The 72,089-nt window shown below is 39.3% G+C and overlaps 1 protein-coding gene across 1 annotated transcript; it reads right to left on the bottom strand.

Annotated features, from left to right (window-relative positions):
• Window positions 1-20,063: 20,063 nt before the first annotated feature.
• Window positions 20,064-63,477, bottom strand: NAF1 (nuclear assembly factor 1 ribonucleoprotein). Its single transcript, XM_043438577.1, has 8 exons — window positions 63,074-63,477; window positions 60,100-60,268; window positions 41,050-41,143; window positions 35,425-35,507; window positions 31,235-31,395; window positions 28,499-28,550; window positions 27,427-27,529; window positions 20,064-21,304 (listed from the first exon to the last, which is right to left on the bottom strand). Exons 1-8 carry the CDS (start codon window positions 63,331-63,333, stop codon window positions 20,838-20,840), a joined length of 1,389 nt encoding a protein of 462 aa, XP_043294512.1. The 5' UTR covers window positions 63,334-63,477; the 3' UTR covers window positions 20,064-20,837.
• Between the last annotated feature and the right edge of the window lie 8,612 nt (window positions 63,478-72,089).

Below are 72,089 nucleotides of genomic sequence, written 5' to 3'. Positions count from 1 at the left end.
TGCTTGGAGCAGAAACAAGATCTTCATTAAAATAGCTTCACCAGACAAGGTTTTGATACTTTTCTTCCAAATTCTTTTTGCCCAAGTAGAGACTTGACCTCGAAAGGGCTGAGAGAAGATGACTAGAGGCAATAGCTTCTTTCAAGTACGTGTTCAAGAGCATGTCATTCTTCTCTCTCCATGACCTCTTACCCTCATATACTCCACCCCAATATAAAAATCACAAGTATGCCAAAAATGAAGTGCTTAAAATAATTTCATACTTAAAAAGCTTATACAACCTGACTAGATTATCCTAAAATATTAGCCTACAATTGACACTTATTTATTTGGTGGAAGGAGGAAAAGAAGTTGGAAATATTCACTCTGAATTCATTAAAATTCTTTTATTTCTACTGTCTAAAGCATTTCTATTTGTCTAGGAAGAAAAAATCCTCACTGTGAGCCTAATATTTATTTAAAATATTTTCCTATCCTAATAAAGGAAATAACATTTATGGACTCAGAGAAAGAACACAGGTGTAGCTAAGAGAGCACAATGTCAGAATGACTGACCTCACTGAACCAAGAAAAACCTGCCACAATTTTTTTCTGTGGCAACAACGGGATCCAGTGTAGGAAGGAGAGAGCTGCTCCATGGGGAGTGGAAACCTAACATCAATTGACACAGAAAGGTGTCACTTGGGATCACGCACACTCAACATTTGTTTAAAGGTCCTGAGAGTCTCAGCCTCTGAGAGTGAGTGGGAGGCTTTTAACTTTAAAAGGAACTTGAAAGGTTTTTGACTCTTTTTTTCTGCTCTGGAAACTTAAAGCAAAAGTGGTGCATATTGTTTCAATGCATTTCTACAGATTTCAAGCTGAATTTTAGTTTTGCTTTTGCTTTTTTCCCTTCTTTTTAAACTTGTTTTATTGAAGTACAGTTATTTACAATAGTGTATTAATTTCTGTGGTATAGCAAAGTGACTCAGTTACACATTTATGTACATTTTTCTCCATATTCTTTTCCATGATGGTTTATCACAGGATACTATGGAATATAATTAGTTCCCTGTGCTATATGGTAGGACCTTGCTGTTTATCCATCTTACGTGTCATCGTTTACATCTGCTAAGCCCTAACTCCCATTCCTTCTCCCTCCTCCCCGCCCACCTTGGCAACCACAAATCTGTTCTCTGTGTCTGTGAGTCTGTTTCTGGTTTATAGATAGGCTCATTTCCAAACATTATCATACTCAGTGAAGTAATTAAAAAAGAGAGACAAATATCATATGATATGTGCACTTATATGTGCATTTTTCTCTTTTTGTTTCCATCAAGTTAAATTCTAGTGTAGATATTTTGAACCCACCAATGACGCGCTCTAACCAGTTTATAACAAGGTAATTATATCTATATTCCCAGGGATCATGCAGTCCCAGGGACTATTCGTATTTAGAAAATGGATTAAAGGCCACCTGAGTTTGTTTCTCCCTTTTTTTCAATAACTAGAATAACTAGTTAAGGCCAGGAATTACTCTTTAAAGGCTCTTCAGAAAACTCCTTATCTAAGTGGATTTTGCAAAAATCTCTCCTGTTGGGGTAGATTTCTGGATGAGACTGTATTGCACACTTATCCTTTATTTACTTTATTTTTCAATGACAGAGGTAGAAGATATTCTTCTATATATAAAGCAGAAAGATTGACTTGATGCTAAACAAATAGATGAATATCCTTATAAGCAGCTCTCTGCAAAAGCCCTTTTGTTTGTCACTAATGTTAAACCAGCAACCCCATGCTCTATTCATCTCTGGTCCAAGCACACCTTTCAGATCTTTGGAGCACACAATACCTTGCTTATCTTGTTGGTTCTTTCTGTAGATCAAAGAAGTAGAACTGAAGAATAAGTGTTTAACAGATGACCAAATCTCTTCTCCAGCTTCCCCTTCAGTAATCTTGGGGACAAACTGTGTGAACAAGATAGCATCTGAAGAAAGACAGCAAGGAGTTGATGAGCCTGCACACTGTGGGGGATGGTGATGACTCTGTTGTCCATCTCAAAGATTAGCTGAGATCAGTTGCCTGTTTCCTTTTATAAACCATCATGGCCAGGTGGAATCTTCAGAGATGATTATGGGGAACACCGAATCCAACATCTCCCCAGATGCCGGCATTCTGATTAAAAGCAACTTACTTTCTACCAACATTTCTCTCTCTCACTTGCTGCTTTCCAAGTGGCAGGCAGTCAGACCTGAGTTTGGTAACATCTTAGTCAAAGGAGGAAGGAAAGATTATCAGTAGAAAGGGGATGTAGAAGAGTTAATTACTTTGGTCTTGCCAAGCTGTCAACCCACTTGAAGTATTGAAACCCAGAGAATTTCTCCTAGAAAATTGGACAGTAGCTTACTTCTCTACCTTAACCATCATTCCCTCCCCATCTCTGAGCATAAAGTAAAACATGCAATCCGTATTGATTTTCTCTTTGTCTTGTTTTGAATCAGGTATCTGAGGCTTGAGTCACTGGAAGGATGGAGTTATCACCACTGAGAAAGCAGAGGCTTCTAGTGGAGCAAGTGAGAACAGAGAACTCAGTGGTGGTGCGTTAAGGACACTTTAAGGTGCTGAATAGTCATCCAAGTGGAAATGTCATGAATTCTGTGAAATTCCAACATGGAGGAGAGTCTGGGGTAGAGATGGGTATAACTGGAGAGTAGAAATGCCTCAAGCACAGAGCTCTGTCACTCTGCCCTATAAGACTCAGAGCAAAGAGCGAACGAGGGAAGGAGACGGACAGCTGAGCCCCTCCCGCACATTTCCAGGACACCGTGTGTTTTCACCCAGGTAAACTGTGGGATGGGAGCCCCATCTGAGAAAGCCAGTGGCCAGTGAGGTGGAGCAAACAAGAGAGCCTGACATCCTAGAGGCCGACTGGAATACATTTCAAAGAGCAGAAAATTACCAACCATGAAAAGAAGTATGAAGGCTGAGACCAGACCGTGGTAGCTGGCATTGTAGGAGGCATGGAATGACTTTAACAAGAGTTGGAGTATCAGTGGGAGCAAAATCCTGATTAGAATAAATTAAAGAGATGAGACAAGAATTGGGGACTGGGATTATAAATCATGTTTAAAGTCTTTTTTTTTTTTTTTAATTTACAAAAAAGAGCAGAGAAATAAGAGCAGTAACTGGTGAAGTGGGCCAAAAGAATGATTTTTTCTTAATTATAGGATGGGGCAAACAATAGCAATTTTTTTCAGTAAGAAAAGATTGATGATGTCAGAGGGGAGGGGAGAGAATTGGTGGAGTAATGTCTCTGAGTAAGCAACAGAGCACAAATGATGTGATTATTTTAAATAAGAGCTCTACTTAAAGAAGATAGTCATAGGACTTTGCAACAGAAGCAGCGCAGTAGATGGACATGGTGAAGGGAGTCTAGATGCTCTGTGTCACAGACAGTTCTCAGGAAGAAAATTAAGTTGGAGTTTGGAATGCTGAATATTTATGAGGGATCAACACCTATGGAGAGAAGAGGGAGGGAACAGGATTGGCTGGCAGGAAAATTCAAAGTACAGTGCATGCCTGGCAAAGCCTTATCAACTCCAAAGACAACTTTGGATTTGTCCCTTGGTGAAGGACTGATGTTGAAGGTGAAACTCCAATACTTTGGCCACCTGACGCAAAGAGCTGACTCATTGGTAAAGACCCTGATACTGGGAAAGATTGAAGGTGGGAGGAGAAGGGGACGACAGAGGATGAGATGGTTGGGTGGCATCACCGACTCAAAGGACATGAGTTTGACTAAACTCTGGGAGTTGGTTATGGACAGGGAGGCCTGGCATGCTGCAGTTCATGGGGTCACAGAGAGTCAGACAAGACTGAGTGACTGAACTGAACTGAGCTGTCTTTACATTGCTGCTACTCACGTCCCCCCAAATCTTTCTTTTCTTTCTTCCCTCCCTCCCTCCCTTTGCTGTGTTAGGTCTTAGTTGTGCCACGTGGGATCTTTGATCTTCATATGAGATCTTTAGTTGCAAACTCTTAGTTGCAGCACGCGGGATCTAGTTCCTTGCCCAGGTATCACAACTGGGGTTTCAATATTGGGAGTGTGGCATCTTAGTTGCTCGACCATTGGGGAAGTCTCAATGACTCTTCTTGAAGGGGTGATGTGGATAATACATGTGTATGTCCACCCAAAGAACTTTTTCCATTTTCTCAGTACAGAGGCAATTCAAAATCGGTATCCAGGACAGTGAAATATGGGGTGAGGGAAGTGGAGGGCTTGGAGATCGAGTGGTGTAAAATTGCCGCCTAGGTGGGACTGGTGAATGGTCTTGGGAAATATGGTGCATTTCCAGGCAGCTATAAGGGTGCATTTTAGGGGTAGTACTGAGGAATTTCAAGTGATACCAAACAGCATGATAGTTTGGTTTTCTCCAGTCACATTCATGTGCAGCTTCAGGAACAGAATGAGAAAAAAGGAAGAACTGAGAAATCAGTTAAGAGGAGGGCCAGATCATTAGGGACTTACAGGTCATTTAAGGACCTTGTCTTTTTTCTCTAAATGGGATATGAAACCATCCAGGGTTGTTTAACCCTTTTGACTTTGAAGAATAATACACACATCTGGAATTTCATAGAACATAAATGTACAGCCAAATAAATTATCACAGAGCAATCATCCACATAACTCTATCCGGAGGAATAAACAGGGCATAGCCAGCACCATAGAAGGGACTCCCCCCGCCCCCACCTTGCCCTTCCCCAACAGTTATTCCCTTCCTCACTGTAAATGACCTTTACTTTCCTAACATTCATAGTTAATTATTTTCCTGCTATTTTTTTTTTTCATTTTTAATAGCTATGCTATCAAAGCTTGTATCCCTAAAGTCTAAAGATTAGATTAGCTGGTTTTAACTTTGTCTTTTTCATCTTTTCTTAAGTGGAATCAATGTACTTTTACTCTTTTTGTATATAGCAGTTTTGCTTTACTGCTTTTCTTTTTCTTTTCTTTCTTTCTTTCTTTTTTTTCTTTTTGTTTTTCTTTTTAATTTTTTTGATGTGGGCCATTTTTTTCTAGTCTTTATTGAATTTGTTACAATACTGTTTCTGTTTTATGTTTTGGGTTTTTGGCCTCAAGGCATGCAGGATCTTAGCTTCTTGCTGCTGCTGCTAAGTTGCTTCAGTTGTGTCCAACTCTGCGACCCCATAGACGGCAGTCCACCAGGCTCCCCCGTCCCTGGGATTCTCCAGGCAAGAACAGTGGAGTGGGTTGCCATTTCCTTCTCCAATGCATGAAAGAGAAAAGTGAAAGTGAAGTCGCTCAGTCGTGTCCGACTCTTCACGACCCCATGGACCGTAGCCTACCAGGCTCCTCCATCCATGGGATTTTGCAGGCAAGAGTACTGGAGTGGGTTGCCATCGCCTTCTCCACTTAGCTCCTTGACCAAGAATCAAATCTGCATGCTCTGCATTAGAAGCAAAGTCTTAACCACTGGACCATCAGGAAAGTCCCTACAGCATGTTCCTGAGGTTCATTCACAGTGTTGTAGTTTTAAATTCAGGCAACCACAGGATCAGTCCTAGTTCTGGTTTTCAGAAATCCCAGCGCTGCAGTTATCAGGAGATAGCTTTGTGAAGGGAGTTGGCTTTGTCTTTGTTTACACCAGGAGAAGAACAATTTTCTTGGTCCTTACTCAGGTTGAAGGATTAGAATTTAAAGCCCTGAGTTCATCTCTTTTTTCCTCCAAATTCTCCAGTTAACTTACAATAATTGCCTAATGCAAAGTCCTTAATCTTTACTTCCATGGTAATGTTTCCTGCCAGCAGCTACTTGATCAATTATAACTTTGTCTTCTCTAGACACCAGCTGTTTAGTTACCACATGAACTATTGCTATGTTTTTCTTGTGCACAGGCATTTTTTTTTTTTTTTAATCTCTGTAGAATGTTCTTAGATTTTGCAAATACCTAAATACCACTCCTCATCACAGTATGCCCGGAAAGAGATTTATAAAATGGAGACTGATAATTAAATTTGTTAAGCTGTAGATGATTCTCCTTTCTTTTAGTGTAAGAATAACTTCCTGTTCAGTCTAAATTATAAATTCACCATTGGGCAGAGACATTGGGAAGACATTACCTAGATGTGTAAGACCAATAATTATTTCCTCTTCTCCTGGCTACAATTATTTGGAAGTTTTGCCTATAAAGCCATTTGAAATCCAACACTGTTGAGGCCAAAGTTTCTTTAATTTTAATGTATCCACAGATATAGTTTTGCAGATATAAAAATTCTATAGGAAATCAGAAGCATTTTTGTAGAAAGAGATTTTAGCTTCATAATTCAATGCCTCCCAGTGTAAACTGTGAGTATAGCTTTGGAAATTCATATATATATATATATATATTTTAAAGGAATTGTGAGCTATCAAATTTGAAAACCATTTGTTATATGTACTTGCTCTAAAAGGAGAAAAACTTGAGACTCTCTCCAGCCCCTTCTGTCTTTAAAAACAAAAGGAAAGAAGTGCCTGAACAGGCAAACCTACGGAGAAAGACTGGCCAAAGAGGCCTTCTGATCACCAGCTACAAGAGGCTCGAGAAAAGACTCTGATGGGGCCGCAGCTCCTGTGGCGGAGGCAGCCGTGTCCCTGCACACTCGGTGCCACCAGGCTCCCCACAAGCCAAGGAGCTGCCCCACATTCAGTCTCAGCCCTCACTGGGGCAGAGCTGGCCCAGGCAAAAAAGTCCTGGGTCGGTGCATGCTGGGTCACTTGGGTCATGTCCAACTTTTTGTGGCCCTGTAGACTGTGTCCTGCCAGGCTTCTCTGACAGTGGAGTCCTCCAGACAACCACACTGGAGCGTATTGGCCAATACTGGCTGCCATACCCTTCTAGAGACTATATTTCCTGCTGCCCTAACCACCAACTCACCTGAGTACCTGGTGCTGCCAGAACCCCTGTGACCCAAGCAGCTGCACCACCTCCACACCTGGCCCTCACAGGGGCAAACCCAATCCTCCAGGGCAGCCTCAGGAGCAAACCCCAGTGGATGACCCACAGGCAGAGGTGGAAATAAAACCACAAGTGAAACCCAGGGGCAGTGTGGCTAAGGGAGAAGGCTAAGAAAAACCTTCCCACCAGCTGTACAAGCTGCAGATTAAATCCACGTGGTCAACTAGGCAGACTCTGTGTCTATGGAATATATAAGAGGACATTGAGAGCTCCCACAAAAGAAAACGCACTAGTTCTGACAGCTTTGGGCATTGGAGCAAGAACACACGGGAGTAGGGCCAGATTAGAATCTGAGCTGCCCCCACAGCAGGTCCAGAGACCAGCATGGTGTTGGAGGGCATCCTAGGGAGTGAGGTGGACTGTGACTCCCAGCGAGGGAAAGGACTCTGACAGCAGAGACTCAAGAAAAACACTTATTATTCTTATGCTTTGACTTGTCCTATAGATTCTCGTGGATTGTTTTCTTTCCTTTACCCCCCTCTGTTTTGGTTGACGATTTTATTGGCACTACAAAATCTATTAAGCTTTTGAGCCTTTTTCTTTTTTTCTTAATCACATTTTTTATTATTGTTATAAACATCTGCCTCTATGTTGGGCTTTTACAGTTCTGTGGAGTTTTCCTTTTTTTTTTTTTTTCTCTTTTTAAAAGTTTTTAAACCTATTATTATTTTTTTCTACATTTATTACTTTGTTTGCTTTTCCAGCTGTTCTTTCCCCCTTGCAGTTAATCTTCAATGCATATAAATCTTCTTTATCTTCCTATATTTAAATTTGCATATTTTTCATTCTTTTCTTCCATTCCTTTCCTCTCAACATATTTGTTAGTTTTATTTTCATTGCTTTATTTCCCAATTGGCACCTTGCTTTAGTTTTGTTTTCCAGTTTGTGCTTTAGTTTTGTTCTTAACTGGTATGTATAATCTTTGGTTTCCTGTGTTTACAGAGTCAATCTATTGTACTTTATTTTTGTCGGAGTGTTTTGACTTTGCTAATGGGTGTATATGTATATTCCATTATTTTAATTATTCTTTGCCTGATTTTGTAACTGCCATTTGTCTGGGGCTCATCTTTGGTTTCTCATTTTTGGATATTTGTTTTAATCTCATCTAATGCCATAACAAACCACTTGTGGAATCTTCGTTCCTGATCAGAGATCAAGCCTCGAGCTTTTGGAGTGGGAGCACTGACTCTAAGACTCTAGACTACCAGAGAACTAACCCTATCAAATAGTGAGAACTCACACAAAGGAAACCTGGCAAAACCCAACCACCAGTAGCAGCCTGTGCAGGACTCCTCATCTAAACAACAAACAAAAAAAAAAAATGCAAACCCAATCATCAGCAGACAGGATTAGCACCTCACTCAGCCTGGTCCTTCAGAGGAAAAATGAGCAAACAAACAAAAAATTCAGCACAAATCTCATCCTATATAAAGCTTACACAAACCACTAGACCAACCTTCAGAGGGCAGAAACTAAAAGGAAGAAAGAATTCAACCTCGAAGCCTGGGAAAAGGTGACCTCAAACACAGTAAGTTAAAAAAAATAATAATAATAATGATGATGAAAAGGCAGAGAAATACTACACAAATGAAGGAACAAATTAGAAACACAGAAGTGGAAAAAAAAAAAAAAAATGAAGAGGATCTAGACAAACTACCTGAAAAAGAATTCAGAATAATGATAGTAAAGATGATCAAAAACCTTGAAAACAAAATGCAGAAAATGTAAGAATCAATTAACAAAGACCTAGAAGAATTAAAGAATAAACATAAAGAGACAACACAATTACTGAAATTAAAAAATACTCTGGAAGGAATCAATAGAATAGCTGAAGCAGAAGAATGGATCAGTGAGCTGGAAGATAAAGTGGTGGAAATAACTTCTGAAGAGCAGAATAAAGTAAAAAGAATGAAAAGAACTGAGGAGAGTCACAGAGACCTCTGGGACAATGTCAAACACACCAACATTTGAATTATAGGGGTTCCAGAAGAAGAGAAAAAGAAAGGTATGAGAAAATTTTTTGAAAAGATTATAGTTGTTGAAAATTTCCCCAACATGGAAAAGGAAATAGTCAATCAAGTCCAAGAAGTGCAGAGTCCCACACAAGATAAACCCAAGGAGAAACACACCAAGACACATACTAATCAAACTAACAAAGGCTAAACACAAAGAAAGAATATTAAAAGCAGCAAGAGAAAAACAACAAGTAACCTACAAGGGAAACCCCATACATTTAACAGCTGATCTTTCAGCAGAAACTCTGCAGGCCAGAAGGGAAGGGCAGGATATATTTAACGTACTGAAAGGGAAAAATCTAAAACCAAGATAATTGTACCCGGCAAGAATCTCATTCAAAATTGATAAAGAAATCAAAAGCTTTTCAGACAAGCAAAAGAGAACTCTGTACCACCAAACCAGCATTACAACAAATGTTACAGGGACTTACATTGTCAGATACAAGAGAAGAAAAAAGATCCACAAAATCAACCCATAATAATTAAGAAAATGGCAATAGGAACCTATATATCAATAATTTCTTTAAATGTAATTAGATTAAATTCTCCAACCAAAAGACACAGACTGGCTGAATGGATACAAAAGCAAGACCCATATATATGTTATCTACAAGAAACCAAATTCAGACCTAAAGACACATATAGGCTGAAGGTGAGAGGATGGAAAAATATATTCCATGCAAATGGGAAGCAAAAGAATGCTGGGAGTAGCAATTCTCATATCAGACAACATAGACCTTAAAATAAAGAATATTACAACAGATAAGGAAGGACACTACATAATGGTCAAGGGATAAATCCAAGAGGAAGACATAACAATTGTAAATATCTATGCACCCAACATAGGAGCACCTCAATACATAAGACAAATACGGCTGTTGCTGTTACTGCTGCTGCTGCTGCTGCTAAGTCACTTCAGTCATGTCTGACTCTGTGCGACCTCATAGATGGCAGCCCACCAGGCTCTGCCATCCCCGGGATTCAGGCAAGAACACTGGAATGGGTTGCCATTTCCTTCTCCAATGCATGAAAGTGAAAAGTGAAAGTGAAGATGCTCAGTCACGTCCCACTTTTAGCGACCCCATGGACTGCCGCCTACCAGGCTCCTCCGTCCATGCGATTTTCCAGGCGAGAGTACTGGAGTGGGTTGCCATTGCCTTCTCTGAAGACAAACACTAATAGACATAAAAGGAGAAATGGACAGTAGCACAATAATAGTAGGAGATTTTAACACCCCACTCACACCAATGGACATATCATCAAAACAGAAAATTAATAAGGAAACACAAGTCTTAAATGATACATTAGATGAGATGGATCTCATTGACATCTTTAGGCCATTCCATCCAAATGCAGAAGAACACACCTTCTTCTCAAGTGCACATGGAACTGCTCCAGGATAGACTACATCTTGTCACAAATCAAACTTCAGTAGATTTAAGAAAATTGAAATTGTATCAAGCATCTTCTCCAACCAAAACACTATGAGACTAGATAGCAATTACAAGAGAAAAAAAAAAAAACTGTAAGAAACATAAACACATGGAGATTAAACAATACATTTCTAAATAATCAACAGGTTACTGAAGAAATCAAAAGGGAAATTTAAAAATTTCTAGAAAAAAGTGACAATGAATACACAACAATTCTAAATCTATGGGATGCAGCAAAAACAGTTCTAAGAGGGAAGTTTATAGCAATACAATCCTACCTCAAGAAACAAGAAAAACATCGAACAGACAACCTAACTTCATATCTAAAACAACTGGAAAAAGAAGAAAAAAAACCCAAAGTTAGTAGACGGAAAGAAATCATAAAGATCCGAGCAGAAATAAATGAAAAAGAAATGAAAGAAACAATAGTAAAGATTAGTAAAACTAAAAACTGGTTCTTTGAGGAGATAAACAAAATTGACAAACCTTTAACCAGATTCATCAAGAAAAAAAGAGAGAGAAGAGTCAAATCAACAAAATTAAAAATGAAAAAGGAGATGTTACAACAGACAATGCAGAAGTACAAAGGATTGTAAGAGAATATTATGAACAACTACATGGCAATAAAATGGATATCCTGGAAGAAATGGACAGATTCTTAGAAAAGTCCAATCTTTCAACACTGAATCAGGAAGATATAGAAATTATGGACAACCCAATCATAAGCAGTGAACTTGAAGCTGTGATCAAAAATCTCCCCCAAAACAAAAGTCCAGGATCAGATGGCTTCACAGGAGAATTCTATCAAACATTTAGAGAAGAGCTAATGCCTATCTTTCTAAAACTCTTTCAAAAATTTGCAGAGGAAGGAACACTTCCAAACTCATTCTACGAGGCCACCAGTGCCCTGACAACCAAAACCAGACAAAGACAATACAAAAAATAAAACTACAGGCCAATATCACTGATGAACACAGATGGGAAAATCCTCAACAAAATTTTAGCTAACAGAATTCAGCAACACATCAAAAAGCTCAAACACCATGATCAAGTTGGATTTATTCCAGGGATGCAAGGATTCTTCAATATATGCAAATCAATCAATGTGATACACCTTATTAACAAACTGAAAGATAAAAACCATATGATAATCTCAATAAATGCAGAAAAGACATTCATAAAATTCAGCACCCGTTTATGATTAAAACATTTCAAAAAATGGGCATAGAAGGAACCTACCTCAACATAGTAAAGGCCATCTATAAGCCTATAGCAAATATTAGTCTCAATGGTGAAAAACTGAAAGCATTTCCCCTAAGATCAGAAACAAGACAAGGGTGTCCACTTTCACCACTATTATTCAACATAGTTCTGGAAGTCCTAGCTACAGCAATCAGAGAAGGAAAAGATATCAAAGGAATCCAGATTGGAAAAGAAGAAGTAAAGCTCTCACTGTTTGCAGATGACATGATACTGTACATAGAAAACCCTAATGATAGTATCAGAAAATTACTAGAGCTAATCAATGAACTTAACAAAGTCGCAGGATACAAAATCAATACACAGAAATCACTTGCATTTGTATATACTAGCAATGAAAAATCAGAAAGAGAAATTAAGGAATAAATTCCATTCACCATTGCAACAAAAAGAACAAAATATCTAGGAATAAACTTACCTAAGGAGACAGAAGACATATATACAGAAAATTATAAGACACTGGTGAAAGAAATCAAAGACAACATAAACAGATGGAGAGATATTCCATGTTCCTGGGTAGGAAGAATCAATATTGTGAAAATGACTATACTACCAAATGCAATCTATAGATTCAATGTGATCCCTATCAAATTAGCAATGCCATTTTTCACAGAACTAGAACAAAAAATTCCACAATTCATATGGAAACACAAAAGATCCTGAATAGCCAAGCAGTCTTGAGAAAGTAGAATGGAGCTGGAGGAATCAACCTTCCTGACCTCAGATTATACTACAAAGATACAGTCATCAGGACAGTGTGGTACTGGCACAAAAATAGAAACATAGACCAATGGAACAATAAAGAAAGCCCAGAAATAAGCCCATGCACCTATGGGTGCCTTGTTTTTGACAAAGGAAGCAGAATATACAATGTGACAAAGACAGCGTCTTCAATAAATGGTGCTGGGAAAACTGGACAGCTCCATGTAAATGAATGAAATTAGAACACTTCCTAACACCAAACACAAAGATAAACTCAAAATGGATTAAAGACCTAAATGTAAGGCCAGAAACTATAAAACTCTTAGAGGAAAACATAGGCAGAACACTCGATGACATAAACCAAAGCAAGATCCTCTATGACCCACCTCCTAGAGTAACGGAAATAAAAACAAAAGTAAACAAGTGGGATCTGATTAAGCTTAAAAGCTTTTGCACAGCAAAGGAAACTATAGACAAGGTGAAAGGACAACCCTCAGAATGGGAGAAAATAATAGCAAATGAAACAACTGACAAAGGATTAATTTACAAAATATACAAGCAGCTCACATACCAGAAAAACAAACAACCCAATCAAAAAGTGGGGGGAAAGACTTAAACAGACATTTCTCCAAAGAAGACACACAGGTGGCTAACAAGCACATGAAAAGATGCTCAACATTCATCATTATTAAAGCAAAGCAAATCAAAAGTACAATGAGATATCACCTCACACAAGTCAGAATAGCCATCATCAAAAAGTCTACAAATGATAGATGCTGGAGAGGGTGTGGAGAAAAGAAAATGCTCTTGCACTGCTGGTGGGAGTATAAATTGATAAAGCTACTATGGAAGATGATATGGATAAAACTTAAAAAAACTAGGAATAAAAATACCACATGACCCAGCAATACCACTCTTAGGCATATACCCTGAGGCAACCAAAATTGAAAAAGACAAATGTATCCCATTGTTCATTACAGCACTATTTACAATCGCTAGAACATGGAAGCAACCTAGATGTCCATCAACAGATGAACGGATAAAGAATTTGTGGTACAAATACACAATGGAATAATACTCAACCGTAAGAAGGAACACCTTTGAGGCACTTCTAATGAGGTGGATGAATCTAGAACCTATTATACAGAGTGAAGTGAGTCAGAAAGAGAAAGATAAATACCATATTCTAACACATATATACGAAATCTAGAAAAATGGTATTGAAGAATTTATTTACAGGGCAGCAATAGAGAAACAGACATAGAGACTAGACTTATCGACATGGGGAGAGGGGAGGAGAGGGTGAGATGTGTGAAAAAAGCAACATGGAAACTTACACTACCATATGTAAAATAGAAAGCCAAATGGGAATTTGCTGTATGGCTCAGAAAACTCAAACAGGGGCTCTGTATCAATCCAGTGGGGTGGGCTGGGGAGGGAGGTGGCAGGGAGGTTCAAGAGGGAGGGGATATATATACCTATGACTGATGATGACATGTTGAGGTTTGACAGAAAACAACAAAACTCTGTAAAGCAATTATCCTTCAATAAAAAGATAAATTAATTTTTAAAAAAAGAGAGGAAGGCTTCTCTTCTAGAAAAATGTAAATGTCACAGGCTTCTAGTGGGTTCTAGTATTTTTCTGGGCTCCAAAATCACTGCAGATGGTGATTGTAGCAATGAAATTAAAAGACGCTTACTCCTTGGAAGGAAAGTTATAACCAACCTAGATAGCATATTAAAAAGCAGAGACATTACTTTGCCAACAAAGGTCCATCTAGTCAAGGCTATGGTTTTTCCAGTGGTCATGTATGGATGTGAGAGTTGGACTATAGAGAAAGTTGAGCACCGAAGAATTGATGCTTTTGAGCTGTGGTGTTGGAGAAAACTCTTGAGAGTCCTTTGGACTGCAAGGAGATCCAACCAGTCCATCCTAAAGGAGATCAGTCCTGGGTGTTCATTGGAAGGACTGATGCTGAAGCTGAAACTCCAATACTTTGGCCACCTGATGCAAAGAGCTGACTCATTTGAAAAGACCCTGATGCTGGGAGGGATTGAGGGCAGGAGGAGAAGGGGACGACAGAGGATGAGATGGTTGGATGGCATCATCAACTCGATGGACATGGGTTTGGGTAGACTCCAGGAGTTGGTGATGGACAGGGAGGCCTGGCATGCTGCGGTTCATGGGGTCGCAAAAGTCAGACACGACTGAGCGACTGAACTGAACTGAACTGAACTGAACTGAGTACACTGTGGGGACAGGGGGTGAGTACAGGTTAAGAACCAAAGAGTCCATATTAAATAGTGATTTCCTAGTCTAATACAAAGTATTTAACATTACTGCCAGACTGCAGGATCAGCTGTAATTCCAATAAACTGTCTTAGCAAGACCAGGTATATTTGAGAAATGTGCTCCACCACGAGCTTCCCCAGTGAACATCTGTGTTTCTAAAATGTGTCCTGTAGGATATGCGACAGGGAGATGCTCACTGGAGAAAAAAAAATGCGGGAAGTAACACATTCTGGAGTGCATATATTAGGTTGAACCAAATGAATTTTGTAGGCAATTTCATAGATTTCAAACAGTATCTGAACACATTAGTTAATGCCTACAGATTGTTTTCTTCTGCCTTGTATTTTAGCCCCCTAATTTTGCTGGACAGGATTTATTTTGAAATTATGATACTGGCAATAAATATATAGTACCAGGAATTATTAAAAAGCAGAGACATCACTTTGCTGACAAAGGTCTGTACAGTCAAAGCTATGGTTTTTGCAGTAGTCACGTATGGATGTGAGAGTCAAACCATAAAGACTGAAAACCAAAGAATTGTTGCTTTCAAACTGTGGTGCTGGAGAAGACCCTTGAGAGTTCCTTAGACAGGAAGGAGATCAAATCAGTCAATCATAAAGGAAATCAACCCTGAATACTCATTGGAAGGACTGATGCTCCATTGTGCTTGTCACCTGGTGCAAAGAGCCAATTCATTGGAAAAGACTCTGATGCTGTGAAAGACTGAGGGCAGAAGTGGTCAACAGAGGGTGGGATGGATGGTTAGACAGCACCACCAACTTAATGGACATGAGTTTGAGCAAATTTTGGGAGATAATGGACAGGGAAGCCTGGTGTGCTGCAGTCCATGGAGTTGCAGAGTTGGACACGACTTAGCGACTTAACAACCACCAGGAATTACAGTTGGTCAAAAACCAAACTGCTATTAAAGAAAATTAATCATTCACTTTGAATGAATCAGACACTAAGACAACTGGGACACCTGAGGATGACACCGCCACATCCTGACGCAAAGCACTGCATGATGCAAGGTCAAGCAGACGTTTGGAGAGCGGTGCGATGGGGAAGAGCATCCTTCCCGTGTGTCACAGAAGCACACCTGAAAGGTTTCAAGAGCTGCAGCAATGGTTCTGCCAGTGGCTATGGATGCTGAGAACATACTAGTTCATTTCTACCATCTAAATGTTACAGACCACCACCACCATATCATATTTTAATAGGGATACTCTGCTGAAAAATTTCATTCCTTTCTATCTGTCCCACTGTTTGGGTCATATTTTGTGTTAGAAACAACGTTTAGCCCCTCTATTTTCAATAAAAAGCTTTTACCGTATCACATCAGTTTGTTCTTTCTGGGTGATGTTATTATAGTGCAACTAACTCCAAAATAAGTCAATGTAACATTTATTCCCATTTCATCAATCTTATGAGTAGAAATAAAAGGTACTGAACTAAAATATGCATAATAATCAGGCTTTTGTACAAGCTTTCAAATATATATATTTGTAAGTGCACATATAAAATATAATTAAATATACTTCTTTATTGAATGTGCAGAAGAAACTTTTCATTGGTTGTTTTATTTTACCATTTGATACACAACTGTGTACCTCATTTCCAGAACACTAAGTAATTGTTACATGTCTAGAGTGCAGAGTCAAAGATGAGAGATAATTTTATCACTGATACACAACTGTGTACCTCATTTCCAGAACACTAAGTAATTGTACATGTCTAGAGTGCAGAGTCAAAGATGAGAGAGAATTTTATTGCTGCTAGTAGCTCAAAACAAGTACTTTGGCCTGATAGGTGGTATTAAGAAGGTATTTTTCAACTTTAATTTCAGAACAGTATAGTAACTGTTTCCATGGTTTTCTGGAACATAATCACTACATAAATTTAGGATCTGACTGGGTCAGATTGATGAGTAAGGCTTTTGTAATAAGGGCAATTTATCTGCAGAAAAGGACACAAATGTGTACTGCTGTTGCTTTTACCCTGAATGTATTGTCATAAATATAGTGTAGACTGTATTAAATCATAGAGTATCTGCCACATAACCAGACAATTTCTCACAATCATTTTTATTTTCCAGCTTGCATTCATTCTATTGTCTATTTTTTATTGACCTGAGAGTTTATTCATTGGAATTAAATAGGCAATGTCAGAAAGATTTTATGACACATATTTTAAGAACATACAAAGTGATTCTACAAAACATTCATCTAGTTTTTAATTCCTTTTTTAAAAAGACCTAGTGTTTAACAACATACTAGTTTTCCCTTCAGTTTCCCTGGTAGCACAGATGGAAAAAGAATCATATCTCAACAACGGGGTCATTAAACCAGTTAATCATATCATCTTAAAATGTTTAAATTCATGGTATTGAAAGCAAATGCCAATTATTGCTAAAATAGAATATACATAAATGATACATTATGTCCAATATTTTCTCCCTCCCCAAATCCTTAAGAAAACTTGTTCTTAGAAACACTAAGATTTTTAGCATATGGAGATTTTAAATACCATTTCTTTTTTTTAATCAAATAGTTTTAAATTATAGATTAGAACTCAAGATTCTACTCATTATTTACTGAAGTCTTCACTGAATTTGTTACAACATTGCTTCTGTGTTGTTCTTGGCTTTCTGGCTGTGGGGATGTGGGGTCTTGGCTCCCTGAACAGGGACTGAGCCCACACTCGCAGCACTGGGAGGCTAAGTCTGAAGAGGGACTGAGCCCACACCCCCAGCACTGGGAGGCTAAGTCTTAACGACTGCACCTCCAGGGAAGTCCCTCTACTCTTTTCCTATGTCTTGAAATTTTAATGTACTTGAGTTTCACCAACTCTAAGCAAGGAAGAAGTAGCAGGAGACGAGGCGGGGGTGGAGGGTGGGGAGTAACAAGTCAGAATGGGTGGGAAGAGGGGAAGGGGAGGGAAGAGCAAGCATCCTGCAGTCTTCAACGTCCGCAAAGCTGAGACCCCTGTACACAGGCTCCGCCAGGGCATCCAACTGGTATGACAACTAGGGCCTACTAATCACTCAGTTACACAGCAGGGATGGGGACATTTTAGAACTTAACTTTATGACTTGACCATAAGGCTTCTGAGAAATGTAGTTTGCAAAGTTCTGTACTGCACCTCCTATTCTAGGTCTACACTAGAGTCTCAACTCAGTTCTTTCAGTCTTTTTTTCTAACATGAGGACAAGTCATCCAATTACCAAGGACTTCACTATCTTTTCCATTAAAGAAAGGAAGAGGAGAGAGACAGTTACTCATCTAATAAAATAAACCTATCAGCTTAGGCTATAATTTTGATTTCACTTTATCATTTTTATGACTGTAGACATGCAAAAGGCTTCCCTGATGGCTCAGATGGTAAAGAAGCTGCCTGCAATGCAGGAGATCCGGGTTCAACCCCTGGGTCAGGAAAATCTCCTGGAGAAGGAAATGGCGACCCACTCCAGTATTCTTGTCTGGAAAATCCCATGGACAGAGGAGCCTGGTGAGCTACTGCCCACGTGTTGCAGAGTGAGACAAGGCTGAGCAACCAACACACACAGACATGCAAAAGCATTATCTGTGCAATCATGCGAATGGCAACCTACTTCATCGTAGAAAAAGGCCTATATAAAGAATAGCCTATTTCAGATGACAAATGGTGTGTGAATATTCTAAGTGTTTATATTGGCAAATAATTTAAGGATCTAGGACCATATGATTTTAAAAGCAGAACTCTAAGATTAAGATGATGAAAATTGTAGTATTTCTTTTTTCCAAACTTGGGTTCCTCCTATTAAACTCCAAACATGTGTACAGCTAAATATATATATATATAACTGATAACCAAGTGAGTGAGATGTCATGGAACAATTCAAGCAGCCAGTTTTATTTCTCTCTTCTTCCCTAACTCCCTCCACAGCCTCACTACCACCCTAAACAGAACTCACTTCAGTCCCAGAGGGAAGGGCCTAGAAGTTGCAATAGACATGTACCCTGAAATCCATGCAGACTAAGAATAAATCCTGAAATCCATCACCTGGGGTTAAAAGTGGTTTCCTAGATCTTATCTCAGACCTACTGAACTTGAATCTTGGGATAAAACCCAAGAACGTGCACTTTTAATAAGTCATTCAAAGCTTGGGTCATTTCTGAAGTTTCAAAGGCCTTGAAGTAAGTGCAGGGAGGAAGGCAAGCTGGACCTAAGTGCTAAAGGCAGCAGCTTAATTGAAAGCAGAGATCAAGTGGTATCACTCAGCTCTTAAGTTTCTTCAGCTATTAAATAGATACTGCCAATATCTACAGTCTACTTTTGAATATAGGTCTAAAGATTTTTTACATGCCTTGACGATTATAACAGCTCATTAACTTGTAACTGGATAGCAACATCTCACTCTTTCCATTTGGGGTTTCCTTAGTGCTTCTAGGTATAGCCTCACGTAACTCTTACAATATTTCATCAACCAAAAGAAGACTGGGTCAAAAAAAAAAAAGAAGACTGGGTCTTACTATGCTGTAAGACTGTGCCGTGATCTATGATGGCAACTCCTGAACAGAAACTGCAATAACATTTCAAAAAAAAAACATGAAATACAACACATGTTTAAGCCAGTGTTATTGCCAAAGCAAGAACCGCTCATCTCATGACCCAAGAACCCTGAAGAGTCTCCTCAGCCCTTGGGGGTGGTGGGGTAAGGGGAGGGAGGGGGTAGAAAATGGGGACCTGCAACTAGAATCCACACGCTTGTGATAAATTACCAGATTACCCCAACCAGCAAACAAGTATTATTTTCTAAGACTGCCAAGGAATGAAAGATTGGAAAACACCAATTTAATATAAAGTGCAGGTCTGAAGATCAGAATTCAGTTTATCTTCTTGCTGTCTCACTGGCAACCTTAGTGACTTCTTTGGAGTCCTTAGGCTACTCCAAGGTTATTAAATTAGGACTACTCTAGGCTACTTCTAGGAGAAGGCAAGGGCACCCCATTCCAGTACTCTTGCCTGGAAAATCCCATGGACAGAGGAGCCTGGTAGGCTGCGGTCCATTGGGTGGCTGAGTCAGACACGACTGAGTGACTTCACTTTCACTTTTCACTTTCACGTAATGGAGAAGGGAATGGCAACCCACTCCAGTGTTCTTGCCTGAAGAATCCCAGGGACGGGGGAGCCTGGTGGGCTGCCATCTATGGGGTCGCACAGAGTCGGAAACGACTGAAATGACTTAGCAGCAGCAGCAGTAGCAGGCTACTTCTAAAGCCCCTTCTATCTCTAAAATTCTAAGATTTCCATACACTTATGTTTCATGAGCACATAATCATGTAAAATACCATTCACTGGTTATTTAATTAAAAGTCTACATTCAGTCTGTCATTTAATAAATTTTTTTTTATTAAGCATTTAATCTGTGCGAGGCATCCAAGAATCTGGGAAATCGATATGGACACACAAGTCTGCTTGCTGTTGGTAAATGCACATTACTGTGAATATTGAATAATGCATTTTACTGTGAACACTCTGTGTCTCTTTAAGCAGTTAAACAGTAAAGTTTACTGGATCATGGCTGAATAATGGAAATCTACACAGATAATGGAAAGCCTGTCAATGCAAAATAAATAAATATTCATTTTAATTATATACATGACTTCTGCCAAGACATAACACTTTTCTTCTCTGTACCTTTCACTTGCTTTAAAAAAAAAAAAAAAGTACATTTTATTTGGTAAACTTCATTTACAACCAAAATCAATTTTTAAAATATATTTATAAAAATAGTTTATTTTAAAGGCTCTCAATAGGACTTAACATTTTATTTTCAGATATACCAAGAAGATAATCAGTATGGTCAATATATCTTAATCCATGATGAAAGGTGCCCCAGATTATTAGATTGAGGCATACTATTTAATTAGGCAAGGTTCAAAGCATTAATTAAATATTACATAATTGGATTCCCCTCCACAAGTTTAACATTAAATTTTCATAAAGGTTACAATATATATCAACCTAAAACTGAAGGAACTATTTTTTAATGTACTATGCTTTAAAAATCTAGCTCCATAATCTCTTTTTAAAAAATGCTTCCATATATATGCATGTGTGTATCTAAAAGTCCACATTTCTCAGGAATGCATACATCCACCTAATAGTAAGGTCCAAAATGAGCAGCAGAATTACCATCTCCAGAAGAGGAGGGCAGAGGCAGGGGTGGGGGGGGCGGAGGTGGGGCTAGGGAGTAGGGCAAGGGGATCAATGGGTGAGGGGCCACAGCAGGCGCGGCCCAGCCCATGTTTGTGGAGGCAGGCGGTGGGGGTGGCGGGGGTGGGGGTGGAGGGAGGGAGAAGTTATGCATGTCAAACCCTGGAGGAGGGAAGGGATACTGTGGCATCATGGGGCTATCTTGTCTCTGTGGCGCAAATCCTGAAGTGTCCTGAGGGACCATGTGTTCTGCATTATAAAACTGTGGAGGTGGGGGCCTGCCAGGGCAAGATCGAGGATATCTACCCTGGGAAAATCCTCTTGTGAATTCTCTGTTGTGATATCCTTTGGAATGCTCTGAAGCGGAGCTATGAACATTCCAATTGTGATGTACTTCTGCAAAATCTTCACCTTTGAAGGAAAGAGCATAAAGACAAAATCAAAATTAATTTTCATACATCAAAAAACAGTGTTTAAAATTTCAAGAATGCCTTATTTAACTTCCAGTATTTCTTACATAATTATAATTTTGTAAGGCTTAAAATGATCAACTTTAAATGAATCCTAAAGGTCAGAGGATCAGGAGAGGGGAAGTTTATCAAGACAAAACTTTGAGACAATAACCACTTGATTTCAGCCAAACACGACAAAGAAAACTGGACATCACATTCCACTCACACGCTCAAAGGTGGTCAAATAGGCTGAGCAGGGAGCCGGTCAGCATGTCCCCTCATTGCAATGCAGATCACATAGGGAACATAGACTTTTGTCTCCACTGGCAATAACCCCCTAAAAGCCTTCCTCCACTTCCTGCACTTGGGGTGGAGTCAGAGAAAACCGAGGAGAATCAGGACTTTCATCACTGCCCAGTATAACAAGACTAGCCCCAATAGTGTCAGGAGCAGTAATGAGGCACTCTTACATTCAGCAGACACAGGAGGCAGCCTGCCTGTGCCCGGCAGTAATTAGACACCCCCAAACTCAGATATCAACTGAAGCTAAAAAGAAAAACTTAACTCTTATCCTCAACTGGACGTAAACAGTAATAATGCAACTTTTTTCCTTTCCCCAAAAGAACAAAACAATGTATCAGGTTGGTGCAAAAGTGACTGTGGTTTTGCACTGTTGAACTTTTGCCATTTCACACTGGAATGTATTCTTAAATAAATGTGGTTATGTTATACTTCATTCTAATGCATATTTCTCACTTTATGTTTTTTTCCTAATGACTTATTATTTGCTGTTTATTTTATATTTATTTTAGACCGGAGAAATGATGTTAGACAAAAAGCAAATACGAGCAATTTTATTATTCGAGATCAAAATGGGTCATAAAGCAGTGGAGACAACTTGCAGCATCAGCAATGCATTTGGCCCAGCAACTGAGTTTTGCAAGGGGGCCTTGAAGATGAGGAGTGCAGTGACTGGCTATTGGAAGCTGACAATGATCGAGGATCATCAAAGCTGATCCTCTTAACAACTGTATAAGAAGTGGCCAAAGAACTCAATATCAACCATTCTGTGGTCATTTGCCATTTGAAGCAAATTGGAAAGATGAAAAAGCTCAGGAAGGCAGAAGACAACATAGAAATAAAAACTAGAAAGACTACAGAAAAGGGCAGATTTAAGCCCAAACATATCAATAATTACATTAAATATAAATGGTCTAAATATACCAATCAAAACAGTAGTCAGCAGAGTGGATTAAAAAACATAACTATAGTCTGTAAAAAGCTTATTTCAAATGATAGTCACGTTGAATTAAGAGAATGAAACAAGCTACAATATGCAACATAACTAATTAATTATATTATCAGATAAAATAGGCTTCAGAATAGGGACATTTTTGATAAAGGGGTCACCTACCAAGAAGATTTAGCCATCTTAAATGTGTATGCACCAACCACATGCTCTCTCTCAAAAACTGACAAGATAACTAGATGGAAAATCATTAAGGATAGAGAAAATACTAAATAGTACTCTTCTAAATAATCCATTGGTCAGAGACTGTGTCAAGAGGAATAAAAACAAAGAAATATTAAGCTAAATCACAATAAATAAAATATATGAGTATCTGTGGAACAGATTCTAGGAGTAAAGTCTTTAATAACATAAACTCCCACCTTAAGAACCTATAAAAACCAAAACAAAATAAACTCAAAGCAAGCAGTAGAAAGTTAATGACAGAGTTAAAAGAATGCAAATGCTAATAGAAAAATAATAAATAAAAATCAGTAACAAATAATTGGCTCTGTGAAAGATCAATATAATTTGCAATCTTCTAAGCAAAACTGAAAAAATACAAGACACAAATGATCAATATCAAAGACATCAAAATGAAGACAATCTTGCAAACTAACTCTATATACATAATTTGACAAATTAGATGAAATGGACCAACTCCTTGAAAAATACAAGCTACTATAACCTATCCAACATGAAAAAGTAAGTAAACTATTAAGTAAACTGAATTTGTAATTAAGTCTCCCCAAAAAACTATCTCCAGTCTGAACAGGTTCACTGGAAATCTTTTTACCAAATATAAAAAAATTAACAGCAAGTCTACATAATGTTTTCAAGTACACACACACAAAAAAATCTCAATTCATTTTTATGAAGCTACTCTGCTGACAATAAAACCAGTTAAAAATAGTCTGAAAGAAAACTAGACCAATACCTCTCATGAATATAAACATAAAAATCCTTATCAAAATATGAGCAAAATTCAGCAATATTTACAAAGAATTACACACCATGGCTAATTGGTTTATTCCAGTGATGCTCATTCAATATTCTAAAACCAATGTAATCTACTTTATTAACAAGTTAATGAAGGAGTCATGTGATATTATCAATCAGTGCAGAAAAACAACTGTCAAAATTATTATTCATGATTTTGAAAAGATGTTCAGGAAGACTAGACAGAAACTTCCTCAACTTGATGAAGAACACCTACGGTAACCCTGTACGTAATATTCTACTTCATGGTAAGATACTGAGTGCTTCCTTCTATGATCAGGAATGAAACATATTTACTGAATATAGTGCCAGACGTTACAGCCAGTGCAGATACGAAAGAGAGCTAAAAAAGCATACAGACTGGGAGGGAAAAGACAAACACTATTTCCATTTGCCACTGACATAGCTGTCTATATTGAAATCTCAGGAGAAGAACTCCTAGAACTAGTGAGTTCAGCAAAGTCATAAGACACAAGCTAAACATACAAACAATAATTATTTCTGTATTCTAGAAATGAACACATGAACACAAATTAAAAATGCAGTATCAGTTACAATGATTTCCCCCAAACTGAAATACTCAGGTGTGTATCTAACAAAAAGATGTACAGAACTTGCATTCTGAAAACTACATAATGCTGGTGAAAGAAACTTTTAAAAAATCTAAATTAATGGAGATATATACCACATTTGTGGAATGGAAGACTCAATCCAATTAAGATGTCAATTCTCTCCAAACCAATACACAGGTTCAATCCAATTTCTATCAAAATCCAAGCAAGACTTTCTGTCAATATAGGGAAGTTTATTTCAAAAGTCATATGGAGAGGCAAAGGAATTAAAATGGCTAAAAATAATTATGAAAACTTTTAGGAAATAAAAAAGAGAAAATCTTTGGAATCTAAGTCTAGGAAAGGAATTCTCAGGCTCCATCAAAGAAAAGCAGATAAATTGGGCTTCATCAAAACAAAAAATGTCATTCAGCAAAGCTCTTTTATAAGGATGAAATCTCAAGCTAAAGAAATACTAGCAATTAAATACAAACTCTCATAACTCAAGAGTAAAGCAGAAATACAATTAGAAAATGGGCACAGTATGAACAAAAAAGCATTGTAGGGATATAGATAGCAAATGAACACATGGAAAGATGGTCAATATCACTAGCCATTAGAAAAATGCAAGTTAAAATCAAAACTATGTATCACTACATACTTATTAGAATGGCTAAGATAAAAAATGATGACAATGACAAATGCTGGTGAGAATGCAGACAAACTGGGCCACTCATACACTAGTGACAAGAATGTAAAGTGGTAAAGCCACATGGCAAACAATATGACAGACTCTCAAGAAACTAAACATGTAACTACAGTGGGCCCCTAAATAACACAGGTTTGAACTACACAGGTCCACCTTTAAGCAGATTTTTCTCAATAAAAACATACTATACAATCCATGGTTGGCTGAATCCACGGATATATAGCCAGGGATACAGAGGGCCAACTGTAAGTCATACAGATTTTCAACTGCATGGAAGGGAGGGGGATGTCAGTGCCCCTAACCCCAAAGTTGTTCACTTGTCAACTGTATTATATAACCCAACTGTACTCTTGGACATTTATCCCAGAGAAATGTGAAAATTTGTGTTCACATAAAAATCTGTGCACAAATGTATAAAGCAGCTTTATTCATAATACCCCAAACTGTAAACAACACAAATGCCCTTAAATGGATGAATGGTTAAACCACCTGCAGTATATTCATGCCACAGACCACCACCCTGGAATGAAAACAAACAAACTTAATACATACAACAATCTAGATAATCTCCAGAAAAATATGCTCAGTAACAAAACCCAACTGATAATTTATATAAACCATTCTTGACAAGACAAAATGTATCACAGAAATGGCACACAGATGAGTGGCTGTCGGGAGCTGAAGAAGAGGAAGAAGGAAGGAAGTGGGTGTGGATATAAAAAGGCAACATGAGGACCTTCTTCTGTGACTGCACTGGTGTCAACAGCTAATAAAACACCTTGATTTTAGCTTAAGCACCATATCATTTAATTCTAAAAATGGAAGCAAACAGGTTTCTTGAAGAAAAAATAAAAAAGACTGATAAGCACAAATGATTCTTCTACCTTTTACCCCAAGGGGCCATTTTTACACCCACAAGCTTGAAAACCACTTGAGTGTCCCTTGTGCCTCTCCTAACCACACCCCAAGCTGTGTGATGCCTCCAATGCTGGCAGATGCCAGAAAGTACGAGAAAACCCCTAGATATTTCCCTCAGTTTTATTACTGAGGAATTTATATAGATGTAAATGAAGGTTAAAAACTACTATATACTATACTGAGGAGTGTCAAAGAATGCTCAAACTACCACAGAACTGCACTCATCTCACCCGCCAGCAAAGTAATGCTCAAAATTCTCCAAGCCAGGCTTCAACAGTATGTGAACCGTGAACTTCCAGATGTTCAAGCTGTATTTAGAAAAGGCAGAGGAAACAGAGTTCAAATTGCCAACATCAGTGGAACATGGAAAAAGCAAGAGTTACAGAAAAACATCTACTTCTGCTTTATTGACTATGCCAAAGCCTTTGACTGTGTGGATCACAACAAACTGTGGAATATTCTTAAAGAGATGGGAATACCAGACCACCTGACCTGTCAAGAAACAACAGTTGGAACTGGACATGGGACAACAGACTGATTCCAAATAGGAAAAGGAGTACGTCAACACTGTATACTGTCAGCATGCTTATTTAACTTATATGCAGAGTACATCATGAAAAATGCTGGACTGGATGAAGCACAAGCTGGAATCAAGACTGCTGGGAGAAATATCAATAACCTCAAATATGCAGATGACACTACCCTTATGGCAGAAAGAAAAGAACTAAAGAGCCTCTTGATGAAAGTGAAAGAGGAGAGTGAAAAAGTTGGCTTAAAGCTCAACATTCAGAAAACTAAGATCATGGCATCCGGTCCCATCACTTCACGGCAAATAGATGGGGAAACAGTGGAAACAGTGACACTTTATTTTTTTGGGCTCCAAAATCACTGCAGATGGTGACTGCAGCCATGAAATTAAAAGACACTTGCTCCTTAGAAGCTATGACCAACCTAGATAGCATATTAAAAAGCAGACATATTCCTTTGCCAACAAAGGTCCGTCTAGTCAAGGCTGTGGTTTTTCCAGTTGTTGTGTATGGATGTGAGAGTTGGACTATAAAGAAAGCTGAGCACCGAAGAATTGATGCTTTTGAGCTGTGGTGTTAGAGAAGACTCTTGAGAGTCCCTTGGACTGCAAGGAGATCCAACCAGTCCACCCTAAAGGAAATCAGTCCTGAATATTCATTGGAAGGACTGATGCTGAAGCTGAAACTCCAATACTTTTGCCACCTGATGTGAAAAACTAACTCTTCACCTGATGTGAAAAAAGACCCTGAGGCTGAGAAAGACTGAAGGTAGGAGAAGGGGACGAAAGAGGATGAGATGGTTGGATGGCATCACCAACTCAATTGTCAAGAGTTTGAGTAAACTCTGGGAGTTGGTGATGGACAGGGAAGCCTGGCATGCTGCAGTCCATGGAGTTGCGAAGAGTCAGACACGAGTGAGTGACTGAACTGAACTGAACGTTGAGGAGGGCATGGCAACCCACTCTAGTATTCTTTCCTGGAAAATCCTATGGACAGAGGAGCCTAACAGGTTCCAGTACCTGGGGTTGCAAAAGTCGGACACAACAGAAGAGACTTAACATGCATGCACATTTTCTACATTTAACTCACCAGTTTCATTAAATTCAGATCTGAATTTTTTCCGACCTTGAATCTGAGATTTTTTCCTCTGTTTGGCTTCTTTTTCCTTTTCATCATCACTGAAATCCAAAGCCTTACACAAAAAAATAGACAGATTTATGTCATACGCATTTACCAATTCAGTGGTACATTATCAGAGGTAAAGAGAATAAAGCACTTATTTAAGTGACCCTGAAAGTTAATACATGTACACATGACACAAATAAGAAGGCATAACCCCGTGGCAATGTGGATGCTAAAACAGGACTGCTTCTGACTACATAATCCTTTAAATGGGCATTCCTTGACTCACACAGCTTCAGCAAAATCACAAATTAACACAGATCATGAACCTTTAGCACTGCTTTAGAACATCTACAATGACCAAAGTTAAATCTATAAATATCAAGAATTTACAAAACTGAGAAACTTCATCAGAACTTCTGAGTGCATTGAAAAACTCTCTTATAATTGTATTTTTCTTTTATAAAATAAAAATACAAAAGTATAAATTCATGCTATTTTTAAGAATGTATATACTCATTGCTTTAATTTTCATGTTTTAATAAAGACCATATATGTCAAGCTACTTTGAAATATAAAATATTATTGCTGACAAGAAAAAGAACACTCTTTTTAGGAAGGTCAGTATACTGTAAAAAATGGAGAAGTAGGTACACTGTAATTGTTTTCTACCTTCAAAAGAAAAGCAGCTTATTAAATGTCTTCACATCCCATGTGGTGAATTTACTAAACTAAAAAAAAATTATTTTAAATGATAATTTTGCCTTTACCAGGTATCAAGAAAATTGATAAAAACAGGACACTATAAGGAAAATGAAAATCTGGTAATTAAAATGTGAGTGAAAATATTTTTTTCTGAAATGACCACAAACTAATTGTGAGGTATAAAAGGCATCTGAGGGAGCCGAGAGCACGCCGGCTGGCAGAAAGCAGTGTGACTAGTGAGCAATTTAGAGGACATACTTCAGGTCAAGAATGAGGGATGTATGAGACTGAGTCCTGTCTTCCTTTCTCAAATACTGTGTGAAAAGACACTTACCTCTGGGGGTGGTTCTTGATCATTCTTCCATGATGCATCTGATCCCCTATCCCTAGGGGAACAAACAAAGTTCAAAGGGTCAAAGTACTTACTAAGATTCTGTTAAATGCTTATAACCTAATAGCATGGAAAATAAAAAAGCAAAAGACCTAAGCTCAATCTTAATTCGCAATATATAAGACAATAAGAGAAAAGAATAAAGGCGTATTTCTGTGTTCTTTATTTAAGACGATGTGGGAAGAGCACACCAATATATCAGGAGTAGAGATCAGAATGAGAAGCCGACCCCACGCTGCGCAGGGCAAAGTGGTTCTGCAGTTCTGCAGCAGCTCCAGGAGCTCTGACTCTCACTGATACTGTCATAACACCTGAGCTCAGCTCATAAACCTCCTCAGTAAATACCTATCCAAGACCACAGTCAGACGTTCCAGGTGCCAAGGACACAAAAAGGGAATACACAAGGAGGCATTTCCTTGTGTAAGACTTCACAGGTTCAACAACAGAGATCACAACATGAAATGCTTCTTCCTTGATTCACCTGAGAATTATCAATGATCCTCCATGAGTAAGCAAGGCTTGCTCCAAGAGTGACTCTCAGAGCAGAGGGTAAGACAAAGGCATCTAGAGTTGGAGGAGGAGGAGCTGTGAAGATCCTACAGGACACTAAGTCTTTTTGGTGAAAAGTTTTATACTCTATGACCAACAAAAGCATGTAGATCTATTATGACTATAATTTCTGACAGCTCATTTTTAATTGTATCTGTTTGATCCTGATTTCACAGTTTGACAATATTTGTGATTCAATTACATTAAAATATTACAAAGTATTAGGAGTAGATGTCCTCACTGCTTGACACCAAATCTCAAAAATAAACTAAACTCCCAGGAATTAATTAATCAATTAATTCATTAAAATCAATTTACAGATGTCTGTGGGCTCGCACAACAGGAAATCTTTTTTTCTGAGTCTGCTCTACTGTTTTAATTTGGAATTCTGTTATTATACATAAAGCATTATCAATGACTTTTCCCATTTTTAGTTATTATCTTCTACCCATGCATTTATCATAGCTCCAGGGTTCCTTTTAGCATGGATGCCATCTCAACAGCCTACACTGACCTTAGAATGAAATCTTCTGAAGACAGAAATGGGAAAAGTTCCCTAATGGGGGCATTACCACAGAAAATCAAAAACTACTACACAAAAGAACAAGCAACATTTCCAACAGTTAACAAGAGTAAGTTCATGGGAAGCTAAGATTAAAATAACCCAACTAAAAGCAGGTAAGCTTGAGAGAAGTTCAACTTCTCCATCTCAAAGGCAAAGGAGTTCCCTTGACCAACAGAAAAATGCAGTCTAGAACAGAACGGACTTCATCAGGTGGGGCTTCTGCAGAGTGGGCTCAATTTCCTGATTCTTTAGTTTCTTATTCTTTCTTTGCAAAAAAAGACAAAAATTCTTGTTCTTGAAAATCAGAACAAAGACAGCTTCTACATCTATCTAAAAACATCTTCAGAAAAATCTCTTCAACTTATCTATTTTAAGCTAAAATATTTCACCCGTTAAAAGCTAATATATGGAATATCCAAAGCAACAACTTAATATTCAAACAGGATGAAATGCTAAATATCTAAGGCATGATTTTAAAGCATACTAAAATTTTTATAACTTTGCTATATTTAACTCACCTTTCATGTTAATGGTTATTTAGAAAAATTAACCTTACACAGCCTGAAGAACAACTTAAGTTCCTGCAGGTACTTCTGTGTTTTCTTAAACATGAGTTTAACAAATTATCAGGAACAAAATGTTCATCTCATTTCAGAGATTTCCAAATGCTTCACCTGTATTTCAAGTTTCCAACTGAAAGACAGCTAAATTTCAAAGGGGCTTTTGTGTCAAACTGAGTACAAAATCTTTTCAGATTTAAGATCTCTTCTCCAATCCTTTGCAGTATTTTCCTCCACTCCTAACTGGGCAACATTTTATTGGTTCATATTTATTACATCTTTCCAAAGCATTCAGTTTACATTTACAGAAAAAGTCATTCTACTTTAATTCATATGCCATTGGTTTGTGCAAAAATTAATTATGTAATTATAATAACAAGTCTGATATAAATAGCTCTACAGCTAACACCTGACAGCAAAACTTATACCTGACAAATATATAGTTCATCAGTGGAAACAAGAAATATCACCAGATACACACCACAGGATATCATACAGCACATTTACAGATAGAATACAGACCACTGGTTTGCTGGTTAAGTCAACTCTGTTAATCGCAGCTTGATACACAACACATAAATATGTTGTTCTATAAATGTACAATTTATAAGCAACCTAAAATTTATTCATTTTCTTTTTTCAAGAATTATAAAGTTGCATTAAATAGTGAAGCTTATGAATGCAATCCAAAGAAATCTTTCTTTAAAATGGTAAGGTTGTAGCACATATATGCAGGAAAGTATATAATAGAAAAGATAATGAGTTAAAATTCAGAAAATGTATATGGCCCAAATGTGCTCTTACCAGTTGCTCATGCCTTTTTGGGCAAAAAATACAAATGATCTCTACCCTGTAAAACCTGATAACAACAGTAGCTTTCAGAGATGTTACCAGGAAGACAAATGAGCTCTTTGGATACCATCTTAACTGCAAGAAACCACATCCCTACTCCTAAAACATGAACACTAGATAAGCAAAGAAGTAAGATGCCAATAAAGTACTTACTGTTTAAGCTTCTCTGTGAATATATACTGGGTGAAGTCTTTCATTGATGGAGCAAAATACATAGTGTCTTTTATTTTAATACCTTTATTTTCAATATGCTCTGAAGAATTAAACCGTAATACATAAAATGGATGTGCAACAGGTCCAAATATCTCAAATATCTATAAAAGAGAAGAAACAAAGTTCTCCTTTGACAGTAAAATAAGGACTTCAAAAGTTAGTACTATTGGGACTTCCCTGGCAGGCCAGTGGTTAAGCCTTCACCTTCCAATGCAGAGGGTGCAGGTTGAATTCCTGCTTGGGAAGTTAAGATCCCACAAGCCTCTTGACCAAAACATAAAACAGAAGCCAATACTGTGTGTGTGTGATTTTTCAATTCCAGTCATCTGGCAGTGGACATGTAAGTGGCTTCCACGTCTTGGCCACTGTAAATAGTGCTGCTATGAACTCTGGCGTACATGTACCTTTGCAAATTATAGTTTTCTCTGGACAGACACTCAGAAATAAGACTGCCGGATCATACACTAACTCTACAGATTTTTAAGGAACCTCCATACCACTGTCCATAGGGGCTGCACCAATTTACATTTCCACCAACAGTGAAAGAGAGATCCGTTTACTCCACACCCTCTCCACCTTTAATCATCTACAGACTTTCTAGTGATTGGCCATTCTGACTGGTATGAGGTAATACCTCATTGTAGTTTTTTTTTAATTTATTTATTTTAATTGGAGGCTAATTACTTTACAATACTGTGGTGGTTTCTGCCATACAGTCACATCAATCAGCCATGGGTGTACATGTGTTCCCCATCCTGAACCCCCCTCCCACCTGCCTCCCCATCCCATCCCTCAGGGTCATCCCAGTGCACCAGCCCTGAGCACCCTGTCTCATGCATCGAACCTGGACTGGCGATCTGTTTCACATATGACAATATACATGTTTCAATGCTATTCTTTCAAATCATCCCACTCCTGCCTTCTCCCAGAGTCAAAAGTCTGTTTTTTACATCTGTATCTCTTTGCTATCTCACATATAGGATCATCATTACCATCTTTCTAAATTCCATATATATGCGTTATAATATACTGTACTGGTGTTTTTCTTTCTGACTTACTTCGCTCTGTATAAGAGGCTCCAGTTTCATCCCTCATTAAAACTGATTCAAATGCATTCTTTTTGATAACTGAGTAATATTCCATTGTGTATATGTTGACCTGAATTTCTCCAATGATTAGAGATATTGAGCATCTTTTCATGTGCCTATTAGCCATCTGTATGTCTTCTTTAGAAAAATGTCTATTTAGGTCTTCTGCTCATTTTTGATTGGGTTGTTTGATATTGACCTGTATGAGCTATTTGTGTATTTTGGAAATGAATCCCATTGGTAGCATAATTTGCAAATATTTTCTCCCAGTCTATAGGTTTTTTGTTTTGTCTATGATTTCCTTTAATGTGTAAAAGCTTTTAAGTTTAATCAGGTCCCTTTTGCTTATTTTTGTCTTTCCTTCCATTACTCTATGAGACAGAGCTAAAGCAAACACTGCTGTGATTTATGTCAAAGAGGGTTCTGCCCATATTTTCCTTTAAAAGTTTGATCATATCCTGTCTTGTATTTAGGTCTTCAATCTATTCTGACTTTACTTTTGCAACATGGTGTTACAGAATGTTCTAACTTCAATCTTTACATATAGCTGTCCAGATTTCCCACTTACTAAAGAGACTGTCTTTTCTTCATTGCATATTCTTGCCTCTTTCATCGTAAATTAATTGACCATAAGTGCATGAGCTTATTTTCCGGCTTTCTATCCTGTTCCACTGATCTATTACTCCCTTTAAAAGCCTAAAGTTTCTTTTAGTTTTTTTCATGTTAAATATATTTTTCATAATATATAATTTATGTGGCTATTTAACACTCCTTTATAGATCTAGCAGAATTTAACATATCTTATATTGTAGAATACTGAGACAAGCTCCCAATTTGTTCAGAAATGATGCCATAATGAACACCTTTATCCGTAGATCTCTGTATTTCAGAATTACTGAAAACTAGTTTGTAAGAGATGGAACCATCAAAGCCAAGAGTATGATTACTACTAAAACTCGATGCAAATTACTAAATAATGCTCCAAATTGCAATTTAAATCAACTCCATTGAAAGTACCTATTTTATTACATCCTCAGTTGCTGATTGACTGAAAAGTCCTCATTTGTTAAAAAGTAAAACAAAAAACAACAAATGCTCGAACAAATGCTCAAAATTAAATGTAGAGAAAATGATCAAGAAATCCAACTCATAGGTGACATAAGTTGGTAATGTTTTAAAAATTCCCTAATATAAGAATTCAACATTAAAAATGGAATTCATTCATTAATTATCGATAGGAACTAACCTTTTCTAGGATTAAGGTGCAAAAGGCAGAATTTCAAATCTGAACTTGCCCTCCTTTAAATCAGTGGGAAACAAAGAAGGAGATGGGAGAGGGGCAAAAAAAATCAGACCACCTGTGTTATAAACTGCATTTTGCTCTTTTTTAGCTATTGTGATTTCTGAATAAATGAGGGTAATTCTATTTCCTTACAGTTTCAGTGAATTTAAAAAGACACAGAGGATATTTGACACTGTAGCTGATTATTACTGTTACTGAAAAGGAGAGGGAAAAGGAAGGATGTCATAAATAAAAGGAATCATGGAAATAATCAGTTTTAATCCAGTCAGAAAAGCAGGAAGTGCGTGTCCCTAGTCTCTTCCCCCTGGTCTCCCCAAGAGGTACAGCAGCATCCCTGTGCTCAAGAGCTCCCGCCCCAGCCATCTGCACTCACCTCCACTCCTCTCTCTCAACAGCTTCCCAGGCTAAGCCCCTGGATTCTCTCTAGTCCCTTACAAAGGTACCAGCAGTAAACAGGGTTTATTCTGTATTTTAGTACTTCTTCCTCTGAACCAAAAGTACTGAGACCCATAATTGAAAAAAAGTATTAAGCCTAAGTCTTTGAAAGGGAGAAAAGTCAACACCACCCTTCAGGTATTAAAGCCTTCTTCTCTTCACAAACTTTTTCAAAGATTGCCAAAAAGCATTAGCTCTGGACTCCAATTAATTCTGTCACTGACTGCTTTGCAATTCTAAGAGACTCATTTATTTTGGTAAATTTAGTCTGTCAACCTAAAAAGTAGGCAGTGCAGGGTGACAACCCTCATAAAAGCCGGATCCCTTTCTAATCTGTGTCAGAATGGAACAGCAGGAAAAGGCTCAAAAAGGGAAAATTATGTGAGTTGTTCTAATAATATAATTCAAAATAAATGATTTTTTGATTAAACACAAATTAATTCTATTTCTTAAAATAAAAAAAGATGTCAACTGTCACTTATCTAGGAAAAACTAAACCCCAAAAAGTTTTCTCCAGAGACAACATCTGGTTTCTTAATTGTCTGTTATCAACTCAATGCTTATTTACTTAGCCCATATAATCTATAAAGGACTCTAACTAAACACAGTGGAATATCCCAAGGTGAATAAAACTCTGTCCCTGCTGCCAGAAAGAGAATACTTGGTTGATATATATATATTCTTCATCTTGGAAGATTTTATCCTCCGATGACCACTCAGAATTATATATTTGTCGGGTAAAATGCAGACATGCAGCATGCAGGATTGTTCCCTGCATGTAAGGATGTTAAAAGGGACCTAATCTTATGATGGTACTAAAGTACATATTCACAATTCCCCAGAAAGTGCTTATAGTGACACTTTACTGGTATCACCGAAAACTTTTTCCATTTGAAAGATTCCACTCTCAGCTTCCACGTGAGAAAGTCAAAGTCTAAAAAGTTTCAAGAGCCACCATACAAAGGGCCACACAAAGCAAAAAGGTTTATGAACTACTATGCATTGGAAAGCCTCCTGCACCCAATTGAGTATCTGGAAGAACTGTGTCTTATTCAAAACAAAGACACACTGCCTGACAAAGAATCTGACAAATGTCAGGAAAAAAATTCTGTACAACAACAGCAACAAATTAAACCAATTTACAGACAGACACAAATTACTGAAGAAAATCAGGAATGTACTAAAATTTGAGCGCTCTCGATTGCTCACATACTAAAACTAATAAACTTAAGATACTAAAGTCAGAAAATGCAATCAACAAAGAAACAGGGTAATTAGTAGAATTTGAGTTTTGTTTTACAAACCTTTCCTGCTGCCTGTCGATCAGTCTTAAAAATTACAGTCTCCTCATTAACTGGAGGTACGTTAGTCATAGATTCAATTATTACTGAAAATGAAACAAAATAGATAATTTCAAGATTTAATCAGAAGATAATGCAGAATTCAAACCAGTATTTAGGCTTTAATTCCCACATAATTTAAAATGAAATTTAAGGTGGGATAATATACCTTGGTAACTATTTCTCCTGGATAAACAAGTAGCATAAGGAAATATATTCTACATTTTTTTCTTTTATACGAAAGCTACAATTCTGGGAAAAAAGATTAAAGTACAAAATCTCATGGAAAGTTGGAATTACCCATTAGTCAAAAGTCAACAAAGTCAAGCTGTGTACATTTTCTCAAGCAATTTTTATCCAAAAAATAATAATCACATTTAGTCATATAACTCCTGTTTTAGAAGAAATTAGTCATCTTTCTCACCCTAGAAATCCTTTTCTGCAAATTACTGATTACATACCGATATACGAAAAAGTTAAAGACTTCACAAAAACATTTTCCTCTGAACAGATGAAAAAAGAATGATAGAGCTCCCAGTAATGTGGCTCCTGGGTGCACTGGGACAACCCTGAAGGATGGGATGGAGGGAGGTGAGAGAGGGGTTCAGGATGGGGGACACATGTACACCCATGGCTGACTCATGTCAATGCATGGCAAAAACCACTACAATATTGTAATTAGCCTCCAATTAAAATAATAAATAAACAAAAAGACAAAAAGCATTATCACTTCAGTCTAGCACATTCTCCTGTTCTTCTAAGCGCCACAAATGTCAAACTAACAATCTACAACAGCAAAACGAAAACAAACACACATATATATTCACACAGACACACAGGATTCTTAGAAAATTAAAGCAACAAACAAAAATACTCCGTCACATTACACAGATAATGCCATCTCCACTTGGGAAATGAAATATCAGTTGATTATTAAAATCCATTCAAGGATTTTCAACTGTATCCCAATTAATTTCAAGAGTTAGTACTTCTAAGTTGGAACATGCACTAAGGAATGGGCAACAAGTTTTGAATTGGATGCCTCTCAAATAAAGATGACAAAGATTGATAATAATATTGAATAATGACAGAATTTCCCAGGGCCAAATTACATGAAAATTAAAAACGACCTAATTCAAAACCCTCACATTTGATAGAAAGGTAAGAGAGCCTGAAGAACTATGGATGGAGGTTCGTGACATTGCACAGGACACAAAGATCAAGACCAACTCCCCCCCGCCCCCCCCCAAATTGCAAAAAGGCAAAATGGTTGTCTGAGGAGTACTTACAAATAGCTGAGAAAAGAAAAGATGCAAAAGGTGAAAGAGAAAAGGAAAGATATACCCATTTGAATGCAGAGTTTCAAAGAATAGCAAGGAGAGATAAGAAAGCCTTTCTCAGTGATCAATGCAAAGAAATAGAGGAAAACAATAAAGTGGGAAAGGCTAGAGATTTCTTGAAATAAATTGGAGATACCAAGGGAACATTTCATGCAAAGATGGGACACAATAAAGGACAGAAATGATACGGACCTAACAGAAGCAGAAGATATAAAGAAGAGGTGGCAAGAATTCTAAAAAAAGTTCTTCATGACCCAGATAACCACAATGGTGTGAACATTCACCTAGAGCCAGGCATCCTGGAATGTGAAGCCAAGTGGGCCTTAGGAAGCATCACCATGAACAAAGCTAGTGGAGGTGATTTCAATAGTTGAGCTATTTCACATCCTGAAAGATGATGCTGTGAAAGTGCTGCACTCAATATGCCAGCAAATTTGGAAAACTCAGCACTGGTCACAGGACTGGAAAAGGTCAGTTTTCATTCCAATCCAAAAGGAAGGAAATGCCAAAGAATATTCATACTACCACACACATCTCACATGCTAGCAGAGTAACGCTCAAAAGTCCCCAAGCCAGGCTTCAACAGTACATGAAATGTGAAATTCCAGATGTTCAAGCAGGATTTAGAAAAAGCAGAGGAATCAGAGATCAAATTGGCAACATCCACTGGATCATGAAAAAGCAAGAGAATAGCAGAAAAACACCTTTTTCTGCTTTATTGACTACATAAAAGTCTTTGACTATGTGGATTACAACAAACTGTAGAAAATTCTTAAAGAGATGGGAATATCAGACCACCTAACCTGTCTTCTGAGAAATTTGTATGCAGGTCAAGAAGCAACAGTTAGAACTGGACATGCATCAACAGACAGGTTCCAAATCAGAAAAGGAGTATATACATCAAGGCTATATATTGCCACCCTGGTTATTTAACTTACATGCAGAGTACATCATGAGAAACGCTGGGCTGGATGAAGCACAAGCTGGAATCAAGATTGCTGGGAGAAATATCAATAACCTTGGATAGGCAGATGACACCACCCTTATGGCAGAAAGTAAAGAAGAACTAAAGAGCCTCTTGATGAAAGTGAAAGAGGAGAGTGAAAAAGTTGGCTTAGAGCTCAACATTCAGAAAACTAAGATCATGGCATCTGGTCCCATCACTTCATGGGAAATAAATGGGGAAACAATGGAAACAGTGGCAGACTTTATTTTGAGGGGCTCAAAATCACTGCAGATGGTGACTGCAGCCATGAAATTAAAAGACACTTACTCCTTGGAAGAAAAGTTATGACCAACTTAGACAGTATATTAAAAAGCAGAGACATTACTTTGCCAACAAAGGTCCATCTAGTCAAAGCTATGGCTTTTCCAGTAGTCATGTATGGATTCGAGATCTGGACTATAAAGAAAGCTGAGTGCTGAAGAATTGATGGTTTTGAACTGTGGTGTTGGAGAAGACTCTTGAGAGTCCCTTGGACTGCAAGGAGATCCAACCAGTCCATCCTGAAGGAGGTCAGTCCTGGGTGTTCATTGGAAGGACTGATGCTGAAGCTGAAACTCCAATACTTTGGCCACCTGATGGGAAGAACTGACTCATTGGAAAAGACCCTGATGCTGGGAAAGATTGAAGGCGGGAGAAGAGGACGACAGAGGATGGCATCACCGACTCAACTGCCATGAGTCTGAGTAAGCTCCAGCGGTTGGTGATGGACAGGGAAGCCTGGCATGCTGCAGTCCATGGGGTCGCAAAGAGTCGGACATGACTGAGTGACTGTGAACTGAAGAAAAGAGTACATGAGAGATTTTAACGTGATCGTATGGTCAAACCCACACAGAACTATCACCTCAACCTAGCTGACTGATATTTAATGTTATTTTCCTTTTTGTAAAAGGTCCAAATAATGTTACATGTTTTACGTTTTCAAAACAGAGTGTGTAACAAGCATGTTCTATAGCAGCACGGTTGAGAATTTTATTAGTCTATTAGGACACGTTAGTCAAAATAGTATCTTTAAAAAGCATTATTTCCTATGTATCACATAATTTACTTTTCTTTCCCATGAGAATAACCATTCTGACCTAAATTTTTTCTATACACATCAAGTCCAATAAACAGTTGACTCACACTATGTAATCAAGAAATTACCTTTCTGATTTATTTTTGCATATTATTAAATACCATAAGATATTAAATGTAATGATTCAAGAATCATGTAAAGAATTTTAGTAATTACGATTTTTATAAAAAAGTTTCATTTAATTGGAATTTTCATTAATAAATTGCCAAATTACAAGAAAGAATTATTTTTTAAAATAGTGATACAGACAATTAAGAACAGTTTGAGAAGGATAGGTGTTAACTCTTCTCTCAATGTTTGATAAAATTCACCTGTGAAGCTGTCATGTCCTGAACTTTGTTTGCTGGAAGATTTTTAATCATGGTTTCAATGACCCTGCAATTCCACTCCTGGGCACATATCCAGAGAAAAACATGGCCCCAAAAGATGCATGCATCCCAATGTTCACTGCAGCGCTGTTTACAAAAGCCAAGACATGGAAGCAACCTAAATGTTCATTCACAGAGGAATGGATAAAGAAGATGTGGTACATATATTCAATGGAATATTACTCAACCATTAAAAAGAATGAAATAATGTCATTTGCAGCAACTTGGATGGACCTAGAGAATGTCATACTGAGTGAAGTCAGAGAAGGAGAATTATCATATGACATCCCTTATAAGCGGAGTTTAAAAAGAAATGATATAAATGAACTTACTTATAAAACAGAAAGAGACTTACAGACTTAGAAAACGAACTTATGATTGCCTGGGGAGAAGGGATAGTTAGGGACTTTGGGAAAGTCATGTACAAACTGCTGTATTTAAAATGGACAACGAACAAAGATCTGCTGTAGAGGATGTAAGACTCTGCTCACTGTGATGTTGCAGCTTGGATGGGAGTTGGGTTTGGGGGAGAAAGCATACAGGTGTATGAATGGCTGAGTGCCTTCCCTGGTCACCTGGAAGTACTAGAACACTGTTAACTGGCTATACCCCAGTACAAAATGCTTTTGGTATTAAAAAAAATTTTTTTAAAGAATTTTTTTAAAAAGATCAAAAGCTAAATTTTCATTTCTATCACTGATTGATTATATGACAGATCACAGGAGCAAGTGACTCAAATTCTTCTATGTCCCTTAAGTCATAAACTAAGGACTGGTGGACCATTTAGGCCCTTTTCTCAGTTCAAAAATCCTATGACTTTGTCAACTTGGAGTCCTATTTTTTGGTGTCACTTACTAGAGTTAATAGTAACAACATTAATTTCAAAGTCTCTCCTGTACTGACATCATATCTTGGGGCTAAAAGAAAGCTGTAAAATTTAGTTCCCATATACTCCAATGGGTTCATATTTCATGACATTAATGTCGGTGTTAAAACCATAGAACTTTCTAATTTACTTGTTTGTAAGATAAAATCAAAGGCAGTAGGCAGAGTAACTGCTCTCTAACCACAAAAAAAGATACCCACACACCCATATCCCTGAACCTGTAAATGCCATTTTGTATTAAAAAGAGAGACTTTGCCGATGTGAATAAGGCTAAGCACCTTGCAGTGCAAAATTACCCCGTTTAACAGTGGGTAGGCTCAATCTAAGGAGTCCTTAGAAGCAGAGAATCTTTCCAGTCTGTGTGATCCATCAGAGGAAAATGTGACAATAGAAAAGGTCAGCGAGACGCTACATTATGGACTGTGAAAATGAAGGGAGGGGGCCATGAGCAAAGGAATGTGAGAGACCTCCAGATGCTGGAAAAGGTTAAGAAATGCATTCTCCCTCAGATCCTCCAGAGAGCAACTTGCCCCTGAAGGACCCCTTGATTTTAGCCAGTGAGACCCATCACACTTCTGGCCCACAGTACTGTAAAGTAATAAATGTGTTGTTTTAAACCACTAAATCTGTAGTAACTTAACAGCAATAGAAAACACATGTATCATTCAAATAAATTTGAGAGAAATTTCTATGTCAGTAAAAGCACACTTTAAATTTTTAAAAAGACACTGTATTTATGTACTACTTGTGTAAGTAAAAGCTGAATTTATCTGTTCAAACCTAACAGCTATAAAATGAAGTATTATTACATATTTTGGAGAAAATTCCCTACCCATAAGTCTTTGATTATTAGAATATGCTTGGATATAAATTATAATTTATTAATATTAATATTAATAAAAATATATACATACCTAATTGTTCAATAATACTTGAAACCATCCCAAGAGGCTTTAATTCAATATCTTCAGGCAGAACAATAGTGAGTTCTTCAACAGAAGGTAGTTCCTGTAATATAAAAAAGCAGTAATCTTCCTCCAGCTTCAAGGACTTAACTTTTTTTTTTAAAAAAGGACAGTTTCCATGTAGTGTGCTGCATCTATTTCTGAGATGTGACATTAAGTATTTATCATCTCTTGGATATCATCCTTTCTAGTGTCTGAGCATTTCTCCCCCCTTCAACATCTCCCCACCTAAGTGATTCAAGAGATCTAGTATCTACACCCTAACCCATAACACAGACCTAAATACCACTCTAGATTTTTCCAATCAACTTGAACAAGAGATCATCCTAAAAGAGATAATATAAAATAACTCCCAGAGACATTCCACTTGAAGAGAATTAATTCTATTGGCTCTGATTTCTCCACAGGAGAGTTCTCTGATCTGTCTTAATGTGGTTAGTTAATTAATTTGACTATGATTAAACAATTTAACAGAGGAACAGCTAACTTTTCTAAGTCTGTGTGTGAAAAGAAGATGAATTTCTAGTCTCTTCAAGACAAAATACATAATTCCTGGAAACAATGTACCAAGTTTCAGCTCAAGAAGCTGTGAAGCTGTTGCCTGATTATCTTCTTCCCTGTCTAGGTTAAAACCAAATTTCTTTACATTCTGACCCAGGTGCTAACTGTTTGTCAGTTGCTACAGAAATTAGATATTGAAGTGGAGAGGATGCTGAAGAAAAATCTAAGAAAGCAGACCTTAGGTTTTAAATTAAATAAACAGAGCTTTCTGTTCACCTTTGTCAAATGATAACAACTGACTCTCCCAGCAAAGTTTTTCCCTAAGAAGGGCTTAAGGAAAGTGCAAAGATCCTATTAATGGTATATTAGGGTTAAGTCTGGGAAAGAAAAGATGACTTTTGGAGAACTGTTTAAAAAGACAGGAAAACCTAAATCATACAGAGCATTTTAGATGAGCATATCTCAGGTACTCATTTTCCTCTACAGGATCTCCAGTTGAGGTTTTTAACAAAAATCACCCAACCGGAACTGAAGCATAACTTTCTTCTGCGGATGCTGCTTTCTGATCAAGGACTAGTTATGAAGAGCACACTGAGGATCTCAACCAACTCAGCGCAGAAGACTTACCTCTGTATGGTTACTCTGGCCTGTGTTGAAGGAAATGACTATATTTTACATATCAGAATCTTTCTGAGTACTTCTAGGGAAAGGACAACTACTTGTCATTTTATCATATTAAATATGGAGTCCTTTTCTAGGTAAGAAAGTATGAAAGTGTTCAAACAGGGTGTGTATCAGAATAGAGAAGGGAGTTCAGTTGTTAGAACAAGTTGGTAAATGTGACAGGACAATCTTTTTAAGAAGTTCCAAGCTAAGCAGAAACCCCACACCCTGTTAAATATGCAACTAGAGAACTGTGTAGTACTGAGGGCTGACACGGGTCTCACATGGGCTCTGGGAATGGCACCTCTTATGAGTGGTGATTGGCATTTTCTAATGTAGCAGCTCTGGCTGCAGCAGACCTGGGAGGTCCAGTGTGCGGCATTAAGTCCTCCTGAAGGAGGCTGCCATTAGCCCCAACACAGAGCCTCCGAGCAGACGACCCACAAACTAGAGATCAATTATACTAAGGAGTTCTCACACTATTCCAAAGAGTTCTTGCCCTGTTGCAAGAAGTTCTAGGTCCCACAACAGATTACCCAACCTGGGGATCTGGCAAAAGGACAGAGAACCCACAGAGAATTTGACTTTGAAGGCCAGTGGGATTCGGTTATAGAATTACCACAGTACAGGGGAAACAGACTCTTGAAAAGCTCAAACAAAACCTTGTGCACAACCAGGACCCAGGAGAAAGGAACAGTGACCCCAAAAGAGACAGGACCAGACTTGCCTGAGAGTGCCCAGGAGTCTCTGGCAGACATGGGTTTGACAGTGGCCTGCCACAGGGTAAAGGGCACAGAATACAACAGTCCTGGGAGTCCAGGCATGCTGACAGAGGTGCTTTTGAAGGATGTCACCATTACTGCCATTACCCCTACCATACAGGGAGGGACTCAGCCCCACCCATTTGCAGAAAATTGGATTAAAGATTTAGGAAGCATGGCCCATCCCATCAGAGCAAGACCCAGTTTGCCACACAGCAAGTCCCTCCCATCAGGAAGCTTCTACAAGCCTCTAATCCTTCTCCATCAGAGAGCAGACAAATGAAAACCACAATCACAGACAACTATCCAATCTGATCACAGGACCACAGTCATGTCTAACTCAGTGAAACTAAGCCATGCTGTGTGGGGCCACCCTAGACAGACGGGTCAGGGTGGAGAGGTCTGACAGAATGTGGTCCACTGGAGAAGGGAATGGCAAACCACTTCAGCATTCCTGCCTTGAGAAACCCATGAACAGTATGAAAAGGCAAAAGGATGTGACACTGAAAGATGAACTCCCCAGGTCAGTAGGTGCCCAATATGCCACTGGAGAAGTACAAAGAAAGAGCTCCAGAAGGAATGAGAGGTTGACCAAAGTGGAAAGGATGCCCAGTTGTGGATGTGTCTAGTGGTGAAAGTAAAGTCAAATGGTATAAAAGAACAATAGGCATAAGAACCTGGAATGTTAGTTTCATGAATCAAAGTAAATCAGAAGAGGTCAAACAGAAGATGGCAAAAGTGAACATCAACATTTTAGGAATCAGTGAATTAAAATGGATGGGAATGGGCAAATTTAATTCAGACGACCATTTTATCTACTCCTGTGGGCAAGAATCCCTTAGAAGAAATGGAGTAGCCATCATAGTCAAAAGAGAGAGTCCAAAATGCAGTATTTGGATGCAATCTCAGAAACGACAGAATGATTTCTATTTGTTCTCAAGGCAAACCATTCAACATCACAGTAATCCAAGCTTATGTGCCAACCACTAATGACAAAGAAGTTGATGTTGAACAGTTTTTTGATGACCTACAAGACTTTCTAGAACAAACACCAAAAAAAGATGCCATTTCATCATAGGTGACTGGAATGCAAAAGTAGGAAGTCAAGAGATACCTGGAGTAGCAGGCAAGTTTGACCTTGGAGAGTATAAAATGAAGCAGGACAAAGGCTAACAGTTTTGCCAAGAGAATGCACTGGTCTTAGCAAACAACCTCTTCCAACAACACAAGAGACGACTCTACACATGGACATCACCAGACGGTCAACACCGAAATCAGACTGATTATATTCTTTGCAGCCAAAGATGGAGAAGCTCTATACAGTCAGCAAAAACAAGACCAGGAGCTGACTGTGGCTCAGATCAAGAACTCCTTACTGCAAAATTCAGACTTAAATTGACGAACGTAAGGAAAAACCACAAAGCCATTCAGGTATGACATAATCAAATCCCTTACAATTATACAGTGGAAGTGACAAATAGATTCAAGGGATTAGATCTGATAGAGTGCCTGATGAACTATGGATGCAGGTTCATAACAAAGTACAGTAGGTGGTGATCAAAACCATCTCCAAGAAGAAGAAATGCAAAAAGGCAAAATGGTTGTCTTAGGAGGCCTTACAAATAGCTGAGAAAAGAAGACAAGCAAAAGGCAGAGGAGAAAAGGAAAGATAAATCCATCTGAATGCAGAGTTCCAAAGACTAGCAAGCAGAGATAAGAAAGCCTTTCTAACTGATCAATGTGAAGAAACAAAGGAAATAACAGAATGGGAAAGACTAGAGATCTCTTCAAGAAAATCAGAGATACCAAAGGAACATTTCATGCAAAGATGGGCAAATAAAGAACAGAAATGGTATGGGCCTAACAGAAGCAGAAGATATTAAGAAGAGGTGGCAAGAATACATAGATGAGCTCTACAAAAAAGATCTTCATGACCCATATAACCACAAAGGTGTGATCACTCACCTAGAACCAAACACCCTGGAGTGCAAAGTCAAGTGGGCCTTAGGAAGCATCACTATGAACAAAGCCAGTAGAGGTGATGCAATTTCAGTTAACCTATTTCAAATAGATGATGATGCTGTTAAAAGTGCTGCACTCACTATGCCAGCAAATTTCGAAAACTCAGCAGTGGTCAGAGGACTGGAAAAGGTTAAGTTTTCATTCCAATCCCAAAGAAAGGGATTACCAGAGAACAGGCAATACCTATCTTGGCAATACCAAAGGCAATACCAAAGAATCCTCAAACTACTGCACAGTTGCACTCACTCCACACGCTAGCAAAGTAATGCTCAAAATTCTCCAAGCTAGGCAACAACAGTACATGCACTGAGAACTTCCAGAGTTCAAGCTGATTTTAGAAAAGGCAGAGGAACCAGAGATCAACTGCTAAAATCACAGAAAAAGCAAGAGAGTTCCAGAAAAATATCTACTTCTGCTTCATTGACTATGCTAAAGCCTTTGTGGAACACAACAAACTGCAGAAAATTCTTAAAGAGATGGGAATACAAGACCACCTTACTTGCCTCCTGAGAAACATGTATATAGGTCAAGAAGCAACAGTTAGAACCGAACATGGAACAACAGACTGATTCCAAATTGGGAAAGGAGTACGTCAAGGCTGTATACTGTCACTCTGCTTATTTAACTTATATGCAGAGTACATCATGAGAAATGCCAGGCTGGATGAAGCACAAGCTGGAATCAAGACTGATGGAAGAAATATCAATAACCTCAGATATGCAGATGACACCACCCTGATGGCAGAAAGGTAAGAACTAAAGAGCCTCTTGATGAAAGTGAAAGAGGAGAGTGAAAAACTTGACTTAAAACTCAACATTCAAAAAACGAAGATCATAGCATCTGGTCCCATCACTTCATGGCAAATAGATAGGGCAACAATGGAAACAGTAAGAGACTTTATTTTCTTGGGCTCTCAAATCCCTGCAGATGGTGACTGCTGCCATGAAATTAAAAGATACTTGCTCCTTGGGAGAAAAACTATTACAAACCTAGACAGCATATTAAAAAGCAGAGACACTACTCTGCCAAGAAAGGTCCGTCTAGTCAAAGCTATGGTTTTTCCAGTGGTCATGTATGGATGTGAGAGCTGGACCATGAAGAAGGCTGAGCACTGAGCAGAGCATCTGGTCCCATCACTTCATGGCAAATAGATAGGGCATCAATGGAAACAGTAAGAGACTTTATTTTCTTGGGCTCTCAAATCCCTACAGATGGTGACTGCTCCCCTACCCTATTCCTTTCAACCTTCTTCCAATTCCTCTCCATAGATAGCGGTTAACAGTCTTTCAAATATGTTTCCTAGGCAGACACAAACTTTACATTTAACTTTAATATGTCTCATTCAAATAAAATATCCATATTGTAATATAATCTATCCTTTTCATGTTATATCTTGCACATCTTTCTACAAAAAATAAGTATCTATTTTATTTAAATTCTTACGGTGTTCGACTATATAGATGGACTATATATAACTTAGTATGCCAATCATCCTATATAATAATAATCTGCACAGCTTTAATTTTTATTATTACACAAAATGATACAATGAACATTCTTTAATACATACTTTTGTGTAATTCTCATGATAAATTCTAAGTGGAACTGCTAGATCCAAAGGTATAAACATCTTTAATTTTGACAAATACTGCTAAATCTCCTTTCAAAAAGGCTGCATCAATGCACACTTCCATGAATGATGTATGAAGGTATTTTCCTATTATCAATGCCATCACTCAGAAGCAAACTTTTGCCCATCCGATAGGTCCAAAATAGTATCCTGCCTTAAATTTAAATTTATTAACCAGGACAACATGCTTCCTGACTATCTGAATGTATTTATGAATTGTTTGTATACATATAGTTCTTCTGAAAGGTTTATCTTTTTATTCAATTTGTAAGAAAATTTGGGGTTTTTAAGAACATTTGCCTGTTATCAACTATACAGCAAATATCCACTCCCTTATCTCCCAAATATATCTTTTCCTTTTTTTTGATTTTAACCTTGTATCACATTTATAAAGACCTCTATAACAAGATCAGTTTTGAAAAATTGTTCCTTTCCTTACTTTAGTTTCACTTTGGAAACACATTTCCATGCCAATGGGACTTTGCATTCTGTCTCAGGGAAGTCCAACAGGGGCTCCTATCAACCTAGAGGGGTGGGGTGGGGAGGGAGACGGGAGTGAAGTTTAAAAGGGAGGGGACATACGTATAACTATGGGTGATTCATGCTGATGCTTGACAGAAAACAACAAAATTCTGTAAAGCAATTATCCTTCAATTAATCATAAAAGTATTCTTATCAAAAAATAAAACTACATGAACACACTATCATGCTGAAATTTATGTCTAGTGCTTTTCTTGTGTAGTCACTCTATTACCACTTTTCAAAAAAATAAGTTCTCCTACTTTTCAATATTAGCACATTGTATTTTGCACTGTTCAAATAACCGTGGTTGGTATGACTACAATACAAATGTCAAGCAAGTGTCATGATCATGGGCTTATATCTCTATCAGGAATGTTTCAAATGGCAAGCATTAAGAATGCATTTTGATTGGGATTTTTTTTTAATAAGGTTAAGAAAAGTATCCATATATTCCTATTTCTGTCTTTTTTTTAAGTAAGAAATGATGACTGTTAAACTTTACCAAATGTCTTTTCATCATCTTTTGAGATCATTATCACATAAATCACTCTAAGTTGAGCATGTCAGACTATACAGGGTCTGATTGAGTCCTGACATCCTGCTCCAAGGATGTCTGTGAGACAGCCAGCATGAGAGACAAGGGAAGGTAAAAAAAAAAAAAAAGCCAGACTGTTTGCGGTGAGGTGGGGACTCACACCTGTGGTCAAAACACAGGCTGGCAGGCTCCCTGAACTCCGGTTGCTACCCCATTTCCAACCTATGTATTAAAAAAAACAGCAAGTTTTGCCTACTAATGGGGAGGATTTCTGATCTCATATAGAACCAAACTTAGAATACAGACATCATACTTCTAATTCCAGCTCACTGACCCCAGTACTCTGAAACATGGGAATGTATACAGTTTTCTGTGATTCCTACAGAAGGCCAATGAAGGCACTCAATTGCTTCTTGATGGTAAAAGACCCTCTGCAAAACACAAAAGGTATGTATAGTACATATAACTTAAGAGATAAATGGAATCGGCCTATTACTATTCCAGGTTAACAGCCTGTTTTGGAATTTGCTTTTGAAAGTCTAGTTAAGCCAACCAGTATATTTGCTTTGGAAATGGCAGACATTCTGGAAACTGAATCAAGAGAGAAAAGAGATATTTGTCCTTTTTAAGCATGCTAGGAAACAAGGGATAAAGGATAAAGGAGGCAAAAATCTCCCCAACTCCCTCAACAATTCATCCAAGGGATGTGCTTTCCATGAAGATTTTCCATGAAGACTGAAGGCATAATTTTAGAAAGTTCAAAGGGAAAGTTTCTTGGACTGCAATGTCAGACCATCAGTATAAGATCCTGTCTCGATATGTAGATGTCTTAAGTTATCTTAACTTCCCTAACCACTAAAGAACTGCACCACCACCAAGCTTAGTCACTCTTTATCAAATTATCCTGTGGTTTTACTTTCTTGTGAATATATTACTGTCTAACATACTATTCTTTTTTTTTTTTTATTATTATTATTATTATTATTTTTTTTTTTTCCAGTGGGTTTGTCATACATTGATATGAATCAGCCATGGATTTACATGTATTCCCAATCCCGATCCCCCCTCCCACCTCCCTCTCCACCCGATTCCTCTGGGTCTTCCCAGTGCACCAGGCCCGAGCACTTGTCTCATGCATCCCACCTGGGCTGGTGATCTGTTTCACCATAGATAGTATACATGCTGTTCTTTTGAAATATCCTACCCTCACCTTCTCCCACAGAGTTCAAAAGTCTGTTCTGTATTTCTGTGTCTCTTTTTCTGTTTTGCATATAGGGTTATCGTTATCACCTTTCTAAATTCCATATATATGTGTTAGTATGCTGTAATGTTCTTTATCTTTCTGGCTTACTTCACTCTGTATAATGGGCTCCAGTTTCATCCATCTCATTAGGACTGGTTCAAATGAATTCTTTTACCGGCTTAAAGTCTATGTCCCAAACTAGACAACAAATCCAACAAAAACTAGGACCAGGTCTGCCTTGCTTCTTGCTACGGTAGGAACAATGACTATCACAAAGTAGGTGTTTAGTATATATTTATGTACACCCATGGCAGATTCAAGTCAATGTATGGCAAAACCAATACAATGTTGTAAAGTAAAATTAATTAATTAATTAATTAATTAAAAATAAATAAATAAATGGGTTTACTGAGCTCATCAATCCAAGCTAAAAACAAACAAACAAAAATTTTAAATTGGAGTTTTTCAGTCAAAGCAGAAATCAGATAATGAAACTACAATTCTTAAAATTCAAAACATAATCCTTAAGGAATGAAAAGGATCTGAACCCAGCCTTCTCAAAAAGAAAGCAGAAAACGGCGGCTTCCAATTAAGCCTCACTGCACAGAACTGACACGCAGGCACCTCGGGTTTGCAGCAACAAGCGTCACTGTAGCCGGGAGAGTGACACCTGGCCCCCGAGTAATACAGCACTTGCCCTGGTAAGATAAGGAATACACCTGCTCAGTCTCATAACCTCCTTCAAACAAAAACCAGTACCTTTGTTTTCCACAAGTGGAGAAAGGATGTGTACGTGTGATAGAGACGAGGAGAAACACACTCCAGTGACAAAAAACAAAAGAAAGGGACCAAAACACACAGTAAACGACACTAGTGCCTTGACAGTGCACAGAGTATATAAAGAATCAGAAATAAGACATATAGCAACAATAAACTAAAAAACTGAAGGTAGAGATGATGAGGGAAATCTGGGCCCTTCATCATATAAACAAACCAAGTGTCACGAAAACAAAAGGCAAGAAGGCTCTTTACAGCTAGTTAGCAAGATTAAAGCATGAGCCTGGTTTACCTATGACTCTTATAGAAAGATTAATGAGTGAGTAGGAAAGACTCCTACTCTGCTCATCTAATACAAGACATTAATTAATTTGATTATTTAAATTTAATTAATTAAATAAAATTTACAATGCAGTCTTCAGGAGCACTAGCCACATTCAAGTGCTCTGTTGCTGTGGTATGAAGACAGGGTTAATATAATAGCACATGTCCATCACTGCAAGAGGACCGGCTGGACAGCACTGCTTTACATTCCCATACATTCAAAGAGCCCTCCATTACTAAATATATACCCAAGTATAAGAGGACCAATCTATTTTTAGCCATTAATACAAGTATAATTTTAAGACCACATTGTAACAGTATGCATCATATTAGGTCTTCATGTTAACCTGAATACCTGGGAAATGAAGATGTGTGATAAATCTTTGTCATTACTGTTATTTGTTATTTTCCAAAATTAAAAAGAAACTAACAACTTATTTTGGATATATACTATCTGCAGCCAAATATAAATATCTATGCTTTCATGTGTGCTTAGTTGCTACATTGTGTCCGACTCTTTGCGACCCCATGGACTCTAATCCACCAGGTTCCACTGTCCATGGATTTCCCAGGCAAGAATGCTGGAGTGGGTTGCCATTTCCCACTCCAGGGGATTTTTCTGACCCAGGGACTGAACCCACATCTCCTGCATTGGCAGGCAGATTCTCTACCACTGAGTCACCAAAAAAAGTCACAGCATTCAGCAAAATGCTGAAAGTCGACATACTAATGAAATCCAATCCTCTACTTCTGGCACATCTACACATCCAAGTCAAAGGCTTTATTAAAGGGCAACAGAGGGTTTCTTACAATAATGTAGGAAAGCTTAAATTAGATGACAGAATCATCTTTCATCATTACAAATTATGCTCATTATTCAAAAACCAAATAATCGGGAAGTTCAAATGATCAAATTCCAGTGCTGTGAAAAAGGCCTCCGCAGGAACTGAAAAACAGAACTGACTAGACTTCATCTGATGCCAGTTCTGAATCTGCTTTTCCTCACTCACTACATCAGGAAAGTCATTCTTGGGGTCAGTTTTCTTATCTATAAGTAGTGAGAAACTAAGCAAAAAAAAAGTTCTCAACAATTCATACAAGTGATTAATAGTACGATTTTGAAAAATGTTTAACAGCATGCAATCAAAAAGACAGAACATTAATATAGAAATTACATAACAGACTTGAACAAAGTTACTCTGATTCTGAAGAACAGATGTTATGATCTTCAGCTATGGCATTAAAGAAATGCAAGGTCCTAATCACATCTCAAGTAACCGTGAAAGATCAACAATTGTCTGTCTGTCATGAGAATATGATTATATTCTGATTCTTGGAAATCTGTATGGCCTACACAGTTGCTCAGTTAAACAAAATATTCAAATGTGTAGCATTTAACATTAAAAATTCATCCTATTAAAAATTAAACTGTAGACATGCCAGTCAAAAAATGGTGTCTAAGATTTCCATCACAAAAACAGAAGAAGCTAATTGGTCAGAAATGGCCCTCTGAAAAAAAACAATATCTTACAATGGCCCTGACTTCCCTAGCTCTAGGAAGGCTTATCACTGGGGAAGGGGGAAAAAAAAATCAGTAATTCATAATCTTTTCAGGTAAAATTATCTAAAGAACCTTGATTTGGGTTTTCACTCACAAACACAGAAAAAGGGCAGCAAATAGTGAGAAAGAAATCAAACATTCCAAATGGCAACTAACCCATTTGATGCCAATTTGGGGAGAACTTAAAAACTGAGGAAAGTGGAACAAAGCTATCCAACCACTTTCTCGTGTTACCCAAGAATAGAGGACATGCATGTGGCAGCCAATCACCTGATACTAACAGGGGAGCCCTCACTTTTCAAATATGGTTGGAAAGCAGGATCCAATCCCTAGAGTACTGAGAGACATGATTGGAAACTTTTTTTTCCCTACAGTTGGTAAAATACGTTGGAAAAAAGAATGGATTAGGTCTGTACACTGTGTGTCAACTATGACTACATAAAATATTTAGTCAAATTCACCAACTTCTCCAGGGAAATTATTTTTACAACATTCCATAGAATTCAGCTATTTTTTAAACTATCACCAACAGTCATTAATTTGTCCTCATCAATTCTATCATATATGACACTAAGATTCATACTAGCTCATCGAATATTTTCACCTAATAAATGAAAGTACCATTTCTTTGAAGTGTTTTCCTGTTTTTCTTTTTTAATAAAATACAATGTTCTCATCCCATTTTTCTCTAAAATTACTATCACAAAAAACAAAGTTCAAAAGAATACCTTCAAAAGCAGACTGACATGAACATAAAATAAAACCATAATCCATATCCATAAGAAAAAACTTTCAATGATGAATATAGCCCTAAACATACCTTTTATGTCAACTGAGGAATCCATACCTCACAGAATCTAAGACACTGACTTCATGTACCACCAAGATAAAAGCACTACCAAGTAACTGTAAAGCTAAGCACTGTCAACAATTATTAGTATCAACTTTTCAGAAGTGGTCAAGGGTTAAAAAGTGTCCATTTTAGAACTGACATTTTAACTGCAGGGAAGATAAATGAAAAAGAAACATGCCCTGAGCCCCTAAACGTAACTGGCACTGGAAACGGAACTCTGGCAGCAGACTTGGTCCTCCCTGGCAAAGTTCCTGTTCTGTTCACCTGTCCGTTCCCATGGAGATCCTACCCACCTTTCAATCTCAGGTCAAGCCACGATGCCTTCCCCACCACTACAACGCAAGTTAACTCCCCTTTCCCTCCATCCTTCAGCTTCCAGTATCTGAACCATTTACAAGTCAATCAGCGGTCAGCTCTCTGGTGCTATTCTGCTTTCAGCCAATTGTGTACGCTCACTCTCCAGCTGGAGTCTTCTTTACAGACATTGGTCTTTATCCTCTAAAAACAGCCACAACTCACTCATTAAATCTACAGGGGTCAGGGAACCTAATAGAATGTTTTTCTGTAATAATGATCATATACATGTATATACGCAAGACACATATGGATATTCTACTGAATAAATCAGTATTTATCCAGGATCATTTGTGCTTCATAGAAGCTTACTGAAATAACTGTGCAATGAAGTATGAAATTTTAATTTTAAAAAAAACGTGAGCACTGTTTTTAAAAAGCACCAAATATTACTGAAAACCTACCTCCTTTCAAGTATATAAGCCATTTAAATATCAGGCATTTTGAGAATAATATTAATAAGTGTCATCAATAGTCTAAGGTATGATATGATAATTCCACATATACTAGACTCAACAAAAGCTGAAGCTAAATAAGGTCTACACATTTAAGACAATACTTATAAATCAAGTTAGGCCCTGAAAACACCACAGTCAATCAACGATATTAAGAGTAGAACAAGGTGCAATACAACTTCAAGATTGTGAGAAGTTGAAAAAAAAAAAAAAACTGAAATAAACCCCTGAAACTTCTGATCACTTCAGGTGGCCTAGGTATTTCCAGATCCTCACATTAGGAAGTTTCATGATATGGGTCTTCACTGTCACAATGAGAAAAACTGTACTCACCCTAACTACAACTACACAAACTGCCAACCTAATTATACTGCATAATTATATTGCCTACTGTATACTCTGTATATGTATAATATAGGCAGTCTCTAAATTATGAAAGTAAATTTACCAAGAGTTACCTACAAGTACTTAATGTTTTTCTTGTTCATGCTATATTACACACATAAATACACATTATCTCTACTGCAGTTATTATTCATGTTTTATCCCCATAAACACTGCAATCATAATTTTTAAATATTATATAACTTCAGGTTTTCAGAATAGAAAACAACAGGCACTAATTTATATAATTAACTTCTGATTAAGACTTAGAAATGTCACAATCCTATAAATATTCTTATGATTCTAAACATTAATGACATCTAATTTATTTGAAAGAAAGTGGTTAGATAGCTTTGTTCCACTTTCCTCAGTTTTTAAAGTTCTCCCCAAACTGGCATTCTCAACTGAGAACTGAGAGAATATTCTTCAAAAAGAATCTAATTTTCCAATTCACTGAAACACTTCATAAACCCTATGTGGTTTAACTGTAGTTCTAAAACTGTAATATGTGTGCTGCTTTACATTTATTGCATAGATTATATATAAACCTTCTCTGCTTTTGAAGTGTTTGTTTTAAAAGAATGATTCCCCTTGGTTAACTTTAAGTCCTATACTGCATTCCTACACTAAGAAAAGAGAGAATTACAACTACCCTCCTTTCTAATGTGTCTATGGCTGACCAGTCCCTCTTTTCTCCTCTTTCTCTCAACTTATTTAAAATCAGGTTATAACAACATCTTGTCATCCCAAAGGACCGTTGCAACTCTATTTAACTCTAAAAGGACAATCTTGACGTCACTTCACTTTAGTTCCTACATACTTACAAATATAAATCTACAATAGTAGGTAGATCATCAGGATCTAACTGTCCAACAATGGAAAAGCTTTAAAAAGCTAGATCCAGGAAGGCAACATTCCTGCTTAACAAACAGACTAAAGAGGTAAAAATTAAGCTCAGCACGCCTAAACGAAAGCTAACAGAGTTTTGCCAAGAGAACACACTGGTCATAGCAAATACTCGCTTCCAACAACACAAAAGACAACTTACACATGGACATCATTACATGGTCAATACTGAAATGAGACTGATTACACTCTTCACAGCTGAAGATGGATAAGCTCTGTACAGTCAGCAAAACAAGACCTGGGGCTCAGTGTGGCTCAGATCGTGACCTCTTTATCACAAAATTCAGGCTTAAATTGAAGAAAGTAGGGAAAACCACTAAACCTTTCAGGTATGATCTAAATCATCAAATCCCTTATCATTATACAGTGAAGGGGACAAATAGATTCAAGGGATCAGATCTGGTAGACAGAGTGCCTGGAGAATTATGGACAAACCAGGTTCATAATATTGTACAGGAGGTGGTGACCAAGATCATCCTCAAGATAAAGAAATGCAAAAAGGCAAAATGGTTGTCTGAGGAGGGCTTACAAACAGCTGAGAAAAGAAGAGATGTGAGATGAGGAAAAATATACCCCACTGAATGCAGAGTTCCAGAGCACAGTAAGGAGAGATAAGACAGCCTTCTTAAATGAACAATGAAAAGAAAGAGGAAAACAACAGAATGGGAAAGACTAGTGATCTCTTCAAGAAATTTGGAGATACCAAGAGAACATTTCATGCAAACATGGGCACAATAAAGGACAGAAACAGTACGGACCTAAGAGAAGCAGAAGATATTAAGAAGAGGTGGCAAGAATACATAGAAGAACTATACAAAAAGGTCTTAATGACCTGGATAACCACGATGGTGTGGTCAATCACCTGGAGCCAGACACTTGGAATATGAAGTCAAGTAGGCCTGAGGAAGCATTACTACAAAGCTAGTGGAGGTTATGGAATCCCAACTGAGCTATTTAAAATCCTAAAAGATGATGCCATTAAAGTGCTGCACTCAGTATGTCAGCAAATTTGGAAAACTTAGCAGTGACCCCAGGACTGGAAATGGTCAGTCTCCATTCCAATTTCAAAGAAAGGCAATGCCAAAGAACATCCAAAGTACCATACAATAGTGCTCATTTCACATGCCAGCAAGCTAATGCTCAAAATCCTTCAAGCTAGGCTTCAACAGTACTTGAGAACTTTCAGGGGTACAACTTGGATTTAAAAAAGGCAGAGGAATCAAAGACCAGATTGCCAACATTCCTTGGATCATGGAAAAAGCAAGGGAATATCAGAAAAACATCTATTTCTGCTTCACTGACTATGCTAAAGCCTTGGACTGTGTGGGTCACAACAAACTGGAAAATTCTTAAAAGAGATAGGAACACCAGACCACCATACTTGTCTCCTGAGAAACCTGTATGCAGATCAAGAAGCAACAGTTATAACCAAACATGGAACAACAGACTGGTTCAAAATTGGGAAGGCAGTATGTCAAGGCTGTATGCTGTCACCCTACTTATTTAAATTATATGCAGAGTACATGATGTGAAATATCGGACTGGATGAATCATAAGCTGGAATCAAGACTGCCTGGAGAAATATCAACAACCTCAGATATGCAGATGATATCACTTTAACAGCAAAAAGCAAAGAGGAGCTAAAGAGCCTCTTAATGAATGAAAAAGGAGAGTGAAAAAGCTGGCTTAAATCTCAGTATTCAAAAAACAAAGATCATGGCACTTCATGGCAAATAAAAAGGGAAAAACTGGAAACAATGACAACTTTTATTTTAGGAGGCTCCAAAATCACTGCAAATGGTGAGTGCAGCCATGAAATTAAAAGACGCTTGTTCCTTGGAAGAAAAGCTATGAGGAACCTCCACAGCATATTCAAAAGCAGAGACATCACTTCACTGACAAAGGTCCATATAATCAAAGCTATGGTTTTTCCAGCAGTCATATATGGATGTGAGAGTTGGACCATAAGGAAGCTGAGTGGCGCAGAATTATTTGATGCTTTCGAACTGTGGTGCTGGAGAAGACACTTCAAAGTCTCTTAAGATTCCAAGGAGATGAACCCAGTGAATCCTAAAGAAAATCAACCCTGAATATTCATTGGAAAGACTGCTGCTGAAGCTGAAGCTCCAATACTTTGGCCACCTGATGCAAAGAGCTGACTCACTGGAAAAGACCCTGATGCTGGGAAAGACTGAGGGCAGGAGGAGAAGTGGGCAAGAGAAGATAAGATGGTTAGATAGCATCACCAACTCAACAGACATGAATTTGAGCAAACTTTAGGAGATAGAGAAGGACAAGGAATCCTAGTGTGCTATACAGTCCATGGGGTCACAAAGTGTGGGATGTGACTTGGCATCTGAACAACAACAAATGCCTCAACAATGGAAAACAGTCCAGAATATGAAGAGTTAGGCCATAAAACCAGTAAAACTGGTCTTTGTTCTAAAGATCTCATAGATGCATCACAAACTCTGAAACTGGTACTAAATGTTTGACCCATTTGAATTTATGTACATCTTTTTGCAAAGACAACACAGAATATTTCACTGGTCTTCCTCAGAATTTCATTACGAAATTAGTAGACTACACACAGCAAACAGTTCCACTGCACAGCCCTGCTGCCTGAGAAGATACACACCAGCAGACTTGAACAAAGGCACACTCAATACCAGCTAGAACTACTTTATGTAACAAAGGAGGGGACACTTCCCGGGAAGCAAGAATTGTCATCTGAAAGACGACAAATTCAAAGCTAAGTAATAGGACTGTCTCAAACGTCCTAGAAAAGAATATGGCATGAATAGCCAGTTCATGGAGAAGGTGAAAGTAGAACATATCAAATGTTCTACAGAGCCAGGAACAAGAAATACAAGTGCAAGCTAGAGGTAAAATGATTGAATCTACAGGCAAACAGAAGTGAGTTAGAAAATAAAATGACAGAGCTATGAGAATGCCAAGCAGCACATACAAGAAAACAGCAGAGCCATCTTCAATAGCTACCTTGGTTCCCAATGGCTTTCCCAGCCAAGTAAGTTTCCAGCAAATCCCCCTTCTCTTAATCTGGTTTCTGTTGCAGCTCCAAGAGTCCAATCTATGTCATATGTGATTCACTGCTTCCACGTATTTCCCTCTTTCCCTCCACAGAAGATAAATACTATTACTGACTGAACAACAGCTGCCATGTTCTAAGCCTCCCCTTCCCGTGATAGAGAACTCATCCCTTGTGGTTTCTATGGGGTTGATACTACCTATGCTCTTCAAAATTCACACACTTTCACACTCCCTGTCACTTATCTAACCCACTCCCACCCTCACACTCACCCATACGCTTTCTCTCAAGCGCACTTTCCTACACACTTTCCACTCGAGAGTATCGGAGTGACCGTGGAACTCATGTCCAGGCAATCATAATACCCATCTCACTAGCTTCAATTATTTGTTCAGACCCATGAACCAGGCCCCCAGTAAACCAATCCAAGTTCTGTCCACGACATTCATTCAGGAGTATCAGAGGCCAAGCTGCCAGCCAACTGAAGAAACATCTCCTGAACAGCACAGCAGATCCTAAAGACAATGAGAACTTGTAGCCACACCATTCTTGAGATTCAGGGCCAAGTCATTCTCTTCCCTTGAACTTGAGAGCACAAGTCCCGAAGGAGTCCTCATACACACTTCTAAAGCCCTAAAGATTTACGGCAGACCAGGGAACTCTACATATCTCCAGTACCATATGTAGGAGTAGGAACTTCTAGTACATTTGCTTTCTAATCATAAGAATATAAAATAATGTGAGGAGCTAGTTAAGAATCCAAAATTAAAAAAAAAAAAAAAAAAAAGACTACAATTGCCCCTTCCAGCCTTCCCAAAGATCCTTCAGAACTAGCACAAAAAGGAAGAGACCCTCTCACTATTTCAAGTTTTAAAAACTAACATATTTTCCCAGCAAAAGAGGACTTTTGATATGAGCTAAGCATACATTCACACAATTCAATAGCACTTCCAGCACTTCTCTCCGTCATTTACTGTCTGCCTCTCCAGGAGGTGTATTTAGAGTAGAAACCAGATGGGTCTTGCTTCCAGCACCTGGCACATGGCAGGTGTGTTGTGATAGTTTAAACGTGAGTGAATGTCAGATGCCCACTCAACTCACCCATTCCACAAGTCACATATTACTCTTGACTAACAGTTTGGTATCTGAAAAGCACTCTGCTGGGCACTACATGAGCCACAAAGATCAGCTACGAACCAGTCCTCAAAAATGCAGACACAGACTCTTTTTGACTTTCTGATGAAAATATGGGCACTCTATCCAGAAAAATACCTAAATAACTTGACTAAGATTTTGCATTAAATTTCAATGAATTCCCAAGGAAGAATTTCAGATCTAGTAGGATAAATAAGAAAACAAAACACATGTACACACCAAAATACTATGATCCTTTATTTGTTGATTCTTATATTCTAAGAGAGATTTAAGTAGAAAAGTGATTAAGATACAGGGATAAGACCAAACAAATCTGCCAATAACTTCAGAAAATAATCACAAGTTGGGAGAGCCTCTGTGTAAGAAAACCACTGGGATTAAGGTCTGCAGTATGGAAACATAAACCACTGATGAATTCGCACACAAATTCCAGGGTTCTCAATACACAGGCATATTGAGATAGAAAATTTCTTATTACGAGTAAAGAAAAAGGAAATAATATCAATCCAGTATGGTCATGAAAAGCTTCCTGAATGTCTCCTAGGCTTTAAAAATTTTTCTCAAATCTTCCTTTACTACTTCACTGGTTTAAGTGTTTTATAACTATAATTAGGGACCATTAAATTTCTTAAAACATTAATAGTAACTAAAATTACACGTGGGAGTGGAAAGAATAAACATATGGCAATACAGCCCATACTGGGAAATTCTGAAAAGACTTTCCTCTTATATCATAAGGCTTCAACCAGACTATCATTAACCTCCTAGGAACAGCATACAGTCTAAGAGGAAATAACCATGCATTCAAATGCCAATAAATAATAATCCACAATAAACAAGTTTTCTCCAACTGTAATAAAAACACTCCAAAATCTTCCAGTAAACAGAAATCCTCAAAAGTGCAACTGACCTAATTTTACTTTCTATTTCTCCAAATGCAATCGATTAAAAAAATAGTTTCAACTGCTACTGAACTAAAGTTTCTCTGCGTTTTGGACCCCTTCCCAAAAAAAGAAATGGAACATCTTTACAATTGTTAGGGAAGGTCAGAACGAAAGGCAGCAAGTTAAACTAGATGCCTAGCACATTATCAAATGTTAGCATTAGAAGTAACCTGAGAAATTATTCACAATCAATCCTTTCTTTCACTTAAGAAAGTCAAGGCATGGCAAAAGTAAGACCAGTAAAAGTTGAGAGTGGTCTTCAAATTCATGGAGCAGATATAGGCCAAATGAGATTATATCAGTATCATAAAATATGTTAGAACATATAAATTAAGTTTAGTAACAAATCTAAGTACTTACATTAAGAAGTAACTCATCTTTTGTTTTAAGAGGAAAATTCTTATTTTCCTTCTCAACTAGTAAGTCATCTTCTCCATCTGATAGAACTGGAGGAAGGGACATATGAGAGGAAGACGACGAGGACGATGATGAGGAAGAGGAGGAGCTTGAACTATCAGTATCTGTTTCACTATAAAGAAGAAAAAGTTGAAAACAATACAAAAGCATTATTACAATGGTATTAAAACATGATTATTCAACTAGAAAATATCTGCTTTACTAGATGTTTATGGTTGCTGGTATAATTCAAAAGCTAGCATTTTGAAATTGACTATGGTGTTTGGAAAGCACTCTAATCCACTGATCACAAAACCCCTGCTCTAACCCAAACCCTCTTTTTACAACTGCTCTTACATCATGCATCAGTCTGAGGCATGTGACAAATCACTGACCGAAAAGAATCCTGGGTCAGGCACCTGTCTTATTAGTTACCAAGGATCAGATCAAAGCAAAGAGACTTTCTTCTCAGTTTTTCAATTTGGAAACTTTTCCAAGTTACCATCCATGCTAAACACTCCACTCTCTGAAAACCCCTTTAGCCCTTGACTTCCACAACAATTCTCAGAGCAAAAAACTATCCTCTTAGCTTGGATTGTTTGCTGGTATCCTCTTCAGCTCCTGTTATGGGCTGTTTCTACAAGTCCCATACTCATGTTCTCTTCTCTCCGGTACTCTTTCCAAGTATGACCTCCAAAGAGTTCAATCATTGCCGATGTGCAGATAACTGCTAAATCTTCAGTCTTGATATCCCTAAGCTCCACCCCTAAACTCTTAATAACAACTGCCGAATTAATGACCTACACACTCACAAGTTAAAAACAGTGCATTCTCCCTACTAGTTCTGTTTCTCTCTTTCAGTTTCTATTGCATTTAATTGTTTAGTCCTGAATCCTCACTAGAGGTAGAAACCTTGGAACTGTATCAAAGTATTGCATGCTCAGTCAGTGATGAAACTGGTAAATATGACTCCTATTCCACTAGAAAAATCTAAATACAGAGTGCTATTAGCTGACATTAAGGGATTAGGGTTCACTCTACTACAGCATGGTTGTTATGTAAAAAGTATTTTATCAGAAATGCACAGTAAAGAATTTACAGGGAAGGTGGCATGCTGTCTGAGACTTGTTTTAAAACTATCAAGTTAAAAGAAAAAGTTAGAAATGTCAGGTAAAACAAAGTTAAGGGGACTTCCCTGGTGCCCCGGTGATTGGGAACCCACCTGCCAATGAAGGGACATGAGTTCAGTCCCCTGCCCAGGAGGATCCCACATGCTGTGGAGCAAGTAAGCCCAGTGGACCACCACTGCTTAGCTTGCACACTCCACAGGAGGCCACCACAATGAGAAGCTCACCTACTACAATCAACAGCAGCGCCCCCCAACCTCGCCTAACTAGAGGAAATCCATGCCTGCACAACAGCCAAAAATAACGAAATAAAGCTAGGAAATAATGGAAACTGTCAAACTTGGTGATGGCTATGTGTACATTCATTATATTACTCTGAGTTGGAAAATGTCCACAATAAAAAGTTTGATGTACAGAGGGTGGGATAGGGTGGAAGGTGGGAGGGAGGTTCAAGAAGGAGGGGACAAATGTCTACCTAGGACTGATTCATGTCAATGCACGGCAGAAACCAGCCAACACAACATTGTAAAGCAATTGTCCTTCAATTAAAAGTAAATAAATTTAAAAATACGAATTTAAAAAAAAAAAAAAGGTTAAAGTAAGTTTTACCTGTAATCTGATGTTCAAATTTACATTTCCACACCAGAACTGTCCTCCTACTGCTTCCCTGACATCTCCAATTTGTTGACAGTGAAATCTCAAATTAACTCTCTAAATTTAGCATTCCTATTGGTTTACAGCCCCCATCCCAGAAAGGTTTCTCCCCATCTCAGTAAACAGCCCCGCCATCCACCCAGTTGATGCCCCTCTTCGTAGGCCACTACCACGTCTATTAGCGATCCAAATCCGGGAAGTTTCAAAATATTCAATCCAAACACCGTCACACGGTGGACTAACACACCATCTTTCCCATCGCTTTCACACCAAGCCAACCACTCCGCTTTCACTCTTGAACACAGTTCAGTTCCTTCTCCACAGAGTAAAACATTAAAATGCTAACTTGAGTATGTAAATCATCTGCTTAAAATTCTTCAAATTTCTCTAGCAGTTAGAATTAAAACTAACATGGCCAGAGGGTCCTACCTGGTTGGGTTCTCCTACTACAAGTGCTTCGCTTGTTCCTTCCTTGTAATTTTCAACTCACTTTTTTTTTTTTTTTAACTTCATTTTTCGTCCCTCTCACCAGAATGTAAGGCAAGGATCGTGTCTATATTGTTCACCGACACAGCATGGCATAAAATACACTCAAACACTTGTAGACAAGGTTCAGCCTGGTTCAGTGAACTCGCCTCCCACCACAGAACTTTCCTATATAAAAGACAGGAGGTAGGGCGGGAAAAGCCTCAAAAAAGCTACGCAAAGCAGGTAGTAATAGTTGAATCACTTTCCCCTAATTTAAAGAAAAATTCATCACCAGAGAAATTCTACAAACTAACAAAACTGCCAGGAGTCAATCTGAAAAGAGAAAATCCTTTATCTGATGCTCCATTTATCTGGTTCAACCAGAGAAACTTGAGAAAAAGATTTGCCACAAACTTTAAATTATAACCCCAAGGACACACCACGTCGAGTGGTCACGGGAATAAGCCCCCAGTCTCAGGTTTTCTACATTCTAACTGAAAACGACAAACTGTCCACAGAGGACACTCGGACCCCCAGCCTCAGACGAAGGGCCCCGACGGCCACGTTCCCTCCCAGGGGCACCGCAGGGGCAGCGAGGGACGCGCCCGGCTCCCGGGCCCTCCTGCCTCCTCGGCCCAGGCCTCCCGCTACCAGAGCCGCCCCGCGCGCCCGGCCGCCGGGGGCACGACCTGTCCGAGTCCGAATCTGAGTCGGAGTCCGAGTCCGACGTCTCCAGGCCGCTCCCTTCCGGAGGCGGCCCCGGGAGCGGCGGCGGCAGGAGCTGAGGCGACTGTTCGCCCGCAGACTCCGGGGCCCCCTCGTCCGCCGGCGGCGCTGCGACCGGAGCGGGGTCCGGAGCCGGCGCGGCCAGATCTTGGCCAATTCCGACGCCGGCGCCACCGAATTTCAGTGTCTGCAGCTGAGCGGCGGCGGCCTCCACCACCTCCATGGCGCAAACTTAGGACGCTCGCGCCGGGAGACGCACCACCTGGCCGACAGCGGCTCCGAAAACGAAGCACAGGCCCGCTTCACGCGCTGCTCGGGTAACCACACGCGGAGCCGTCCAGAGACGCGCCCCCGCAGCCGACGCAGCGGCACTTCCGGGCAGCGTGTGACGTAACGGGACGCACCGGCGATCCCTGGAAGCGGGGCGGTCCGAAGGCCTTTGCACGCGGAACCGCGCGGTCCTAAAGCCGCTGGTTTCCCTGCGTCCTGGGAAACGCCGTTCACTCTGAGAGGCCTGATAGACAGACTTTCCTGCTGCCAGGTCTGAGGGAGTTACACAGAGGCTGAGATGGGAAGGAGATAAGGCAGAACTGGGAGACGCCTGATGGGGCGAGGCCCTGCACATTGGAAACTTGAGTCACGAAGCCTTGAACCAACACTTACAGGAAACTTTATTAAAGTTAAATGGAGTTACAGCCGTGGATAGGCCACAAACACAATGACTGTAAGGCATAGTTCCTGCGAGGCAGAAAAGGAAAGACGACCTCAACAGAAGTAGGTTACCTTTATTCAGGCAAGGAGGGGCGACAGTCGGCCTAACGACCAGGCTGAGCACTGAAAGAGATCAGGGAGGCTTCATACTTATAGGGAGGTTTGTGGAAACGATAAGGGAAACGTCAATCAGGCGGGATATTTTGAGTATTCTTTTGTTGAGATGACACTTGTAGTTGGGCAGGGGGTGATAAGTCTTCTGGGCGGGTGTAGGGGGTGGTAGGTTTCCGGACAGGGGGTGATAAGTCCCAGATAGATGCAACTGGCCTGGAGCATCAGGATGGAGCTAAAGTTATGCTTTGTTTTCTCCGAAGCTAGATGATTCAGCAAGGGGCCTTTGAGACTGTTGTTCTCTTTTCTAGGCCCGAAAGACTCCTTCATTCCAGACCCTGAAATCATTTTAAAAAAAGGGAAAAAGGTCGCCGTATCTCTCTGGCTACTTCCTGCTAGATAGGGGCGACAGTTTTGAGTCTGGAATGGAGGATCATCCTAGGGTTCACAGTCTCTTTTTTCTGAGCTTGAGGTGAGGCTCTCGAGAAGAAGGATGGTCTTGACCTGATCTCGAGAGATGGCCCGATTCCCTTCTTGGAGAAACCTTTGAGAGAGACAGGGCCCAAATAAGAGGAATAGAATGGTAAGTACCAATGGTCCCAGGAAAGGGAGTAACCAAGGGAGTATCTGTTGGAACAGGTTTTGGGGAGTGTAAAGGTTTTGTAACTCTTTCGTGCGGCGTTCAATTCTGTCTCTAAGTTCTTTGACTCGGCCCTGGACTATGCCCGTTTCATTAATAAAATAGCAGCAGTCCTCTCCTAGGAAAAGGCAGGTCCCTCCCTTTTCTGCGGTGAGAAGGTCCAGGGCTCGCCTATTTCGTAGGGCCACAGAAGCTAATGAGTTAATTTGTTTTTGGATTGAAACGAAGGACTCTACTACCTCTCCATGTCTTTATTAAGTTCTTGGGACAGCTTGTAGTAGAAATGCGCAGAGGTTGAGATGCCTCCAATCCTGGTGCCTAGGGCTGCTGCTATGCCAGTCCCAATCAGGAGGGGGGCTATGAAAGCTTGTCTTTTTCTGTGGGAAAGTTCCCCTTGGGGATAAACTATTTGTTCTATCTTTTCCTCTTTGAGGAATGTTAGGCCTGCGGTCAGGAAGACTAAGATGCAGGGTCCAGGGGGGTCTAAGGGGAGGCATGAATATGCATAGGTCCCACAGAGAATGAAGATTCCTGGGTTGGTGCAATTATTTGTGCTGTTCCAGAGAACCCAAGTGGAACAGAAGGAGGGAGCCGAGTTTGTAAGACCAGTGTAGTTGGGACTAGAGTAGTTAATACAGGTTAGGTTTGAAGAGGCTGAGAGTAGGACATTGTCAGAGACTGGCCCAATGAGTTGTGTAGCTTTCTGTTGGGAAGGGGAGGTATGGTTGCCCTGTGACAGCTAGGTTGAGGGTAAGGGAATTGCTATGTGTGGTGAGGGAGACAGTGACATGCATATCCAACACTGGGATGTGTGTTGTGTGTACTGGAAGAATTGGAAGGAAGAGTTGAGAAGGCGGGTAAGGTGTTGGTTGCCAGAGGGAGGTTTTAGGAGAGGCCGTAATTGGGAAAGGAGGTCTAGATGTTTATAAGGCTCAGAGATCACCTGTATCTGGGAAATTATGTTCTTTATGACTTGTTCTTGTTTCTTTTCCCAATTTTGATCTAGTACCCCACCCCCATCTGAGTACCTCCAGTGGGTAATGGGATAAAACATATGTTTCTTCCATTTGGCTTATGGCAGGTACTCACAAAACTCCCTCTCTTTTGTACTTTGACAGTGAGTAGGGATTTGGACTTCCCGCCCCCGAGGTTCATGGTGCATGGTTTTAGAGCTGTATTATAACATGAGGAATATACGTAGGAATAAATGTCTGAGCAGGGGCAGGGAGTGGCCAGAAGGCTGGGGAGTGCAGCAAGGATAAGGAGCAGGGAAGTCATGGGCTGTTGGTTAGGCAGTGCAGAGGAAATAGCGCCCTAGGAGCAGAACACAGCTAGCAACTAGGCGATACCCACGGAAAGACGAAGGATAGGTGGCCAGTCCTGAGGGGAGACAGTTACTAGGCCTATAGCAAGGATTAAGATTAAGAGTGCAGTTATAGTTAGAGAGACAGGCAGAGGCCAGTCAGGGCGAGGGGCAGAAGGCCCCAAGTTGGTGGTTGTTTGAATCTGAGTAGGAACAGTGCTCATTAGGATGTAGAATGATGTAGAGAATGAAAGTAAAGAAATCAATTTCGTCTGGAGTCAGGTTGTAGAAGGTTCCCTGGAGCCACAGTTGAGACACCAGTGTAGTCAGGTCTTTGAAGGAGGTTCCTGTCAGGACGCTGGTCCAGGGGTCTTGTAGTAGTTGGGTCAGGAACAGTTGTAGGTTGAAGAGAGTCCAGGTCATTCAGTGTCCTCTCTGATAGTTGACAGGGTTGTCGCCAGGTGAATTTTAAGGAGGTGGGTCCTGTGAGGGAGACCTGATAGGTGTCATTTAAGGAGGGCAGCGCAGGATTGGAGGTGACCCGTTTTAGACGAGAGAGGTGTACCCAGGAGGTGATCTTTTCGAGTTTAGCTGCAGTTAGGGTAAGGAGGATGACTTTGAATGGTCCCTGCCACTTTGGGGTTAGGTCACCCTGGGGATTATCAGACAGATAGACCATGTCCCCAATTTGTAAAGGGGGCAGAGAGGCTTGGGGGTCAGGGGCAGGCAGATTGTGGTTGACGTATCTCCAGAGGGCATTGCAAAGTTGCGCCAGCAGAGGGGAGTGTAGGAAGCTTGGTATGGGAGGAGGTTCAGGGGGGGAGTCCAGGAGGGAGCATGGGCCGTCCATACATCACCTCAAAGGGGCTCAGCCCCAGGGGCTTTCTGGGCAAAGCCAGTATTCTGAGGAGAACAATTGGTAAAAGTTTAGTCCAATCCAGATGTACCTCGAGGGTTAGTACATTGACATGTTTGACAGGGGTTTTGGGTAAGACCTACTGTTAGGCTGCAGCTATGTAAGAGGGAGTCTGTTGTAGAGGACATGGGTAATAAGCTGGCAGCGTTAAGAGGAGAGCAGGGGGAGAATGAGAGCTGAGGGTCGAGGAGAAAGGCATGTAGGACCTGTACCCTGGAAGGGGGAAGGGAGAGGAAAGCCAGATGTGACAGCAAGTCTCGGAAGGTGTGTGGAGAACAGACGGATAAAGGGGCATGTCTAGAGAGTTTATTTGCTTCAGGTACGAAGGCTGTGATAGCAGCCATGGCCTGTATGCAGGGAGGCCACCCCTTGGTCACCATGTCCAGCTGTTTTGATAGATAGGCTATGGGAACCCAGGTGTCTCCAGCCTGCTGACATAGAAGCCCCAGGGCCTGTCTTTGTTTGGAATGTGCAAAGAGAAAGAATGGTCAGGTGTGATCTGGCAGGTGGAGAGTTGGCACTCGGAGGAGGCTCTGGGTGAGCTGGTGAAGAGGATTGGCCAGCAAGGAGGGATTAAAGAGGGGCTCATATCTGGCAATGAAAATGGCACATGGACTCGGGTGGGGCCCTCTGGTCCTGCCACCTCTCTCAGGGGAAACCTGTGCTGGGTACGTGACCGTGTGGCAGGTGGGGAAAGAAGGGGGGAGGGGGAGTCGGGGAGATGGGGTAGCGGGGCTGAGGGGGAGTCAGGAGAGGTTTCGGTGCCAGTAGGTGAGTTGGATGAAGGGGAAGGAGAGGTTGGCGGGGTGGAGGGTAGGGAGGGGGCTCGTCTGAGGGGTCGAACTCCAGGGGTGCGGAAGGTTGTAGTTAGTTGAGGAAGAAGAGCCCTTTTGCTTGGGAGGCAAGGTGCATAGAAGGACCTCATGGGTGGAGCAGGCCTGGCATAGGGAGGGCCTGCTCCCAAGGGCCCAAAAGGCTTGGGCATAGGGGATCTCCGACCACTTGCCATTCTATTTAAGGAAGTCAGTGAGCTTTTGGAGAATGTTAAAGTCAAATGTGCCGACTTCAGGCCAGCGGTCTTGATTGTCTAATTGGTATTGAGGCCAAATCTGTGTACAGAGTTACTTTAAGCGGTTAGCTTTGAGTTCAGTGAGTGAGAGTGGTTTGAGATTTTTGAGAACACAGGCCAGAGGGGAATCTTTTGGGACAGATTGGCCAGACCCCATAATTGAAAGGCAAGCAGAGGCTCCTGTTGGGTAGTCGCAATAGGAGTTATGAGAAGAGAGCTCTGTGTTGAGGTGGAGCGTCCCCCACCGTTGCCTGCAGAATGGCCCTGGGCCAGGGGTCCCTGGGACCCAGAGAGGACTGAGCTCTAGGGCGCCTCTAGAACTCCATTCGAATCGGATCTTACCTTAATCTCGGGGCCGGCTTGAGTGGAGTGTTGCATGTAGAGTGGTCAAATGGCAAGAGGTCCCTATTCTGGAGGTCATCAGAGAGAGAAAGAAAAGGGGGTAAAGCTGAGGCCTGGGGGTACTCAAATCATCAATAAAGCCTTAGCACAAGACTTGCACCGCTCACGAAGGCACTAGGCGTCCCCGAGGGGAACTTAAGAGTCCTGGCAGAGAAGTGAGCTCAGAGGATGTTTGCGCTCCCAGACTCCGGGGGTGGGGGGGGGGGAAAACAGTGAGAGGGAGGGAGAGTGAGAGAGAGTGAGACGAGTGCCTCGCCCCCTCCCGGGTTTCGGCACCAAAAATGTAAGGCATGGTTCCGGCGAGGCAGAAAAGGAAAGACGACCTCAACAGAAGTAGGTTACCTTTATTCAGGCAAGGAGGGGCGACAGTCGGCCTAACGACCAGGCTGAGCGCCGAAAGGGATCAGGGAGGCTTCATACTTATAGGGAGGTTTGTGGAAGCGATAAGGGAAACGTCAATCAGGCGGGATATTTTGAGTATTCTTTTGTTGAGATGACACTTGTAGTTGGGCAGGGGGTGATAAGTCTTCTGGGCGGGTGTAGGGGGTGGTAGGTTTCCGGACAGGGGGTGATAAGTCCCAGATAGATGCAACTGGCCTGGAGCATCAGGATGGAACTAAAGTTATGCTTTGTTTTCTCCGAAGCTAGATGATTCAGCAAGGGGCCTTTGAGACTGTTGTTCTCTTTTCTAGGCCCAAAAGACTCCTTCAATGACTATCCACCCCCAAAATTATGGCTCATATTTTTGTTTGTTTTCTCCAAAGTGCTCCCAATTTAAAGAGCACTAATCGTGGAGGAAACATGTTGCTGTCTGTTGATGTTTTAGTTGACACTTTCATAGAAAGGGTGGAATGGGGTTGAAATGACTAATGGCCTGAGAAACCATTACTCTATGTCTTAAGAGGGGCAAGCAAGAAGTTCTTAAGATTGAAGAAGAGATAAGAATTTTCCCTTTTTTCTGTTAGAACTTCAATTTGATGTATTAGCCCCTCAGATAATAATAAATAGTAATCATTGTGACCATTTAGTAAGCGCGCATATGTGCCAAGGACTGTGCCTAAGACACTATCAGTGTTCACGCAGTTTCATTATGTGCTCTCCATTGTACCAGACCTTCATAGAACCTATGACAAGAATAATACATTGTCTCTGGTTTTAAGGAGTTTACCGTTTGACTGAAATGAAAAGGTCAATGCACAGGAGATAGAGATACTTGAAATGTGGAATAGAATTTGCTAGTTCAGTGGTGATAGAAAGCTAAAGACTGACAAGATGTATCATAGAACTCTTCCAAGCAGAAGCAGGAATTTAAAATCCAGGTAATACTTGCTAATACAGTGATTAAGCACAAATTAAGCTCAGTATGTCCAGCTGAATTGACCTGTGTTTGAATATTAGCTCTACTATTGCCATGTTGGTTTAACTGATTTGGAAAGAAAGCCTGGCATAACTTTCATTTTCCTTATCTATAAAATGGAGGTAAAAATACTATCTCAATTTTGTTGTTGTTCAGTTGCTCAGTCATGCCTAAGCTCTTTGCAACCACATAGACTCCAGCAGGCCAGGCTTCCCTGCCCTTCACTGTCTCCTGGAGTTTGCTCAAACTCATGTGCATTGAGTCAGTGATACCATCCAACCATCTCCCCTTTCGAAGACCACCAATGTCTCCCCTTTCTCCTCTGCACTCAGTCTTTGCCAGCATCAGATTCTTTCCCAATGAGTCAGCTCTTCACATCAGTTGGCCAGAGTATCAGAGCTTCAGCTTCAGCATCGGTCCTTCCAATAAAAATTCTGGGTTGATTTCCTTTAGGATTGATTGGTTTGATCTCCTTGCAATGCTAGAGACTCTCAAGAGTCTTCTCCAGCTCCAGAGTTCAAAAGCAATCAATTCTTCCCCTCTCAGCCGTCTGTTATGGTCCAACTCTCACATCCATACAAGACTACTGGAAAAACCATAGCTTTGACTAGACGGACCTTTGTGGGCAGAGTGATTGCTGTCTCTGCTTTTTAATATGCTGTCAAGTTTCCTCATAGCTTTTCTTCCCAGGAACAAGCATCTTTTAATTTTATGGCTACAGTCACCATCTGCAGTGATTTTGGAGCCCAATAAAATAAAATCTGTTGCTGTTTCCAACTTTTCTGCATTTATTTGCTATGAAGTGATAGAACTGGATGCCATGACCTTAGTTTTTTGAATGCTGACTTTTAAGCCAACTTTTTCACTCTCCTCTTTCACCTTCATCAAGAGGCTCTTTAGTTCCTCTTTGCTTTCTGCCATTTAGGGTGGTGTCATCTGCATATCTAAGTTTATTGATATTTCTCCAAGAAATCTTCATTCCAGCTTGTGATTCATCCAGCTAGGCATTTTGCATGATATACTCTGCATATAAGTTAAATAAGTAGGGTGACAATATATAGCCTTGAAGTTCTCCTTTCACAATTTTGAACTAGGCTGTTGTTCCAGGTCTGCTTCTAACTGTTGCATCTTGAGCCGCATACAGGTTTCTCACGAGGCAAGTAATGTGGTCTGGTATTCCCATCTCTTTAAGAATTTTACACAGTTTGATGTGATCCACACAGTCAAGACTCAACTATCCATTTAGTTCATATGAATATTAATTAAGGTTTTATACAAAAGAATGGCATGTGTCATATACATGTTTAGTGCACAAAATTCAATGGAAAATAAAATAATACATGGATATGAATAAAATGATGCTTCACTGATGATGATCTTGCAGATATGTGCAGTATAATTTTAAGCAGAGAAAAAATTTGGGTCAGAGGGATCCTCCAGTTAGCCAAAAAAATCTTGAGTTTTCCAGGAATTGAGTGTCAAAAGTCTTAATGAATGATACAGTCAGTGAAACAGAGTAAAGGAAATCCAGAGCATCAGAAGAATCAAAGTCCTCTAAACTGTCTAACTGAGAAAACTGGCAAGAAGTTGACATTACTAATAACCATGAAGGACTTGGACAAGATAATGAGTTTGTGATGTTGAATTTGAAGAAGAACTGGACAATTGAAAACTACCCATAGTTTTTGAGAGGAGTTGAATAGAAAGGTCAAGACCAGAAGCCTAGGTTTGGGAGCAATCCAGATGCCTATTTGTTCACTCAGTGATCATTCACTGACTAGTGTGCCCGTGCTCACATCATGAACTGGGCAGATAGAAAGGTGATTTAAACACAGGCCCTGCCATTAAGTAGTTAACAGTTTAGTAGAAAAGACAAGTTGAAAACAAAGGATAAGTACTTTAGTAGAGAACTGAATTGTAGCACAGGCATGCACTACAGAAGAGAGATAAACCAAAGGAATATTAATCAGAAAACGATAGAGAGTAAAGAAGGCTTTACAATGAGCATAGCAAATTAACTGGAATTTTAAAGAGAACCAGGAATCGAAGAAAGTAGAAGATGTCATATTGATGTTGATGTGAAAGAAATGACTGATGTTTCTTCAGCAAGATGGATCAGGATTGGCAGAGAATTGCAATTCTGGATCTGCAAAAAAGGCAAAATGGTTGTCTAAGGAGGCCTTACAAGTAGCTGAGAAAAGAAGAGACACCAAAAGGAACATATTTCAATCCATAAGAGGAGGAAGTTATATGAAATTCATTTTCCAGACCTTAAATTGTCCATTGAAGTGAAGTGAAGTGAAGACACTCAGTCGTGTCTGACTCTTTGCAACCCCATGGACTGTAGCCTACAAGGCTCCTCTGTCCATGGAATTTTCCAGGCAAGAGTACTGGAGTGGATTGCCATTTCCTTCTCCAGGGGATCTTTCTGACCCAGGGATCGAACCCGGGTCTCCTGCATTGCAGGCAG

The sequence above is a fragment of the Cervus canadensis genome, chromosome 19 (assembly GCF_019320065.1).
Source record: "Cervus canadensis isolate Bull #8, Minnesota chromosome 19, ASM1932006v1, whole genome shotgun sequence".
Taxonomy (NCBI): domain Eukaryota; kingdom Metazoa; phylum Chordata; class Mammalia; order Artiodactyla; family Cervidae; genus Cervus; species Cervus canadensis.
The sequence above is the reverse complement of the archived record's forward strand: the minus strand, read 5'-3'. Positions and strand labels throughout refer to the sequence as shown.

Excerpts from the sequence above, each read along its gene's own strand:
- NAF1 (XM_043438577.1), bottom strand. The coding sequence starts at position 63,333 with ATGGAGGTGGTGGAGGCCGCCGCCGCTCAGCTGCAGACACTGAAATTC. Across the intron at positions 60,269-63,073 it reads TCAGATTCGGACTCGGACAG|TGAAACAGATACTGATAGTT; the intron begins GTCGTGCCCCCG and ends TCTTCTTTATAG. Across the intron at positions 27,530-28,498 it reads ATCAAGAACCACCCCCAGAG|GCTTTGGATTTCAGTGATGA; the intron begins GTAAGTGTCTTT and ends TTTTTGTGTAAG.